Here is a 72,089-nt window from a genome sequence, read left to right on the forward strand (position 1 = left end):
GTGCCAAAGGCTCCCCAGGGACTGGTGAGAGCAGATCCTTGAGGGCAGGATTGCAGGAGCCCGAGGCTGTGAGCAGGGAACTGCAATGCTGAGCAAGGCCTGGGCTGGCTGGAGGAAGCAGAAAGGCCAAGGCCTGAGCCCAGGCCTGGCCCAGCAGGGCCTGTCCCTCACGGGTGGCTCGGGGCTGTTGCTGGGGCAGTGGGATGGCAGGGGCAGCAAGGACAAATGTCATCAAGCTGTGTGACACTCCAGATGCTCATGGAACCAAGGGCCAGTGTGACACAGCAGGGCCTGATGGAAACAAGAGGCCATGGTGAGCCTGCAGGGCTGGAACACCCCAGAACACTGAAATGCTGGGGGTGACCAAAGGTTCCTTTACTCGAGCTTGCTGCACAGGAGAAACCCCAGCCAGATATTCTCAAGAGGTCAAAATGACACATAATTTGACTGGTGAAATATAGAAAATCAAGGAACTTTGGAAAAGGATTCAATACATAATAGAAATTAACATGAAACACTTTTAATAGTAGGAACTTCCTTAACCTTTCCCATTTAACCTCGAGATCTTTAAACACTTAATTTGTTGCAGTGCCCAAAATTGTTCTATATAAAGAGCATTAGAAGGAGAGGAAAGAGAGAGAGGCAGAAAGACAGAAACTCTGAAGATAGACACACACATGGCTCCCAACCCCTGGGGTTCCAGTGTGGGTGAGACACAGACCCCAGGAGAAGGCAGGGTATGGACCATGGGCTGAGCGCCTGCTCCGTGTTTTAAGCCCCTGGGCCTTTGTGGGCCTCCCCCAGGTGGGACTTGTGATTGCTGGGGCAATCAGAGCCTGGGTCAGCACCAGCCCACTGTGTGACTGATTGACAGCTCATGCCCAGGTGTCTGGGACATTGATCTCATCCAGCCTCTGACAGAGACCATGGGGACACTGTGGAACCTCATGGAACCAAAGAGACCATTGTGACACTCTGGTGCCTCATGGAATCAGGGGGTGAAATCCCTTGTGAAACTCAGGACCCCTGTGGAACCAAGGGTCAGTGATGAAGCTGTGGGGCCCAGAGAACCAAGGAGCCATTGTGACACAGCGGGGCCGCATGGAGCCCAGGGGCCGTGGTGACACTGCAAGAACTTATGGAAGTAAGGGGCCATTGTGACACTACAGAAGCAAGGAGAATATTGTGACAAGGAGAATATTGTGACAATACAGGGACTCATGGAATCAAGGAGATCATGATGACACTGTGAGGCCACCATGGAACCAAGGGACCATGTAACAGGTCTGGCTGCTGTCACAATCCACTATTAATACAGAGCAGGGGTCGTGATGGTTCTTTTGATCTCAAAGGTGCAAACAGGCAAAATGCAGAGGACAAAATCAGTTTATTCAACAGCAGAAAATCAGTTTATTCAACAACAGCAATGCATTTTCATTAAATGTCAACAACTCAGTTGCAATAGAGGGGAGAGATATAGGAAACAAAGTATAGAGACTTAAAAAGAAAAGAAGGGGATGGGAAAATAGCTACCAACAGACGAGACGGGTGTCCTCACGGGTCAGCTGATAGACGAGTCCTCGTCCATGGGGAGATCTCAGGGGTCTTCTCCAGAGGGTCGCTCTTTTATAGTCCTTCTCCAAAATGAGTGGCCTCTGGCCAAGAGGTGGGAAGATTTATGGACCATTGTGTGGTGCTGCAGGAGACAGGTACGGTCAAGCAGTCCTCAGCTGGTACAACACAACCTCTGGTTGGTGCCATGACAGCACAGTTCAGTGAACACAATACACCAGCACACAGTCACGAGCATCCACCTGGCCTGGCCAGGAAACCACTGTTCAGAGCCAGCCTGGGTGGGGGTCCTCGAGGTCTCCTTGTGATGGTCGGGAGGCAAAATTGAGGAGAACTTTGGACCGACCCTTACACTGGGTCCACACTGAGGGCTAGCGGGAACAACTGGGAATGACGGGTGTGTACTGGAGGTAGCTGGGATATACTGGGAATGAGTGAGATCATCCTGGAGGCAACTGGAACCATACTGGAGACTCTGGGATGAGTGGGAATGAGCATGCTGTGGGAAGCTGGAATATACTAGGAGTGTCTGGAAGAATACTGGAGGGGACAACACTGGGTACAACTGGGGTCATGTTGGGGGCCACTGGGAGCAACTGGGAGTGACTGTGTCTCTACTGGGGGCCACTGAGATCATACTGGCCATAACTGGGACTAAACTAGGAGCAGCTGGGTGCAACTGGGGTGACACTGAGGGGAACTGGGACCATACTGGGAGTGATCAGAAGCATGCTGAGGGCAGTTTGGACCATGATGGGGGCAACTGGGATTTAGTGGGAGCAATTGGAACTTCACTGAGGGTGACTTGGAGTGGCTGTGGGACACTGGAATCGTGCTGGATGCAACTGGGAGGAAGTGGGAGTGACAGGGAGCATGCTGGGGTCAACTGGGACATACTGAGAGAGACTGGGAGGCACTGGGATCATACTGGGAGTGAGTGGAACCATGGCAATGGCCTGGGCTGGGAGATGCGGAGCCTCAGGGTGTGCAGGGAATGCTGTAACCCTGTGGGGCCTGATGGAACAAAGGGGACATTGTGATACTGTGGGGCGTCATGGAATCATGGACACCACTGTGACATTGCTGGGCCTGATGGAACCAAGGGGACTGTTCTGACACTGTGTGGCTCCATGGAATGTAGGGATCATTGTGACAGTGAGACCTCATCAAACCAAGGGTCCATTGTGACACCGTGGGGCCTCATGGAACCGTGGAGACCATTACAGTGTTTTTGGGTGTCATGGAACCAAAGAGACCATTGTGACACTGAGGGGACTCATGGAATCATGGAGACCATTGTGACACTATGAGACCCTGTGGAATAATCAAAGCACTGTGACACAGTGAGGTCTCATGGAACCATGGAGAGAACATTGTGACCCTGATGGTCCCCACAGAACCAGGAGGACCATTGTGGTACTGTGGGGCCTCATGAAACCAAGAAGCCTTTGTGACACTGCAGGGCTGCAGAGAACTAAAGGTCCATTGTGACATTGAGGAGCTCATGTAATCAGTGGTCCATTGTAACACTGTGGAGCCAAAGGAGGCCATTGTGACACTGCAGGGCTGCATGGAACCAAAGCTCCAGGGTGACACAGAGGGGCCTCCTGTAATCAAAGGTCCATTGGGACACTGTGGAGCCAAGGGAGCATTTGCATTGTGACACCACAAAGCAAAGCCTCGTGGTCCAAAGGTTCATTGTGACTTTGAGGGCCTTATGGAACAGAGGAGTTACATGATACTGTGGGGCCTGTGGAACCACAGAGACCATTGTGACATTGCTGGACCTCATGGAATCGTTGGGACCATTGTGACACTGCAGGGCCCATAGAACCAAGGTGCCAGTGCTGCTCCTCAGGGACTCATGGAATGAAGGAAACATGTTTGAAACCGTGATGCACCTTGGGACCAAGAGGCCATTGTGACTCTGTGGAACCAAGGAGAGCATTGCTGCACTGCGAGACCTCATGGAACCAAGGATCCATTGTGACACTGCAGGGCACTGGGGGACCAAGGTGTCATTGTGACACTGTGAGGCCCAAGGATACAAGGGACTTTGTGACACCAAGGGGTCCCATGTAACCAAAGGGACATTGTGACACTGGAAAGCCTCATGGAATCATGGAGACCACTGTGACACTCCAGGACCTCATGGAACCATAGTGGTACCAAGTTAGCTGAGAGTCTTGATCTGTTGGATGGTAGGAGGGCTCTGCTCAAGGACCTGGATAGACTGGATCCAGGGCATAAATCCAACAAGGTGAGGTTTAACAAGACCAAGTGCTGGGTCACATATGCACTTTGGCCACAACAACCTCTGCAGTGCTACAGGCTGCAGACAGAGTGGTTGGACAGCAGCCAGGCAGAAAGGGACCTGGGGGCACTGATGGACAGCAGGCTGGACATGAGGCAGCAGTGTGCCCAGGTGGCCAAGAAGGCCAATGGCACCTGGCCTGGATCAGGAATGGTGTGGCCAGCAGGAGCAGGGCAGTGATTCTTTCCCTGTGCTCAGTACTGGTGGGGCCGCACCTCGAGTGCTGTGTCTAATTCCTGGCCTAGCAAATTTAGGAAGGATATGGAGGGGCTGGAGCGTGTTCAGAGAAGAGCAATAAAGCTGGTGAGGGGTCTGGAACACAAGTCCTGTGAGGAATGGCTGAGGGAGCTGGGAATGTGTATCCTAGAGAAGAGGAGGCTCAGGAGAGACAAGGTGGTGTCAGGGCACAGGTTGGACTTGATCATCTCCAAGTTCTTTTCCAGCCCTGTTGACTCTGTGATTCTGAAACCAACCCTGGAGCAGTTGCAGGATGAGTCCTGAGCCTCCTCTTCACAAGGTCCAGCAGCACAGGTCCCTCAGCTTCTCCACACAGCCCAAAGCCCATCCTGTCAGTCCTGCAGAGCCTCTCCAGCCCCTCCTCATTGCCCACAACAGGGAGCCCCACACCCAGACACAGCAGCCCAGATGTGCCCCCCTGGCCTGTGGTGCCTCTGGCAAGGGAACAGCACGAGGCACTGCAGGACCCTGCAGACAATTCCTGAAGCACTTGGAGGATGATCCTGCTCCCCAAGGGATGTTCCCATGGTGCCAACTCAGGAATTGAAATGGGGAGTGGATTCAGAGATGAAAGGGTAAACAGGGATGGGCTGTATGCCTGAGAGGGAACGAGGGTGAGTAATTGGGAGAAATCAGGTGCAGGAAAGTTGAAAGAAAGCAAAGGTGAAGCCAAGGAAATGCTCAAGGCGGTTTGGGGGTGGCTGCCAGGCAGCCCTGGATCTGAGCAACATCTGCAGTGGGACAGGAAACTCACAGCTCAGAGGAACAAACTTTCTGCCTGACTTCAGAGGCCACGACAAACCTGAGTGGTTTCCCTGCTGTCCCCCAGCCCTTGCTGTCCCCAGGGGCTGATGGCATTTGTGCTCACTCAGCTCCATGTCCCCACAGCAGCACCATGGGGGTGCTGAGCCTGCTGTGTGCAATGCAAACAGGGGCTCCTGAGCCAGTGCTGCCGTGTGTGTGCCTGCAAGGATGCGGCTCCTGTGTGAGCTGGGGGAGAGGCCAGGGCTGCAGAGGGGGGATGTTGTTGGCAGGTGCATGAGGACGCTCTGGGACGCTGCCCTGGGGTGTCCAGCGCAGTGGGGATGGATCAGCCCCTGCTCTGCTGCTCCTTGCCAGGGTGTCCCCCTTGCAGGGAGCTTGCAGAGCACCAGCCATGCTGTTTGCCCCCAGCCTGCCAACGGCCAGCCTGGGGCTGCTCCCGGGGCTTTTCTGTGCTCAGCATTGTCCTGGCCAAGTGTTGTGGAGAGAGCCTGGCCAAGGAGCCTGGAGCCCCCAGGCCCTGCCCTGAGGCGTCAGCGCTGCCCCAGCAGTGCCCATGGCCTGTCCCTGCTGCAGCCCCGGCACTGCCACCCCCAGGTCTGTGCCCAGCCCCGAGAGCACTCAGGCCCTGCAGCAACACGAGGGCCAGGAGGGCAGTGGGGCAGTGGCACGGGAGCAGCACTGGCAACACCAAGTGCTGCTGCTGCTGCTGCTGGGCACAGCTGCTGTGCCAGCACTGATCTGCCCCAGCTCTGCACACAGACATTGCTGCTGCAGTTTCAGAGAAGGGAAGAAAAGGGGCATCTCTGGAGAAATCTTTGCTGGGAGAATCTTTATTTTATTTTATTTAAAGTTACCAACAGCGCAGCCCCTCATTGACACAGTCTCTGGGTCACAGAAAAGATGCAGAAAATCAAAAGGAAATACAGCACAAATAATGACATTTCTTTGTAGACAATATTGAAAAGCTAAAACAAAGGAAAGTAAAGAACAAACCAACAAGCAAAGCAACAAGAAGAATCAAAGGAGACTTTTATTACAAGTGATTTTCAGAAATTGGCCAGGAGTTTAATGTTTCTGAAACCATCTAGTGTTCAGTCTCCACACTGCAGCCTTGAGCTCCTGATTCCTCAGGCTGTAAATGAGAGGGTTCAGGGTTGGAGGCACTACTGAGTACAGAACAGACAGGGCCAGGTCGAGAGATGGGGATGAGATGGAGGGGGGCTTCAGGTAGGCAAACACTGCAGTGCTTAGGAACAGGGAGACCACAGCCAGGTGAGGGAGGCAGGTGGAAAAGGCTTTGTGCCGTCCCTGCTCAGAGGGGATCCTCAGCACAGCCCTGAAGATCTGCACATAGGAGAAAACCATGAACACAAAACAGCCAAATACCAAACAGACACTAACAGCAATGAGCCCTATTTCCCTGAGATAAGATTTGGAGCAGGAGAGCTTGAGGATGGGTGGGATTTCACAAAAGAACTGGCTTAGGGCATTTCCATGGCACAGGGGCAGGGAAAATGTATTGGCCGTGTGCAGCACAGCATTGAGAAAGGCACTGGCCCAGGCAGCTGCTGCCATGTGGGCACAAGCTCTGCTGCCCAGGAGGGTCCCGTAGTGCAGGGGTTTGCAGATGGACACGTAGCGGTCGTAGCACATGATGGTCAGGAGGGCAAGCTCAGATCCAAGGAAGAAGACAAGCATAAAAAGCTGAGCAGCACATCCTGCATAGGAGATGTGTCTGGTGTCCCAGAGGGAATTGTGCATGGCTTTGGGGACAGTGGAGCAGATGCAGCCCAGGTCAGTGAGGGCCAGGTTGAGCAGGAAGAAGAACATGGGGGTGTGCAGGTGGTGGCCGCAGGCTACGGCGCTGATGATGAGGCCGTTGGCCAGGAGGGCAGCCAGGGAGATGGCCAGGAAGAGGCAGAAGTGCAGGAGCTGCAGCTGCCGCGTGTCTGCCAATGGCAGCAGGAGGAAGTGGCTGATGGAGCTGCTGTTGGACATCTGCTGTGTCTTGACATGGGAATCTGTAAGAAAAGTAATGATGGAATAGTTCAGTTTGGAGAAGATTTTTAATATCCCAGCCCAGCTTGGTGGCACTTTCCCCGCACTGTCTGCCCAGGGCTCTGCTGCCTGGAGCTGTCCCTGCCAGCAGCTGCTTCCCTGTGCCCAGGGCTGGGCCCTGCCAGTGCTGCCGGAGTCCAGCCCAGCCCTGGGGGCTCAGCTCTGCCCTGCACACCCCTACCAGCACAGGGCACTGCCCAGGGCCAGCTCTGCCTCTGCAGGCTCTGATGGCAATGTCATAGCTATCCTGAGGAGGCTGGAAAAGTGACACTGATGCTGCCTGTGAGGGACCGTGTACTAATTTCTGTCAGTGCCTGCTTTATTAAAATCCAAGAAAAAATATTATATTTTTTCCAAACTGAACTTAGAGATTAATATCTATATGCAATTTCCCATCTACGCAACGAAGAGCAGTAGATTATAAAATCAGGATTTTCCTTTTTGTGCAGGCCCTGCCTCACTGTGCTCCCTGTGTAATCTACCTAGAAACATTCTGGAGTTAAATGTTATGCTGGGAACAGTTCTGAACTATGCAGCATCCTCACCACACAAGGACAACCCTTCCAAGCCTTACCAGCTGTCTCCTTCCACCATGACCTTGTCCCCCAGTGCTGGGAGCAGCTCCCAGGGCTGGCTGAGAGCTGTCCCTGGCAGGCAGCAGAGTCCCTGCCCCAGCACAGCGCCCTGGGCTGCAGGACCCTGCTCTGCACCACAGCCCTGGGCACCCCTGGCTGCTCTACACAAGAGATCATCAGAGAATGTACTCACACAGTCTGCAGGCATTGGGATGTTCCAGCTTTAGGAGATCACTGCAGGAGCTGCAGCTGCATTGTCCTGCAGCCAGAGGCTTCCTGTGTCAAGGGCTGGGAGTGATTCTGCCCCAGGCACTTCTGAGCATCTTCCCAGCCCTGACTGATTGAAGCTCTCTGTGCCTCTGTGCTGTGCCCGGGGTGGCTGCAGGCAGTGCCCCAGCCCTGCTGGGCTGGGAGAAGAGCTGCTCATCAAGAGAAAGAGCTTTTGAAGCTCTTCTTGCTTGCCAGGATCGCTTTCTGAGCCAGGAGCCTGGCCCAGCTCATCAGCACAGACACAGCACAAGGACTTTAATGACCCTCTCAGGGATTGGGGCTGAGTCTCTGAGCATCAGTCCCTGAGAGGGAGCTGAAGAAACCTCTCAAGAACTCCAAGTCACAATCAAACTCCAAAGTTTCCTAAAGTTTTAATGGGTCCCACTGAGGGACACAACTGAGAAATTGTCCCCAGGTTCCAGTCAGAGCAGGAAATTGGAGGCAGAGATGACAGGTGGGGACAAAGAGAAGTCAAGTCTCGGTGCCCTGGGGCACAGCAGGGTCTGTGCCACCAAGGGCTCTGAGGAGACACCTTGTCCTGAGCCACTGGGGCCTCCTGGCACAGCCCCAGCAAGGCTGGCCACTGTCACCCCTTGTCCTGCCCTCAGCATCCCCCCACATCCCAGTGGCCTCAGGGATGTGCTGGGACCAGTCCCTGGGGAGCCTTGGTCAGGAATGGCCCTGGGGGCTCCTTCATGCTCCCAGGGACTGCAGGTTTTTCAGAGCACTTTGGATTTTGCTTTTGCCTTGGAGTTTGTGAGAGATTTGTGCAATCATGGCCTCTAATTATCTGCTTTAATTAGTCCCTTGAGAACCTTTATAATTAACAACACTCAGTAAGGCTCATTAATGTTTCAAGGTACTTCAGTTTTTTCAAGGTACTTTCCTTTTTCCTTTCTTCTCTGACTCCCTGAAAGGTTTTTGGGCAATCATGGCCTCCCATTCTCTCCTCCAAGGAGTCCATGAGGAGCCTGTGTTGGGGATGGACCCATTAACACCTCAAGACACTTTGGGCTTCTCTTTTGACTTTGATTCTTGTACGAGTTTGTGCAATCTCCCCTCAGGCCCTGAGGTTTGAAGGCTCAGCCTCAAATGCACCACGGGGCTCTTTGGGATCAAGCAAGTCCTGACAAACCATGGCTCTGCCTTGATTTCCTTCTGATCTGGTGCAGCTCAGGAGAAGGTTTTCAACTCCAATCCTGGAGAATTATGTCAAAGAGCTTCTTAGAAATATCTGTTCCTTGTTCAGTGGATGCATTTTATTTCAGTTCTCTTTAGAGCAGAGGTGATTGCAGCATTCTGTGGTTGATATTGATGCAGGGTCTCTCCTCAGGAGGTCTGGCCTGCTCACAGAAGCTGTGCCTTGAGGTCTGACCCAGCATGGACAACCTTGCTCCACATTCCCCAACCCCATCCCGTCTGTCCTCACTCACCTGGGACCTGATTTGTCCCAGTTTGGAGAACTGGCTGCACTCAAGCAAAAATGAGTTTTTTCCCTTTTTTGTTTTTCTTGGCTTTTTTTTTTTTTTTTTTTTTTTTTTGAGCAATCTAAAACTCCCGGATTTCCTCATTGCAAACAGACACCTTCCATTAGTGTGTGCCAGTCCAAGGTCCCACCACGGAGCTTTCCCTTCCCCAAGGCAGAGCTATGTAAGGAAAAATGTCAGGGGAACACAGCAATACAGAGTTCTTTATTTTGTCCACACACTTGTGGACTCCTTGGTTCTACAAGGGCTCGCTGGGTCACCATGCACTCTTGGTTCCATGAGGTTCTGTGCTGTGGCAGTGGAGATTTGGGTCCATGGGACCCCACAGTGTCACAATGCTCTTTTGGGTTCCATGAGATCTTGCTCTGTCACATGGACTTCTTCTTCCTTGGGTTTCCATATTCTCAACAATGGGCTCTGTAGTTCCAGAGTATCACGATGGACCCTTGGTTCCATGAGGTTCTTCAGTGTCAAAATGGAATTCTTGGTTCCACGGGGCCCCACAGTGTCACCATGGTCTCCTTGGTTCCACAAGGTCAGGCAGTGTCACAATGGCTCACAGGTTCCATGGGGTGCCACAATTGTCACAGTCCATGAGTTCCATGGACTTGGTTCCATGAGTTTCCCCAGTGTCCCAATGGTTCCTTGGCTTCACCTGGCCCCGTGTGTCACAATGGACTCTTGGTTCCATGGAACCCCACAGTGTCACAGGGGTCTCCTTTTTCCTGTGGCACCCAGCAGCAAACCCCACTGGCAGGCCCAAATGCCTGGGAAGAAGGAGAAGGGGACATTTGGAGTGATGGTTTTTGTCTTCCCAGGGCACAGTGATGTGGGCTGGGGCCCTGCTGTCCTGGAGATGGCTGAACACCGGCCTGCCCATGGAAGGGCTGAGAGACAACAACCTCTGTGCATGGAACTGCAACAGCAGAGAGCTCAGGCTGAAGGCTGGGTTTAACAGACTGTCACCAGCACAGGAACCATCAATGTGAGAGGAAAGATGTGTGCTCATGTCTTTACAAATCATTTGGTGGGTGAAGGGATGGGTGTTAAGGTGTTTGAAATGGGTTGTAACATTTCTACTGACTTTGGGCAGCAGGTTTGTTACCGGGCCCAGCCAGCTTGGCTCCTGACACAGACAAGGGTTTTCACTGGTTTGTACTGGTTTTTACCTATTTTCCTGGTTTGTACTTGTTATGAATGATGTTCTATTTTTTCCAATTTATCAAGCAACAAGATTAAATTTAATAGTAAGTTTTTAATAGTAACAAAATGAATACAATCAAAGTATTGGAGATGACAATTAAAGTATTGGAGATGAAACAATCAAAGTGCATATATTTAAGAATATACAAAATTTGGCAGTAAGTAATTTAGTATAATTGAGGTTCGTATAAAGCATAAGCAAAACTGACCGGGGAGGGGCCCCCCTCCGACCGGGGATACGGGGAGTGGCTCCCATTCCTCACGTATCAAAGCATCCAGGCTAACAATCCCACTTATATACTGTAGGCTACAAAAATTTCTAGAAAGCTCCTCCTAGTTTCTGTTCCTAAAATCTACATCACTATGTGTACAGCGCATGCTCTACTAATGGGTTAGGGGGTCTCTCATCCTTTTGAGGGTCTTATTTCCGATGAAGGCTCATCGTCTTCATTAGCGACTGAGGTGTGACCCACAGGTAGCGCAGGCGCCCTGTGTGACTGAGCAGATGTTTTCCATAACACGACTTTAATTGAGTCCCATGCCTGGAATTGTCCCATTTTGGCCTATTTCAAGGTCAAAACTTTCTATTTCTAGATGCTGCTTGTCAGACCTACGTCCTTCTACTTTCTTCCAACCTCCTTCTTCGACTCCCAACATCTGGAAGATGTCCTTTGCCCTGTCTCACCCATCTCCCTCCTCACTCTGTAACAATTGTCTTCTATTGATCTAAATACAATTTTGTTAATATAGTTACAACTTAATTAGCACGAATCACATTTATCACAATTCCCCCATTTCTCTTTTTGATCATATTGATTCGTGCTCTAAAAAGTTGCTACTTGGTATTGTCTATATTTCTTCATACTAGCCTCCAATTTTTCTAACATTTCTCATGTGGCATCCAGCTTTTCACACTCCTTCTCAAATTTGGTTAACATTTCTCATGCCAGTCACTATTTTCTTGATCTTTCTCCCTCGAGTGCAAGTGGATTGTGCTTTCAGTACCATCAAGGAATTTAATTTCCCTTTTGCTGTTGATTCTATATCCATGGGCATGGCTGTAAGTTGCATTCCTTGAATTACTGAGTGGATTAGTTTGATTAGACAGGATATCATGCAAGGTAGAAACAATAGTTCTAAAACAGAACATAATAGCATGAATCCCAATTTTTTTTTTTCATTACACGCCTCCAGAAAGTTTATCCCACCAATCAGCTTTCAGAATTCCATTTTTGAAGTGGTACATGTGCCACTCTTTTAATTTTATCAGCAAGCTTTGTGATGGCCTCCCCATGATCATCTATTTCCACACAGCATTCAGATTCATTAAACCTCCCACAAATTCCTCCTTCTTCTGCCAACAGGTAGTCTAGGGCAATTTCTTGCATCAAATTTGCAAAAAGGTTTTTATTTGAAGTTGGCAAATCCCAGTCGCCATAGTGCTGTTTTAATTGTTTATAAACCTCATTCAGTTCCCTTAACTCTTTCCCTCTGACCTTTTCCTATCCTTTTTTTGTTTCTTTTTGTTTTTCAACTTCCATTATCATATTTTTCAAAACAAAAGAAAATTTTATATATAGGACAAAGCTGATCATTGTTGGGATAAAGAGTTCACCCATTGAATCCTAAATTTCTTCTTACTTAATAGAATTTTTGACTTTTCACACAATTTTCTAAAAAGCTGGTACAATCGTAACAGGCAGCACTAACATGTGGCTGTGCCACAAAAACTGATTCCATCTTATCCTTGACCACAGGGATCAGGAATAGTTTGTTTCTTTACTGCTGGCTCTTGCATTGCTTGTCTTCTTGTAATTTGTTCCTGTATGGTCTGTTCTTCTTTGCTCCATGCTGTCTTATAGTTTTAGCCAGTTGCCAGGGGTATTATAGTAAGCACAATGAAAATAATTCTCAGGAATTTTAACTTTCTACCTGTCTCAAGGCCCCTTGGGTTGCAGCCAAGGGCCGAGATGTCCATCTTCTCGGTAGCAAAGTTTTTATCCTGGGATTTGTTTCTCTTTGGTACCCTTGGCCTCATAAAGTTCGTATGAGCCATTTTAACTTTTTCTGTTCCAAAGATGGCACAAAGTATTTGTAGTTCTGCAGCACTGCCTTATCTCTCTCCCTAGATTGATCAGCTATTTTTCTTAATCCACTAAAGCTCCGGAGATATGCCAACTACAAGATTTGTTTTTACACAACTTGTCTCGCTGGTGTTCCAAAAAATCACTAAAAAATCCTTTCAAAGTTAGCTGTTTACATGCACAACTTAAACAAACCAATTGTCTCTCTTTTTCTTTCACTCTAGTTACTCTTCACCACAAATGAAAACAACAGGTACAAATAACACAAATTTGTGGACAACACTTTAAGCCATGGTTAGTACATTCCCAGTGTGCTAATTGTTTTTGGGCCCTCTTAATAACAGGTGTTACCAGTCTCTTTTTCTGGAGTTGTAGTTCTTCTCAAATAAATTATTTAATGTTGACTGTTGGAGGCTCCTGAGAAAATTTTCAATCCTGCTGGGCTGTTCCCATTGGTCAACGAGGTGTCTGATTCTTTCCTATCAGAGCTGTTCTGCCTTTGAGCTCAACGAGGTTGCAGTTGGCAGCCAATTCAGGACGTCCAGACTTTGATAATGCACCTCTCAAAACAACTTCAAACTGGTATTTTAAACAGCATTGCCATAAAATAACATTTTTTAATCACACATACAAAAACCACATCCCCCCTTGGTCCCAAAGTACAGAGGTTCTATGCTGACTTTATATAGACTGTAGCCTTTTGGCACCCAGCACCCTCCTTAGCTTCACCATGGATTTATTACAATTTTCTTGAGTAATTTGTTTCTTAATTTCAAATATTCTTATACGCCCATAAAATTGCTTTAAAAAATGGTCACAAAGTGCTCTCGTGCCCCAGTGAATCCCCCCATGTGAGCTGCCTGGGATCTGCTGGGCCAAAAGTCCTGGCACCGCTCTTCTACTGTGGGCAGAAGAATCCATCCTTCTTCCAGGGTTACCCCCAGCTTCTTCACAGCCTCCACTTCTGCCAAGGAAAAGCATGGTGCCCCACCCTGTGCTTCTGCTTCCCCAAAAGCCACACTCACACTGCTGCTTTCTCCCAGGGCTCCCCTCCTGCTTCAGTATCAGCCAAATTGTTTCCTTTTATTTTATGATGCTTGTATCCCCAAATAGTCTGTTCAGTTGGTGTTGAATTGAATTCTGCAGCTTTAAGACTGATTCCAAGAGTGAAAGAGGAGAGAAAAAGTGCAGAATTAGTTATCAGAAACTACAATGACTCCCCCACATTCCTGCACACAGACTTAGTTGTCTGCAGTGGACAGCAGGAGAGAACTCTCTTTTGCTTTTTGGTTAATTTTTATTTTTTCGAACCAATTAATATGAAAAAGTGCCCTGGAGTGTCTTTTTAATCCTGATTTGGACTAAAATCCCAAGAAAGCACTGGAAGCTCACACCGTAGCCCACCAAGCCTGGCCTGGGCCGTGGCATTTCCCAGCAGTGAAGGAACTGATACCAGACTCAGTAAGTCAGGCTGCAACTCACAAAAAAACCCTCTTTTGAATCTGTCATCTCTTCGAAACAACAAGAAGTTTTGCTGTTCAATATTGTTAATTTTTATACTGAAAAGCATTTTGCCTGTTAAATAAACAGTTTTCTTTTCTTTTTCTTTTCCCCACTTCTCTCCGAGGAAATATTTTTCCCCTAACCAACTAGAAAAAAAAGACTGCTTAAATTTGTTTACTAGAAAAACCTTATTTAAAACTTTCCTCCCAAATTTAACCTAAACTAAAACAAGGTCTCTGTGTCTACTAAAAATATTATTTCTTCATTTTGAGAATCTACTTTCAGCTTTATCAAGGGCTCTTCTTGTGTTTTGGTCCTCATTAAATAAATGAGCCCCTGACCCTTCTAGTCTTCTTGAAGCATTTTTTTTATTTTGCTGCCTTTTTTTGCAGATTTTTTTTTTTATATGTCCTTTTTTATGGCAGTAGAAACAAATGGGTCCTGTACCCCTAGAGACAGGACAAGAATTTTGTAAATGTCCTTTTTTGTGACAAGAAAAGCACGTAGGTCTCGTGTCCGCAGAAGTAGGACCTGATTTTTTTTTTCTTTTTATTTTTTTCCTGATAAACTCTCTGTGTTTGTGGCTGCTTGTATTTCTTGGACTGCTGCCATTAGAATCCTGGCTTTTATTATTTTTTTCTCATCTCTTATAACATACGCTTCTTGCTCTTCCTTTAACAACTCCTGAAGCCCCCTATCCTGCCAATTTTCTAATTTCTTCAGCTTTTTCCTGAGGTCCCCCCAGGACTTGGCTACAAATTGTGTTTTCAAAAGGACCTGCCCTGCTGGTGTATCGGGGTCCATGCTTGAGTACAATTGCAAATCCTTTCTTAGTCTCTCTAACCATTCTGCCAGGCACTCATCTTTCCCTTGATGCTCACTCAGAGATTTCCCTATATTTTGTCCCCTGGGCACTGCTCCCTGAATTCCTTGGATAATCATCCACCTGAAATCTCTCATATTTTGCCTATGTTCTACCTCCTGATTATTCCAATTTGGATCTGCCATAGGCCATTTCTCATCTCCCTGGCCTGGCCCCTGATGATCTCTATTCCAATCCCGTATTCCTGACTGTCTAATCATTTGTCTCTTCCACTGTAAACAGGATTCCTAAAATAGACTGCAATTCCACTCAGGTGTAAATATTCAGTCCCAATAACTGATCTCGTCTCTCTGCTACTCCAACAGGATCTTCTAGCATCCTGCCCATCTCTTTCTTAAATTCCCTAACATCCCCAGTGTTCAGGGGAACACTCACGTAACCAATAGGTCCCTGTCCTGGGGCCAGATTTGCCATTGGAACCTCTCTAAGAGGGTATAATCTATCCTCCCTTCCTGCTTCCTCGTCCTCTTTGTCACTTTCTTCCTCCTGTTCCCTTCTGCCTCTAGTTCTGTGTGCTACTGGCTCGTCCTGAATAGGGGGTGCATCGGGGACCAGGGGCTGGCCAGGCTGGCCAGGCTGTCTGTATGGGGGTGGGAGGTGATCTAACGGGTCCCATGGCTTTATCTGGTCCCTTCTTGCTGCCTGTCCTTTAGTTTGCAAAGGGTATAACGAATAACCTTCTTTTCCTGCCTTTGAACTATAAATTTACCCTCCCCTTTTGGAAACCACAAAGCAGCATATTCACTTTCCTCCTGGTTAAAACGTTCTTTTGAACTCACATATAGATTTAAAACCTGACAAATCCAATCCTCAAATGATCCAAACTCTGGCCAGTACAAATTATTTGCACAAATCTTTTCTTTTGTCCACTCAAACATACAGTACTGTATAATTTTCTGTTTACTTTTTTCTCTTTGGGATTCCCTTGTACCCCAGTATTGTAACACTATCCCCAGGGGGCTGTCCTGAGGAATCTCGCTCCCTTTCTTGGAAACCCCCTCTCGGTTCCCAGGCACACCGGGTTCTTGTGAATTTTTCTCACACTTCACAACCCCTGGGTCGGAGATTTTACTTTTCCTCTGACCTATCTCTGGCGACAACATTTCCCTTGCTCTCTCTCACTCGTTCTGCGGTTCAACTCCCTCCCTTAATATACACTATTTCACTTCTTTTGCCAGCCACTTGTTTCCCACCTAATTCCTTCTTTTCCTTTTATTCTCTCCCCAACCTCTCTTTCTGGCCACTCTCCACAATCCTTCTTAATCACGTACCAAAACTTCCATCTATTATCCTCCCAAGAGATAGTTGAACCTGACTCATTCACTCCCTTCTTAAATCACTTCTTCCGAGCATCAGCTCCCTTCTCAAAGACTTTTCTCGTGAGTTCTCAGGCTGGGACTTTCCCTCCCGGTCCCTCCCGGGGTATTCACTCGCTCTCCCCTTTCAGACATTCCTCACTCACACACAAGCACACAGCCGCCCCCTTTACCCAACCCCGTGGTGCTCACACAGCCCCGTTTTCACACAGGGCTCTTGTGCACAAGACGTTTTACGGGCACCTTTCCCTTTCTGCCGGCGTTCTCACGGGAGCCTTCTTCTTCTGGCACAGCTCCTTGCAGCGAGCTTCTTTTGCTTGTGATTTATTTTAATTTGGAGCTCCTTCTCCAAGAGAGCCTGGTCTAGCCCTGGGACCACCTTAACAACTGGTGGGGAGCTCCTTCCCAAAACCAGCCACCCTTCACTGGGACTGGAGTTCCCGGGTTTCAGCACCAAATTGTTATGAATGATGTTCTATTTTTCTCAATTTATCAAGCAACAAGATTAAATGTAACAACAAATTTTTAAAAGTAACAAAAATTGATGATTACAAAAATTATTGAAACTGAATACAATCAAAGTAATAAAGATAAGTAAAGTATTAAAATTGAATCATTTGGGATAGGTAAAATTTGGCAGTAAGTAATTTAGTATAATTGAGGTTCATATAAAGCATAAACAAAACTGACTGGGGAGGGCTCGCCATTCCTCACGTACCAAAGCATCCAGACTAACAATCCCACTTATATACTGTAGGCTACAGAAGTTTCTAGAAAACTCCTCCTAGTTTCTATTCCTAAAATCTACATCACCGTGTGTACGATGCATGCTCTACTAATGGGTTAGGGGGTCTCTCATCCTTTTGAGGGTCTTATTTCCGATAAAGGCTCATCATCTTCATCAGTGACCGAGGTGTGGCCCGCAGGTAGCACAGGTGCCCTGTGTGACTGAGCAGATGTTTTCCATAACAAGACTCTAATTAAATCCCATGCTTGGAGTCATCCCATTTTGGCCTATTTCAAGGTCAAAACTTTCTGTTTCTAGATGATGCTTGCCAGACCTACGTCCTTCTACTATTCTTGTTTGACTTTCTTCCAACCTCCTACTTCGACTCCCAACATCTGGAAGATGTCCTTTGCCCTGTCTCACCCATCTCCCACCTCACTCTGTTAACAATTGTCTTCTATTGATCTAAATACAATTTTGCTAATATAATTACAATTTAATTAGCACGAATCACATTTATCACAGAGTGATGATGAAATTATTGAGTTTTAAAATCTTCTGTGAAAGAAGATGGGGCAACAAAACTTCTACACTGGCCTTACAGAGAGCAGAATTGAGACTATGGAGGATGCAGATTTGGGGATAACTGAATCGGGTACTGATTTTTTCAAAGGGAAACAGTCTTTAAAAACAAAGCATTCCAGGAAGGATGGGGAAACTTAAAGAAAGAAATCTTGAATGAGCAGGAACAGCCTGTCTCTGTGTGCCAAAATTGACGTAGTGAGGAAAAAGACTGGCCTGGTTGGGCATGGATGATTTGCCAGTAGTTCAGGGAAAAAGAGGGTGCATCACATTTGAACAGAGGGGCAGGAAACTCAGGAAATGTTTAAGGATGTTATTAGGTCATGCAGAAAGGAAATGAGAGAAGTGAAAGCTCAATTAGGATTTAACCTGGCCACTTCTGTGAAAAATAATAGAAAATATTTCTAAAAATTATTAGCGAACCATAGGACAAGGAGAACCTCAGCTTTTTCTTGGATGCTGTGGGGAATATAATAACTAAAGATGAGGAAAAGGCTGAGATACTTAACCCATTCTTTGCCTCAGTTTCAAACAATAAGCCAGGATGTCCTGAGGACAAGTGTTCTCCTGAGCTGGGAGATGGGGACAGGGAGCAGAACAGACCCCTGTAATCCAGGAGGAAGCAGCTGGGGACCTGCTGAGCCACTCAGATACTCACAGGTGGCTCTGGGACCAGATGGGATCCATCCTAGGGGGATGAGGGAGCTGCTGGATGAGCTCCCCAAGGTGCTCTCCATCATTTCTCATCAGTGCTGGCTCAGCAGGGAGGTGCCAGAGGACTGGAGGTGCCAATGGGAGCCCATCCCCAAGAAGGGCTGGAAGGAGGATGTGGGGAACTGCAGGCCTGTCAGCCTGACCTGGGTGCCTGGTGAGGTGATGGAACAGATCACCTTGAGTGCCATCACAGGGCACCTACAGGATGGCTGAGGGATCAGAGCCAGCCAGCGTGGATTTCAATATCTGCATTGATGATCTGGATGAGGACATTGAGTGCAGCATCAGCAAATGTGCAGATGGCACCAAGCTGGGTGTGAGTGTTGATCTGCTGGAGGGTAGGAGGGCTCTGCAGAGGGACCTGGACAGGCTGGATCCAGGGCCCAAATCCAACAAGGTGAGGTTTAACAAGACCAAGTGCTGTGTCATCCATTTGGCCACAACAACCCCTGCAGTGTTCCAGGCTGGGGACAGAGGGGCTGGACAGCAGCCAGGCAGAAAGGGACCTGGGGACACTGATGGACAGCAGGCTGGACATGAGCCAGCAGTGTGCCCAGGTGGCCAAGAAGGCCAATGGCACCTGGCCTGGATCAGGAATGGTGTGGCCAGCAGGAGCAGGGCAGTGATTCTTCCCCTGTGCTCAGCACTGGTTGGGGAGCACCTCGAGTGCTGTGTCCAGTTCTGGGTCCCCAATTTAGGAAGGACATGGAAGGGCTGGAGCATGTCCAGAGAAGGGCAACAAGGCTGGTGAGGGGTCTGGAACACAAGTGCTGTGAGGAGTGGCTGAGGGTATGTTTATCCTGGAGAAGAGGAGACTCAGGGAAGACAAGGTGGTGTCAGGGCACAGGTTGGACTTGATCATCTCCATGGACTTTTCAGCCTGGCTGATTCTGTGATTCTCTGAAACCACCCCTGGAGCGGTTGCAGGATGAGCCCTGGGCCTCCTCTTCACAAGGTCCAGCAGCCCAGGTCCCTCAGCTTCTCCACACAGCCCAAAGCCCATCCTGTCAGTCCTGCAGAGCCTCTCCAGCCCCTCCTCATTGCCCACAACAGGGAGCCCCACACCCAGACACAGCAGCCCAGATGTGCCCCCCTGGCCTGTGGTGCCTCTGGCAAGGGAACAGCACGAGGCACTGCAGGACCCTGCAGACAATTCCTGAAGCACTTGGAGGATGATCCTGCTCCCCAAGGGATGTTCCCATGGTGCCAACTCAGGAACTGAAATGGGGAGTGAGGCCAGAGAGGAAAGGGTAAACAGGGATGGGCTGTTTGCAAGGGAGGGGACAGGGCTGGGCCATAGGAAGAATTTTGGATCAGGAAAGAGTAAAGAAAGCAAAGGTGAAGGAAAGGACATGCTCAAGGCAGTTTGGGGTTGGCTGCCAGGCAGCCCTGGCTCTGAGCAAAAACATCTGCAGTGGGACAGGAAACTCACAGCTCATGGGAACAAACTTTCTGGCTGACTTCAGAGGCCACGACAAAGCTGAGTGGTTTCCCTGCCGTCCCCCAGCCCTTGCTGGCCCCAGGGGCTGATGGCATTTGTGCTCACTCAGCTCCATGTCCCCACAGCAGCACCATGGGGGTGCTGAGCCTGCTGTGTGCAATGCAAACAGGGGCTCCTGAGCCAGTGCTGCCGTGTGTGTGCCTGCAAGGATGCGGCTCCTGTGTGAGCTGGGGGAGAGGCCAGGGCTGCAGAGGGGGGATGTTGTTGGCAGGTGCATGAGGACGCTCTGGGACGCTGCCCTGGGGTGTCCAGCGCAGTGGGGATGGATCAGCCCCTGCTCTGCTGCTCCTTGCCAGGGTGTCCCCCTTGCAGGGAGCTTGCAGAGCACCAGCCATGCTGTTTGCCCCCAGCCTGCCCACGGCCAGCCTGGGGCTGCTCCCGGGGCTTTTCTGTGCTCAGCATTGGGCTGGCCAAGTGTTGTGGAGAGACCTCGGCCAAGGAGCCTGGAGCTTCCAGGCCGTGGCCTGAGGCGTCAGTGCTGCCCCAGCAGTGCCCATGGCCTGTCCCTGCTGCAGCCCCGGCACTGCCACCCCCAGGGCTGTGCCCAGCCCCGAGAGCACTCAGGCCCTGCAGCAACACGAGGGCCAGGAGGGCAGCGGGGCAGTGGCACGGGAGCAGCACTGGCAACACCAAGTGCTGCTGCTGCTCCTGGGCACAGCTGCTGTGCCAGCACTGATCTGCCCCAGCTCTGCACACAGACATTGCTGCTGCAGCTCCAGCGAAGGGAACAGAAGGGGCATCTCTGGAGAAAACTTTGCTGGGGAGAGATTCTTTAGTTCATCTAAAGCCACCAACAGCACAGCACCTTATTTACAGTCTGTGGCCACTGGGAAGGTAGAGACAAAGAAAATGAGAAACAGCATGAAGAATGATATTTCTTTATGGATTATAGTAAAAAACTAAAAAAAAGACAATAACCTCCAAAATGAAACCAACAAGAATTTTCAAGGGTGGCTTTTATTACAAATGATTTGCAGAATTTGACCAGCAGTTTACAGTTTCTTAAATCCTCCAGTCATCAGTGTCCACACTGTAGCCTTGAGCTCCTGGTTCCTCAGGCTGTACATGAGGGGATTCAGGGCTGGAGGCACCACTGAGTACAGAACTGACACTGCCAGATCCAGGGATGGGGAGGAGATGGAGGAGGGCTTCAGGTAGGCAAAAAACCCAGTGCTAACAAACAGAGAGACCACGGCCAGGTGAGGGAGGCAGGTGGAAAAGGCTTTGTGCCGTCCCTGCTCAGAGGGGATCTTCAGCACAGCCCTGAAGATCTGCACATAGGAGAAAACAATGAACACGAAACAACCAAATAACAAACAGGCACCAACAACAATGATCCCAAGTTCCCTGATGTAGGAGTGTGAGCAGGAGAGCTTGAGGATCTGGGGGATTTCACAGAAGAATCCCCCCAGGGCATTGCCCTGGCACAGGGGCAGGGAAAATGTATTGGCTGTGTGCAGCAGAGCATTGAGAAAGCCACTGGCCCAGGCAGCTGCTGCCATGTGGGCACAAGCTCTGCTGCCCAGGAGGGTCCCGTAGTGCAGGGGTTTGCAGATGGACACGTAGCGGTCGTAGCACATGATGGTCAGGAGGAAATACTCTGCTGACATGAAGAACACAAAGAAAAAGAGCTGAGCAGCACATCCTGCATAGGAGATGTGTCTGGTGTCCCAGAGGGAATTGTGCATGGCTTTGGGGACAGTGGTGCAGATGGAACCCAGGTCAGTGAGGGCCAGGTTGAGCAGGAAGAAGAACATGGGGGTGTGCAGGTGGTGGCTGCAGGCTACGGCGCTGATGATGAGGCCGTTGGCCAGGAGGGCAGCCAGGGAGATGGCCAGGAAGAGGCAGAAGTGCAGGAGCTGCAGCTGCCGCGTGTCTGCCAATGGCAGCAGGAGGAAGTGGCTGATGGAGCTGCTGTTGGACATTTGCCATGTCTTGGCATGAGGATCTGTAAGAAAAGTAATGATGGAATAGTTCAGTTTGGAGAGGATTTTAAATACCCCAGCCCAGCTTGGTGGCACTTTCCCCCCACTGCCTTCCCAGGGCTCTGCTGCCTGGTGCTGTCCCTGCCAGCAGCTGCTTCCCTGTGCCCAGGGCTGGGCCCTGCCAGTGCTGCCAGAGCCCAGCCCAGCCCTGGTGGCTCAGCTCAGATGCTTCCTGTATGGGGCCCTGTGCTGATTTATTTCTTTGCCTGGTTTGCTGAGATCTAAGACAATTTTTAAAAATTTTTCTCAGCCTAAACTGAGAGATGAATATCAATGGGCAATCTCCCAGCAATGCAACCCAGTACAGCATATTAAAAAAGCAGGACGTTCACTTTTATGCAGCCCCTGCCTCACTGTGCTCCCTGTATAATCTCCTTGGAAATGTTCAGCAGATATATGTTACGCTAGGATCCAGTCCTGAACATTGCAGCATCCTCACCACACAAGGAGAACATTTCCAAGCCTTACCAGCTGTCTCCTTTCACCCAGACCTTGTCCCCCAGAGCTGTGGCAGCTCCCAGGGCTGGCTGAGAGCTGTCCCTGGCAGGCAGCAGAGTCCCTGCCCCAGCACAGCGCCCGGGGCTGCAGGACCCTGCTCTGCACCACAGCCCTGGGCACCCCTGGCTGCTCTGCACAAGAGATCATCAGAGAATGTACTCACACAGTCTGCAGGCATTGGGATGTTCCAGCTTTAGGAGATCACTGCAGGAGCTGCAGCTGCATTGTCCTGCAGCCAGAGGCTTCCTGTGTCAAGGGCTGGGAGTGATTCTGCCCCAGTCACTTCTGAGCATTTTCCCAGCCCTGACTGATTGAAGCTCTCTGTGCCTCTGTGCTGTGCCCGGGGTGGCTGCAGGCAGTGCCCCAGCCCTGCTGGGCTGGGAGAAGAGCTGCTCATCAAGAGAAATGTATTTTTGAAGCTCTTCTTGGTTACCAGGATCACATTCTGAGCCAAGAGCCCAGCCCAGCTCATCAGCACAGACACAGCACAAGGGCTTTAATGACCCTCTTGGGGTTTGTGCTGAGGCCTTGAACATTAGTCCCTGAGTGGGAGCTGAAGAAACCTCTCAAGAACTCCAAGTCACAATCAAACTCCAAAGTTTCATAAAGTTTTAATGGTTCCCTCTGAGGGACACAACTGAGAAAGTGTCCCCAGGTTCCAGTCACAGCAGGAAATTGGAGGCAGTGATGACAGGTGGGGACAAAGAGAAGCCAAGTCTTGGTGCCCTGGGGCACAGCAGGGTCTGTGCCACCAAGGGCTCTGAGGAGACACCTTGTCCTGAGCCACTGGGGCCTCCTGGCACAGCCCCAGCAAGGCTGGCCACTGGCACCCCTTGTCCTGCCCTCAGCATCCCCCCACATCCCAGTGGCCTCAGGGATGTGCTGGGACCAGTCCCTGGGGAGCCTTGGTCAGGAATGGCCCTGGGGGCTCCTTCATGCTCCCAGGGACTGCAGGTTTTTCAGAGCACTTTGGATTTTGCTTTTGCCTTGGATTCTGTGAGAGCTTTGTGCAATCATGGCCTCCAATTATCTGCTTTAATTAGTCCCTTGAGAGCCTTTGTCAGTAACAACACTCAGTGGGGCTCATTAATGCTTCAAGGTACTCAGTTTTTTTAAGGTACTCTGAGTTTCCCTTTTGACACCAACTCTTTTAGTAGTTTATGCAATCATGGCCCCAATTATCTACTTTTATGAGTCCCTTGCAATATTTGTATTGACACTCAGTGGGGCTCATTAATATTTTTAGATACTCAAGGTTTCAAAGGTTCTTTGGATTTTCCTTTCTTCTCTGACGCTCTGAGAGGTTTTTGGGCAATCATGGCCTCCCATTCTCTCCTCCAAGGAGTCCATGAGGAGCCTGTGTTGGGGATGGACCTCAGTGGGACCCATTAATGCTTTGAGACACTTTGGGCTTTTCTTCTGACTTGGACTCCTGGAAAGGTTTGTGCAATCTCCTCTCCAGCCCTGAGGTTCAAGGGCTCAGCACCAAATGCACCACGGGGCTGACTGGGATCAAGCAAGTCCTGACAAACCATGGCTCTGCCTTAATTTCCCTCTGGTCTGGTGCCATTCATTTGGAACTTTTTCAACCCTAGTTATGGAGAAATATTTCCAAGACATTCTAAGAAATACACATTCCTATTTTGAAGACTGTATTTTATTGTTATTCTCTTTAGAGTAGAGGTGATTGCAGCATTCTGTGATTGATATTTATGAGAAATGGATTTGTAAAGGATTCTCAAAGCCAGACTGAAAGCTCACACAGTCTTGTACATCTGGATGCAAACTCTGAGATAAGGTGTGCTGACTCAGAATGGCCCTGGAATAGAGAAGACGTTGCTGAGACAGAGATTGAACTAGAAAGAAGTTTCAAACCGTGGCCTTGCAAAATACCAGATATTTTTGAGAATTAGAACTGTGAAAGATGCATTGGTGCAAAACCACGTGGGGTACAATAATGAGTGGTTGGTGTTAGAAGTATTAGCACCATTGTGTAGCAGAAGCTGATAGACTGAAAAACATTAATAAGGTATAGTAAACACAAAATAACTTGGCTTTGGATAGAATGGCATTGAGTTTTACATGTCTTATGTTTCATCCTTCAAGGAGTCTAATAATGGAATAAAATATTTTTAAAAATATGCCTCTCAGTTGCCCCGTCTGTGTAGAGCTGGGATTTTTCAGCAGTGCTGAGTCCCTGGACATCAGTCCCTGAGAGGGAGCTGAAGGAAAACTTCTCAAGAACTCAGAGTAAGATTTAAACTCCAAAGTTTCTTGAAGTTTTAATGGGTCTCACTGAGAAACTGAGAAAGTGTCCCCAGGTTCCAGTTAGAGCAGAACACTGGAGGCAGTGATGACAGGTGGGGACAAACAAGGGAAAGGTGTCTCTGATGCTGAGCACACCTGGATGTGTTTCAGGAATGCCAAGGGCCAAGGGCTGAGCCCCAGCCCCTGGCAAGGCAGATCCTGTCCCTCCCTCATTGCTCAGGGCTCTTCCCGGGCCACTGGGCTCTGGCCATGTGCAATGCCAAGGGCAGCACCATGGGGCGGCCCCTGCCAGGCTGCTGAGCAGGGACAAGGAGGCAATGAGGCCCCAGCACAGCAAGGCTCACTAGTCCTGTGCTTTCAGTGAAGACTTTTTTCCTGATGTCAAACATATCCTACCCCTGGCTCATCTGCAGACTGTGTCCTCTTATTCTGTCAGGTGCTGCCTGGGAGAAGAGACCGACCTCCACCTGACTACAGCCTCTGTTCAGGTGGTTGTAGAGAGTCTCACTGGAGACCATTGTAGCCATTGGGGCCATTGTAGCACAGCAGGGCCTCATGGAATCAAGGGGACCACAGTGACAGTGTGGGGCTCCATGGGACAAAGGGGCCATTCTGACACTGTGGAACCAAGGAGATCATTGTTACACTACAGGGCCTCATGGAACCAAGGAGGCCATGAGGACACTTTGAGGTCACGTGGAACCAAAGGACCATTGTGGCACTGCAGGGCCTCATGGAAACAAGGGCACAAGAGTGACCCTGTGAGCTCCAAGGGACCGAGGGGGCATTCTGACACTGCAGAACCAAGGAGACCATTGTGACACTATGGGGCATCATGGAGCTGAGAGTCCTTTGTGACAGAGCAGGGCCTCATGAAACCATGGAGGTCATTTTTACAATTTGAGGTTTTGTGAAACAAAAGGGCCATTGTGGCATTTCAGGGCCTTGTGAAATCAAGGGGCCATTGTGACACTGCAGGGCCTCATGGAATCATGGAGTCCATTGTGACACTACAAGACCTCACTGAACCAAGGAATCGTTGTGACTCTATGGAGTCCTGGCAGGCCAAGGGAGAATTGTCACAATGTGTGGCACCATTGAACCAAGGAGTCCATTGTGACACTACAGGGCCCCGTGGAACTGAGGATTCATGGAACAGTGCTCTACCCCATGGAACAAAAGGTCCATTGTGACACTGTGAGGCCTCAAGGAATCCTGGAGGCCATGATGACACTTTGAGGCCTCGTTGAATCAAGGGGCTCTGCAGGACCTTGTGCAACCAAGGAGACCCTTCTGCCATTGTGAGTCCCCACGGAACCAAGGGTCCATTGGGATACTGCAGTGTGGGAAATGCAGGCACAGAGAGCTCTCAGGGCCTTGGACATACAGGCTCAGAGATAGAGATGGGTACAGGGTTTGACCTGAGACCTTGGAGAAGGCTTAGAGAATTAGAGCATTGAAGTGAAACAGACATAAAACAAGAATATAAGTTTGTAGTTTAAGTAAAAATATGTTTCAAGAAAACAGAAATATGGATTATGTAAGCAAAGCAGTATGTTAAGTAAGGTAGTAAAATATTTTAAAGTTTAGCAAAAATAACTTGTTATAAAGTTAATTAGATGTTAAGATGTATCAATGTAGGTTTGTGCAGTGTTATATGATATACTGAAAAATGATGCATTGCAACAAAGCCATGGGAAACAAAGGAATTAATTAATTAATTAATTAATTAATTTAAAAGACACTAGCAAAGTTCATAGAAGTTTTTGATTGGCTAAAAAGCTAATATAAGGCATTTGTAACTAAGAATGAGGAAGCTTCTGTTATTATGGCACTGGATCTAACACCTTTAATGTCTCACCCTTCTATGAAACTGATGAAATAAAGCAATAAACCATCTTTGACAATGTCTCTCAGTTGTTCCATCTCTTGTAACATTCATCTCCCAATAGAGATCTTATGGACATCAGGTCTACCCTTTGAAATCAATGGCAATGTAGCAATAGCAAGTCTACCTATTTTAAAAAATCAAATGGGATTTAGGAATATCAGGTCTACCTTTTGAAATCAATAGGGATTTAGGGAAACCAGGTCTGCCCATTAAAGTCAATGGGGATTTTTCAGAAATTTGATGCTAATATGGGGAAATTTGGGGGAAATACTGGGTCTAATTCCAGGAATTTTCCATTTCAGGATCATGGTGCTGGCACTCTGGAAGTCCTGGCATAATTCCTGGGAGCTAATCAGAAATTCTTGATCCCACACCTTCAGCCTGTGCTGGAGCTGTGCCTCCACTTAAGCCCAAAATCTTTGTTTTCAGCCCCAAATCTGGGAATTCTGAGCCCAAAGTTGGGATTTTTGGCACCAAAAATGGGTATAAACAGGACTCAACGTGTACCCTTTAAAGTCAATGGGGATTCAGGGACACCAGATCCACCCAGTCAAAGCAATGAAGATTTTTGGGACACCAGTTTTGGGGCCCTCAGGGGTTTTAGGTGACTTAGGTGTTCCATGGGTATTCAGCTGTATCCAGGTGATTTTTGGGGATACCCAGGTGTCCCCAGGTGATTTTTGGGGAGATCCAGGTGATTTGGGGGAGTACACAGGTGTACACAGATAACTTTGGGGGATCTCCAGGTTATTTTTGGGGCACCCAAGTGTCCCGACTCACCCTAACAGGCCAGGAGAAGATGATGGCCACTGTCCTCCCAGTCGACGTGGACACAGATGACCTTTGGCAGCCGAGGGGCTCATGGGGGGCACCCCAACATTCAGGGTGTACCCCAAAACTCCAGGTGAGGGCCTCAAGGGTGGGAGGGAGCCCTGAGTTACCTCAGGAGAGGATGCAGTGCAGGTACACCCAGGTGCTTTGATCCATGGAGTTGCTGAAGACAGTGTTCTGCACCAGCTCTAGCTCTGGGGGGGAGCAAAGGAGGCACCCCAAAATCTCTAGGGGGCCGTGAGGGACACCCCAATATCTGAATACTCAAGTGTACCAGAGTTCAGGTGTACCCGTTAAAGTCAAAGGGGATTTAGAGACACCAGTTCTACTCATTCAACCCAATAGAACGCATCACCTCCCACTTTAGGTGAGGGAGGGGCTGGAAAATTTTGGGCATCCTGTGAAATGATGGGAATTCTACTGGGGAATTGCTCGCATTTCTTCAGCCTTTCGTGGGGCAGTGCCCCAGCCTTGCCCTTTCTGGAGTCCCTGGCAGCTGCAGGCAGTGGTGCCAGGCCGAGAAGTTGGAGAAGTCACGGCTCAGCAGTGCCCCAGCAAAGGATAGCTTGGCCTCAGGGTCCTGCCTGCCCGCCAGCACCCACTGGTGTTCCTAGGCATAGACTGAGAGGGCACCAGTATAAACCAGTAAGCACTGGGAGCCCATGGAGGCCCATGATGGCAGTTCCCAGTTTAAATCAGTAAGGCCTCATGCACCCAACGCCATCCTCAGTGTAGTCTAAGGGTTCCCAGGTTTATACTGGGAGGGCATCAGTATAAACCAGTAAGCACTGGGAGCCACTCCTGAGCCACTGAGACCTGTGGCAGCAGCTCCCAGTATAAACCAGTAAGGGTTCATGCACCCAAACCTGCTCCCAGTGTGGTCTAGAGGCTCCCAGGGTGATCTAACGAGATGGGGAACATAAATGGTTTTGAAAATTCAGAACTTTAGAAGTCTATGATGTGCTTAAGCAGGTAGAGGGGAAATTTAACACATGGCAGAAACGGTATGTAACAAACCATATAGAAAATTATTTGCCAGGAAAAAGCTTTAAGATACCATATATTGCAAAAACTCAGCAAAGAAAGACCTGGCTATTGCACAAACTGAACAAAGCAGAAACCTGTGGCTCCAGAAACCAGCCAGGACCAGCCAGGTGGTTTTGAGTGGGACAAGCTGACCTGAGGGAGAGCCAGACCTAAACAGCACCTGCCCAAAAGCAGAGGTCAAACAGCAATTACTGAAGAAGACATACAGCCTTCATCCCAAAACCCACCAAACACAACTACTTGAAGTGGGGGCAGCTAATTACAATACAAAGGGAGAGAAGGCGGAGAGGGGTGGGCAGGGAGGTGTGGGCTTGTGGGATCAATGTGTATTTATACCTGGAACCTGTCTTGACCAGGTACACGTGGTTTGGAGGAAATATCCCCCCATGTGTCCCCCATGTGCTGCCAATGAAAACTCTCTACAATTGCAGTGTCAAGTGCTGATTCTCGAAATCAGTTGTTGAGCCAGCCAGAAGGTCTTCCTCTGTCTGCTTGAGCACAGGGGACGTCGACATCCCAGTGCACCCCGGACTTTTGCTGGAGCTGACCTCTGCTCCCTGGTCACTCTCTGCAGGGACGAACAACCAACCTCCTATATGGCCTAGAGGAACATTTGACCAAAATTTTTTGGGGGACGCCCAAGGTAAGATGAGCCTGTAAGACACTAGGGATGCCTGCACATGGCTAACAGTGTGTCAGACATCCGACACACAGAGCTGACAGGTTTGGGGAAGGTATTTGGAAGCTGGCAAAGGGGTTTCTGTTGACCACTTAGGGTGGCCACTAGCAAGTTTGGGAGTAACATGAGCAGGAACTACAGTGTTATGTATATTATTAACAGCATAAATCACTGCTGTAACCCTAACTGCCATAAATTGTGCTTGTTGTTTGTTGTAGAGTGGTGGAAGGAAGTATTTTATGTGGTGCTTGGAGTTTTATGTTTGCATCACTCTAATTTTGGTGGTGGAGATTTTGGATTTTGGGGAATGTCTGCTCTGTTTTCTGTAGTGGCCCTGTGCAATATCTGGTGTAACACTGCCCTCTTGTGTTATTAACTGTCATTGCAACAAGTTAAGATTTATGTTCTTTTCTGAGGCGTGAGATTCTATTGTTTCTGATGTAATGCTGCCCTCTTGTGTCTGTAACGGTCAATGACAGGTCAGTGATTTTTTTTGGAAACTGTCAGAGTTAAAAAGGTGGTGGAAGCTGGGAGTGAGTGCGGAGGGCTCGACCAAGCAAGGAGGAAGCCCTTTCTACGTGGCTCCAGATTGAGCCCCCAGATTTCTTGAGGGATCAAGGGAAACTTGTACGGTTGGTACGGGAGGACGGGGGAGTAGAGCAGGTACACTTGGGAGGAATATTCTCAGATTCTATGGATAGTTATCTGGGTTTTGATTGGGAGCAACCTCTAATCGAAACCTAACCTAGAAGGGTTAGACCAATTCCTTGCTTTGCGTGTGGACCAGCAATTTGGACACCAAGGTGGCATCCAGCCTGGGACCTCCTACAGTGTCATTGGTGCAAAAGGAAGTGGCACTGCAGATCTAGGAGGTGGACGCCTACATGCCCCAGGTGTACCCCGGACCCACGGCATCATATTCAGGAATTAACACAGTTTGAGTGTGAGATTGTGAATTTGATCTGTGCAAAGAGTCTTTCAGTTCCCAAGGATTGGCACGTTTTCGATGAGCACTGGGAGGAAGTGAAAGAATATTGCCAGCAGAGGTTTGGGAGAGGAGATAAGAGAAATAAGGATAGAAATCATGGGGACCCAGCAAAGTAAAGAGGTGCCCAGGAGGAGCCCTTTAGGATGTATACTAACCCACTGGAAGGAAATTGTGGGGACAGGAGAAACCCGAGAGCAAAAGGGTTTTCATCAAATACTCAAATCAATGTTGGCTTCTCTATAAACCAGAAGATGGGGCAAAGTGGCCATTAAATGGAACATGGGACTGTAACACCATGTGGAAGTTAATGTTGTTTTTAAGGTGGGAAGGAAAATGGGATGAGGCACCATATGCAGATGTTTTTCACCTTACAGAACCACCCAGAATGGCAAAGGGATTGTGGTATTAACCCTCCACAAGACCCACTGATCCTAGCAATGGAAAGAGAAAACACAAGGGTCTCACATATATTAAAATGATGCTGCTCAGCCTGTAGTCTTGGTCAGAAGTGCACTAAAAATGACAAGGTATATAAGGAAGAAGACTCTGATCTGGATGATCTCCCCTCCTCCATCACTAGAGTTGGGTGGGAGCCCAGGAAGATTGTCTACGTTTTGAGTTGCCAATTTAAATAAACTCATTTTTCCTTTTGTGTGACAGAACCAGGAGCAAAGGAGCAAGGCAGGCCTAAAACTTGAGAGAGTATAAAAGAAAATTTATTAACTACATAAACAAAGAGAAAGGGGAAAAAAAATTCAGAATAAGATTTTTCAGATCACTCCTTCTCTCCCTCTCCCAATCTTCATAACAACAAAACAAACATATAACAAATACTTCAGTCAGTCCCTACTTTAGTCTTTCTCAGTTCACTTCTGGAGAGAGAAGCCTCTTCTTGTTGAAGCTGTAGAGATTTTTCCCACAAGAAAGAAGAAGACAGTTCTCTTGTGGTTTCATTTTTCACGATTTGCATGCACCCAGGGACCTGCAATCGTGACATTCCTCCCAACTCCACAGCCTTCCCAAAGCTGTAGATGTGAGCCATCTCTGTCTCATGGGGTATTACTTTTAAGGATGAAATGTTCCACAGCAAAGATTCTCTCTGTCTCCTTTCTCTCTGCTCAGGCTTCATCCTCAGGAAACCAAAATCCCTTTCTTTTCTCAGGGCAGAAATTCTTAACACAGGTGCTCTTTGGTCAAATCATCTATTAAATGGAACATTTCCATCCCCCCATGTCTCTTTCCATGGTTTATAGGAATATTCAGTACATCAGTTCATCCCTATAACTTTACAAAAATATTTTCAGCCATTTCAGCATCTCCTCATTCTCCTTCCATCTTCAAAACTTAGCTCTTACATCACTGACTTCAGAAATCTTCTTATTTCCTTTCATATTCAAAGGAAAGGCTGGAGGCTTTGCAAATCTTATCTGAGCACTAAAGAGTTAAAGTTTAACACAACTACAAGAGTTGGGCCAGGCTCAGGCCGTGATGGGGGCGCAGCTGAGGTGTCAATCAGCCTTTCTGGGGCTGGGCTGCAGCCCCACACTGCTCATGGCCACCCGGGCAGGCCCGGCCCGTCCGGCAGCAGCAAGAGTCGGCCTCCCCCCCACGCCAGAGCCGCAGGCCCGTGGAGGAGGAAGCTGTGAAGGTCTTATCACACAACTTTTTCTCCCCCCGGCCATTGAGTCCCCTCGTTGGCAAACGGGGCCCAAGCGGCCTCCCGAGCCTCCCCCCCGCATGGGGGAGGGAGAAGCTCAGGTTGGTGTTACCTGCTCAGCCACTGGAAAGACAACGAGACTCAGTTCTGGATTACCTCCTTCAAAATGTGTGTGCATGGAGCGAACCAACTTTCTCCTATTGGCTGTTGAAGGTGTCCCAACCCTCACAGAGGAAGCTCCCTTAGAGAGAACTTCTCTCTGAGTTTCTTCTTCCCAAGTCAACCCATCACAACAGCAGACACACATATTACAGGCACCTCTGTGAGAGGCAAGGGGACCAATGGGAGAAAGGGTATTGGTTAAATCTCCCTTCTCCTCAATCGACCTGGAGGCATGGGAAAACGTTGCTAAAAATTACCACAGTGATCCAGTTAGCACGGCTAACCATCTGTGATATATAATAAAACAACATAATCCAGATTGGAACGATATGCAATTATTATTGGATGCACTGACCGAGACAGAAAGACTATTAAAACCAGCAGGGGATTTGGCAGAAGATTATCATAAAATCCAACAATCAGATGTTAAAGATTATTTCCCACTCCAAAATCCACAGTGGGACCCAAACAAATCAGCAGAATTTAAAAAGTTGGAAAGCTATCAGGAGTGGGTAGTAAAGGGGATGGAAAAGGCCATTCCCAAACTATAAATTGGTCAGCATTGCACGAAATTAAGCAGGGGCCCTCTGAGCCACCATCCGAATTCCTCGATCGATGAAGGGATGCAATGTGCTGCCACACACCCCTGGAGCCTGGGTCTGACACAGGGACACAGCAGCCAGTCAGTTTATTCCTGGGGCAACCTACGGGGGACATAAGATGGAAACTTCAAAAGATATGGGGACTGGATGGGAGGCACTTACAGACTCTGGTGGATGAGGCCTGGAGAGTCTTTAGGAACAGGGAAGAAGAAAAGAGGGAGCATGCAACTGTTATAAGTGAGAGGAAAAAAGAAAGACGTGGACAAAGAGCACCTAGACAAGGCCCAGCCCGGCTGGGCAGAGACCAGTGTGCGATCTATAAAAAATATAGTCACTAAAAAAATCAATGCCCAGAACAAAGACATAGTGGCCCTCAAGAAAAGAAAAAAATAATTACACATGTAAATAAAGAGTAAAAACAACCAGTAGATCACACCCCAAAAGATCCACTGGTTATAAAACTGAAGCTGAGAAAAAAAAAAGAAAAAAACTAGAATTTCTAGTTAACACAAAGGCAATGTATTCAGCTTTAAATAAGACTTTAACACCTATAAAAAAAGATTATGCTACATTAACAGAAGCAACTAGCCAAGCCACAAAAGCATATTTTTGCAAAACAGTAAAATATAGACTTGGAAAACAGTAAGGTATTCATAAATTTCTATACCTGCCCAGGTGCCCAAAACATCTTTTGGAGAAACACCTGTTAGAACAATTACAAGTAACTATTAAATTTAAAAATAGAGAAATTATTCTGAAAATAAATAATAAACAGTACATAAAGGCATTAAGTTTAATGTTAACAGCCGTTCAAATGGAAGAAAAAATGAGTGAAAAAATAATAAATCAAGTGTTCCCTGGAGTGTGAGCTTCTAATATACCAAAAAAGGTGAAAAATGCACCTCCTATAATAATTAAATTGAAGAAAGGAAAACAACTCGTTAGAATTAAACAGTACCCCTTGAAAAGAAAAGACAGTAAAGGAATTAGCCCAATAGTTAAAATCTTTTTACAATTAGGGTTGTTAAAAAAATGTCAATCTGAGTTCAACACTCCCATCTTACTGGTCCAAAAACCTGATGAGTCGTATCAAATAGTACAGAATCTAAGAGCTGTTAACAGAATAAATGAAGATCTGTATCCCATAGTAGCAAATCCATACACTTTGCTAACGTGCCTAACCCCAAAACTCACTTGGTTTACTGTTCTAGACTTGAAAGATGCCTTCTTTTGCCTCCCTCTCCATGAGGACTGCCAGAAAATCTTTGCATTTGAATGGAAAAACCCTAAAAGCGGGCACAAATCCCAACTCACATGGACGGTGTTGCCTCAAGAATTTAAAAACTCTCCTACCCTGTTTGGGGAACAACTTGCCAAAGATCTGGAATCCTAGGGAACTCCCCCCAGAAAAGAAAAGCTATTGCAGTATGTAGATGATACCCTCATAGCCACCTGGACCAAAGAGGCATGTGCAGCCTGGACGGTGAGCCTCCTAAGCTTTCTAAAACTTCAAGGATACAGAGTATCAAAGAAAAAGGCCCAGGTAGTGAAGCAAAAGGTAATTTATCTGAGTTATAAAATTAGTGCAAGACAACGGACTCTAGAGCAAGATTGCAAGGAAGAGATCTGCAAAACCCCAAAGCCTCAAACAGCAAAGAAACTGCAAACATTCTTAGGAATGACAGGGTGGTGTAGCTGTGGATACACAGCTATGGGCTGCTTGCAAAACCTCTGTATGCACTCATTGCAAATGGGAACAGAGAACTCCAGGGGACAAAAGAGGCCACTCGGGCCTTTCACCAGCTGAAGAATGCTCTAATGTCAGCTCTGGCTCTCAGACTCCCAGATGGGAGTAAACCATTCTTTCTGTTTTCCCATGAGAAGCAGGGAATTGCAGCAGTGGTGCTGAATATTCAAGAGGCACGCAAATTCACATTGGGCCAAAAAAGGACTCTATTAGTGTCTCACACAGTGTCTGCAGTCCTGGAAGTAAAGGGTGGGCACTGGCTCTCCCCACAAAGGTTCCTAAAATACCAAACCATCATGGTAGAACAAAATGATGTAGAGATAATTGTGACTAACGTTATCAACCCAGCTTCTTTCCTTAGTAGAAATCAAAGGAAACCAGCACACCACAACTGCCTGGAGACTATTGAAGCCACCTATTCCAGCCACCCAGATCTGAAGGACACCCCTTTGGATGACACCCAAACCCAGTTTACTGATGGAAGCAGCTACGTTGTCAGTAGAAAACAACATGCTGGGTAGGCAGTTACCACCTGCAAAGAAGTAATAAAATCTGGACCCTTGCCAATAAATACCTCTGCACAAAAAGCTGAAATAACTGCTTTAACCCACGCCCTAAAGATCGCAAAAAAACCCATTTATACAGACTCAAGATATGGATTTAGAGTTGTGCGTGCACATGGAGCCATCTGGAAAAAGAAAAGACTGTTAAACCCACAAAAGAAAAGTATCAAACACGTGCAAGAAATATTGTGGCTACTAAAAGCAGTTCAGCTCCCTGTGCAAATAGCAATTATGCCCATTAAAGCACACCAAAAAGTGAGCTCAAAACTGGAAAAAAGAAACGAGCTTGCAAATAAAGAGGCAAAAGAAGCAGCAAAAGGTGAAATAACGATTAAGGAAGCTTTAATTCCAAATAAACAAATCTCCCTTGAAAGTAAGCCAGTATATACCAAAAAGAATAGAAAACTAATTAAAAATCAAGAAAGAACATATAACCAAGAGATGAGCTGCTACTGCAGAAGGAACAATGGCCACCCCTTCTCACCTGTTATAGTCATTACTAAAGAAAGAGCACCAAAAAACACACTGGGGAATAGATGCCCTGTATAATTATCTAACTAAAAAAATTACTGCCAAAGGTTTATACTCTACTGTAGTTCAGGTAACCCGACAGTGTGACATTTGCCCCCAAACCAAACCCAGAAATCTTCCCAAGCCAATTTTTCCCAAAAAGATTTTTGTTCCAAGAAAATAGAAGAGGCATTCATTCAAAAAAGAAGAAAAGGAAAATAAAATAAAATAAATATGCAATAATAATAAAAAAAAAAAAACTTGTCAAAAATATTTATTGGTCTTGATATGGGTTCACCGGGTGGGACAGGGCTGCTAGAGGCATGCAGCTCCAGGGTGTTTCAGAGCTGCGGGGTTCCCTGGCTCCAGGGTGTTACAAGTGTGAAAATTGATAAAAGATTCGTGTTAATCATAGGAGTTTTGGAGTTTATATAAACCAGAATACTTAGATAAAAACATGGACCTAGAGAAAGGGAAATATATGTTTAAAACCATTCTGTTTAAATCCACCTGTTAGGAATATTGTGTTTTCTAAATAAATTGTATTTGATACTAATTTGTAAAACAAGGTTTCCACGGCTTGAAAGATTTTGCAAAATCAGATTTCCTGCCTTTGTGTAATCAATTGCAACCTATCTGCTCGGACCAGACTTCCCACTTCTGCTGTTCTTTATCGACCAAGGCCAGATGGTTCCTTGACAAACCATCCACACAGCGGTGCCATGGATGTTTCTTTGACCACTACTGCTTACTTAGAAGAATGATGACAGAAAAAAAACCAAAACAACTATTGATTACTACAAGGAAAACCATACCATAAAATGGAGCTGCAAACCAAGCTCGGTGGAGCGTAGTGTGGGTGGTGACCCCTCACATTCCCCAGCGCACTGCTTGCTCTGCCTATATCAAATAAAGCAATCTAAATTTTGCTGAATATCGAGACTTTTGTTTCTCATTTATAACACGAGGATGCCTCGTCTACCCGGCCCCGGAGCGGCTGCGGGAGGCCAGGTCTGCCCGGCTCCGGAGCCTGAGGCGTCCTGAATCGGACAGGTCTGCCCCTCTCCAGCGGGACGGGCAAATTTGGGCAGGGCTGGGTAGACCTGTTGTCCCCACCGGGCTCGCTGTTTGTGGCTGCCTCCAGCTGTGCCACGCGGGCGGTCACCGGCGCAAGGAAAGTGCAGCCCACGAGGGGAAGAGTGGCGTGGCTTTGTCCGGGTTCCCGTCCCACCCAGCTTCCTGGGACAGGCGAGCCGAGAGGTGATGCCAGAGCCGCTCCCCGGCCGAGGCGAGGCGAGGCGGGGACAGAGAGAAGCCGCGAGCGTGTCCCGCTCGGGCCCGGCTGCTGCCGGCTTCGTGAAGGGGGGCGGGCGCCCGCTCGCTCCCCCGGGGATGGCGGCGGGCGAGGCGGCGGCGCCTCGTCCCTTTTCTGCCTGGCCTCAAGCCGGGGCCCGCCCGCTCGCCGGGGGCGGTGTTTTCGGCTCTCGGTCTGGTGCGGTGGCCGGCAGCCGGGGCTGGACTGTGGCCGGGCTTGTGTTGAGCCCGCCGAGGCTTTCCCCGGCCCCTTCCCCGATGTCCCCGAGCATGGCTCGCTCGGCCGAGGTGGCTGCGCCTCCTTTCCCCCTCCCGACCTGTTTGCCGGAGTGTCCGTGTCGGAAGGGCCGCGGGGACGTGCAGTGGGGCGTGTGGCCTCGCCTCGGCCTCGCCCGCTTGCCTGAGGGGCTCGGTGACGGGAGTCGCCCGATGAAGTTTGCGGGCCGGGGTGGCGGCACCGCGTCCCCGCCGTGTGTTGTTGAAGTCGTCCCCCTTCCTCGGCCCTAAGCCGGGGACCCGCTTAGCGGGTGGAATTGTTCAGGGTTGGCGGCGGTGGCGGTGGCCGGAACCCGGCAGAGAGCCCCCGGGAATGTCGTGGGCGAGGCTGGAGAGCGAGAGATGTCGGTGGAGGGGTTGGGGGGAGTGAGAGGCGCGGGCCTCGCCCCCAGCCCTGGCCCGTGACCCCCGTGGCTAACACGGGTTGTGTGACGCACCCTGTGCTTTTTATTTGTTTGGGGTTTTTTGGTCACTGTTTGCTGTCCCCCGGCTTTTCCGGAGGGAAGCCGATCCCTGCGGGGTGGGCAAAAGCCGCTGGCCCGTGGCATGGTCGGTGGCAGCTTCTCCCACGCTTGCTGGATGGGTTCCCTGGGGGCGGTGAAACGTGGCCTGCCACGGCCGTCCCCTCCCCATTGTGCACTTTTCTCACTAGGCAAACATCCTTGCATGTCGGCTCTCCCAATCATTGTGAAGCAGAATTCACCAGGCCTTGGATTGTTCACCCACTGATAGGGAACGTGAGCTGGATTTAGACCATTGTGAGACAGGTTAGTTTTACCCTACTGATGATGTGTTGTTGCAACAGGCTGCTCCTGCTCCTTCTAAATTACTTTCCTGAAGTGTGTCCATCCTTCCTGGACCACTCTGTTCTTAAGGGTTGTTCCCCTTAAAATATCAGTACCTGATTTGGTCCTCTCCAAAACTGTATCCTGAATAGACCAAAGTGTGTCCTCCATAATTCCAGTGTAGAAGTTTGATTGATGCCTCTCCTTGTTTCACAGAATATTGAAAACTGGATTATTTCATGGTCACTGTACCCCAGGCAGCCTCCAACCACCACATCTCCCACCAGCCCTTCTCTGTTTGTGAACAGCAGGAGACAGAGCTTTCCTTGGGAGTGAGAGTGTTACCAACAATTTGTTCAAATTACAAACTCCTTAACACCAACACAGCATTAAAAACCAGCATTCTTTATGTGGCTGGATACACAGGGGGACAGCTCCTCCCAAAGCCGTGCATGCTGAGTACAGGAAATTTCTGTTTATATTCTGTACTTTGCAAACTTATTCATTGATTGTCCTGGACTAAACACACATATGATAATCATTTCCCCAAAATCATGAACATATTTCCCCTCCTCTTTACCCATGGGTTCTTCTGTCCTGGGGGTCTCTCTGCTTGTCTCTGGTGGTCATGGACCCCAATGTTCCAGTTCAGCCTGGCTGAGCTGGCAGGACACTGAGGCTGGGGAACTTCCAGTTCCCCTTCTCACACAACGGGCACTGTGCAGCTTCCAGAGGCCAGTGGTTTTGGACAAAAAGAATTGTGTTAGCTCAGCTGGGGTAGGCAGTTTATCATCTGGTAACATGAGGTCACAGAGTGGGCTATGACATCACAGAGTGGGTTATGTGCGGTCATTGAGCATCACAGGCTGTCCCTGTGACATCACACAGCTGACTGTGACATCACAGGACAGAGGTGTGACATCACAGGGCAGGCTGTGACATCACAGGAGGGGCTGTGTGACATCCCAGCAGGGCTGTGTGAGGTCACTGGGTTGGTCACTCTGCCCCAGCCCCCCCTCACAGTTTCCCCAGACAAGTCCAATGCTGTTCATGCCCAGCAGGGTCCCCTGTCCCCCGGGATCCCCCTGCTCCACCTGGAGCCACAGCCTCCCCCAAGGATGTTCCACAAATCAACCCCAGAGCCTGACACGGGGACAAGGGGCCAGGGCTGTGTGACCAGGACATCAAGGCCGTGGATTATCCAGGTCACTGGGGCCTGGTTTGGGTTGCCCAGGGCAGGAAAGATGTCTGGCAGCTGGAGCAGGGTGAGGGAAGGGCCTCCAAGGTGGGGCTGGAGCCCTTTGGCTGTGAGGAGAGGCTGAGGGAGCTGGGCTTTTCCAGCCCGGAGCAGGGAAGGCTGAGGGGCTCCTCATGCCAGCCTGGCAGTGCCAGCCAGGAGCTGATGGAGAACACAGAGCCAGGCTCTGCACTGGGGGGCTGGGGGGGACAAAAGTCAATGGGTGGAAGGGGCAGGAAAGGAGATCAGCCAGGACAGGAGGAGTTAAAATGAGTCAGGTTGGTTTCAGCATTTCCTCAACATCAAAATTTGCTTGACTTGTCCATCTACCAGTGACAGCTTTGAAAACAGGGCATTGTTGGAGGTGTTTAACCCCCACTCCAAGCAGAGCATCCTGATACAACACTTGACCAGCCTTTATATCTGTCACAGAATCATCTTTGTCTAAAATTGGTTTTGTACACAAACCCCTTGTGGGTGATAGACTCATCAGACACTGCTGGGACATTGCACAGAGCTGAGGGAAGAGCTGTGATGGTTATTAAATTGTATCCTGTTCAACTTTTGTTTGTTGACAGAGAAGAGAAACCTTCCTGTGCCTCTGAGTCTCACCATTTGCTGACCCCTCAATGTACACAAACCTGATGAGCTGTGGCTCTCACTGCAGTGGTGGCACTTGCACCTCCCTCCATCCCCACAGCAGAGCTGCTTTGTCCCAGAAATTCCCTGGCAATGCGGGGATGAAGGAAACAGGACAGGCTGTGGGGATCAGAGGCAAGGCACGGCCAGGGATTTGGGGTGGTTGTGTGTTGTGGTCTGGGTTTTTGTTGAGGTGACACAGGTGAAGAAACAGGATTGCAGGGGTTTTACAGACATATTTATTTCAGCCATGCGTGAGCACAGTCCAGCAGAGACAAAGAGCCCAGGCAATGGTTTGGGGCTTTGGGCCAGGTATCTGGGATGAACAGAGCGGGGGAAGAAGTATCAGAGACCAATTACAAGGGGACATGGGGTGTTACAAGAGTGGGATTGGGGCATGGGGACTAACAAGGAAACAGGGTGGGAGTGACTGAAAGGCTGATGGCCAGGGAGAGGGCACGGGTTTGGAAGACAGGGATTGTTCTGAATTGATAGAATAGGATTTGTTATCAAAAGGAAATAACTGAGAGAGAGGCCCCTCGCACCTCTCTGACTGAGAGTGCCTTTCAAGGTCTCCACAGTTTTGAGCCGAGGGCAGGAGCCAGCCCTTGCCCTTGGTGAACCTCATCCAATTGTCCTGGGCCCATGGCTCCAGCCTGTCCAGATCCCTCTGCAGAGCTTCCTGCCCTGCAGCACAGCCACACTCCCACCCAGCTTGGCCTCACCTGGACACTGACTGAGGGTGCCCTCCATGCCCTCGTCCAGATCAGCAAGAAAGAGATTTCACTGCCCTGGCCCCAATCCTGAGCACTGGGGACACCCCTGGATGTGGCTCCATTGCCCAGCACTCCTTGGGCCTGGCTTATCCAGCCAGATTTGTACCCAGGGAACAGATGCTGCAGAGGCTGTTGGAGGAAGTTCCTGTGAGCCCAGAAGATTGGCATTAGTGCAGCTGTAGCTCTGCACAAGAGAGCTCTTCAGCCACTTTCTCTCTTTTCCTCCCTCTGGGCATGGGAGGAGCTCCTGACTTCAGCAAGTGACTCGTGTGTGCAAAGAGGAAATTTGGGCAGAATCGGGGCAGGGAGGGTTTGGGGCATCTTGGGATCTGTGCAGGGCACAGAACGTGATTTCAATTGGTCTGAGAATGTCTGCACTGTGGAAAGCGGATGGAATATCCAGCAGAGGAATGACTTCAGTGTTTTATGGAGCTGTGCCTGCCTTTGGTTTTGTTTGCTGACAATAAATGAACATCCCTCTGTGTCTCGGGCAGCTCCTTCTCCAAGGAAAGCAGGTGGGAGTTGGTGCCAAGGAGCTGAAAGCTGCAGGCACAGCCTGGAGGGGAGGGAGCTCAGATTTGCACAAGGCTGCTCTGAGTGCCAGGGGTTGGATGGGGGAAATGGTGGGGTGGGGGTAGGGACAAAGTCAGCCACAAAGAGTCTTGATTTTCATATTTCTTCAGACTGCATTAGGAGGTGCTTGGAATAAATGTCAACTGGAGATTGCTGATAACAGTGTATAGACTGGAAAAGAATAAACAGGAAAAATAATATTCTGTCATTACTTTTTAAATGTAATGCATTCATTTTCAGTGCAATTCTGAAATCTGTCTAATTAACCACAATGGAATTAAAACTTAAATTATTCCCATTGGCTTCCCTTGTTAGGGTGATTTGAAATGTTAATGAGCTCTGGGGCACTGAATTCCTGAACTGAAGAGCTGAACAAGCCTCTGGAGCAGTAAAATTCAGCAGCAGCCTCCAAGTTGCTGAGGATGTCAGCAGCCCCCACTGAGGCCATCCCTGCCCAGAGACCGTGGGGGAATGGGCAGACAAGGAGAGCGTCCCTGGGGCTGGGGAAGCAGAACTCAGAGGCACCAGTGGGTCCAGGTGGAAATGGACTCTGGAATGTGGCTGTGAAAGCCCTGCCTGGGCTGTGCCAAGCAGGACACACAAGCCCTGACCCCATCCCCTGGCAATGGGGACTGGTGGCCTCACAGGATGCTCGTGGCTGTCCCTGAGCAGTGGGATGTGGGGTGGGAATGGTGAGGGCAGGAGAGCAGCAGGAGTCCTCCAAAGCTCTGTGGGATTGGAGAGGAGGCCACCAGCCCTGACGCTGGAATAAACTGGTGTCATCTCATGGGCCTTGGTGGGAGGGACAGCAGCCACAGCCAGGGGACACAAATGTCATTGCTGCTGGCAGGGGGGGTCCCAGCCCCCCGAGGCCTTTGGTCACCCGCACTGCAGCTCTCCTAGCCTGGCCTAGGTCTGTGCTGGTTCCCTGGCAGACTTTACCCAGTGCCCCATTTCCCCAGCTTCCTCTGACCCTGGGAGCTCCCAGAGCTTTACTGATGTCCCTCTGGCCTTCCTCGCTATTGTTTCAAATAAAAAAAGCAGTGTTTGGCTGAGGAATGGCCAATTCCTGTGGGATTCCCAACACCTGCCTTCTTCCCACACCCTGCTAAAGCTCCCGTGGCACTCAACCAGTCCCAGGCACAGCCTTGCTTCAATCTGTTCCTTCTCTCCCTCTGCCAGCACTGAAATCCATGTCCCATCCCCAGCCCTGCAGAGCAGCCCAGTCCTGTCTGGCCCTGCAGCAGGAACTGGAGGCACGGCAGGTCAGGGACAGCCACTCTGTGTCTGGAATGCTCAGCAGATGCTCAGCTCGGGCAGCTGCTGCAGCCCCAGGGCCAGCCCCGCTGCCCAGCACAGCAGCACAGAGTTGGCCCCGGGGCTCCTCAGGCCCTTAAAGCACACAAACACACACAGAGTGAAGCTGGAATACACAGAGAGCAAACACTGAAGATTGAAAGGACAGGGCAGACTCTGGTGATCAGGTACCAGGATCAGCCAGCAAAGTCCACTGAGCAGCCCCTGTTCACCATACAGCCAGAGAATGATTTGGGTTGGAAGAGCTCTGCTCTCATCTGACCCCCCTGCAATGAGCAGGCACATCCTTCACCAGATCAGATTGCTCAAAGCCCTTCACTGTTTACAGGAATGGGACATCCACCACCACCCGGGGAACTCGTTAACACAGCAATTATCAATCACACTTGTTACCACAGCAACTACCACAGCAACTATTAATTTAGGATTCCTTCCTAAGTGTGGTGCCACAGCAAGCAAGGCTTGAACCATTTGTGATGCTCAGTTTCCATGGAAACCAGCAATAGGACCCCATTGCTGTGGGCCTGTGCCATGGAATTCCAGAGCTGTGATGTCACCATGACAAGCATCAGCCAAACGCTGCTGGTGCCCAACACCACGGCAACCAGACATGGAAATGCTAAGCCAGGGACTGTTTCCATGGTAACCAGCACTTGGGATGGCTGTCATGGCAACCATCATGGATACACTGCCATGTTGCCTTGGACATTTCACTGAGACCTGTTGCTGTGGTTGGCTGCCACCACAACCATTTCAGGTCCTGTTGCCAAGGCTGGTTGCCATGACAACCATCGGGGCAGTTGCCATGACAACCTACACAGACACCCTCCATTGCTGCAATTTCCATGGCAACCATCAATTAACCAGTTTCCAGGGACTTTGTACGACATTTGCACAACTCATTTGTCATGGAAAGGATCCCACAGTACTGTGGAAGGTCAGTACCATGGCAACCATCATAAAACTCCATTGCTACAGTTGGTTGCTGTCTTGGCTTGCAAAGCAGGATGTAACCAAAAGTGTGCATTCTATCACCATCTGTTAAAACCAGGTGGGGCAGTGTTCTTTATCTTTTCCACAACCCATCCTCCCTCCAGGAGATATCTCCTATTAATGGACCACTGACTCCCAGTGCATGGCTGATAAAATTCCATCATCCCATTGGGAGATGCTCCAGCCAGGGGAGGAGCCAAGACTTTCCTACCTAGACAAAATCTGAGCTTTAGAACATCAGAGCAGCCTTTTTCCACTGGATTCCAGAGAAAAACCAGACCCTTCTACATCATCACTGGACCTTCAGAGGAAAACTGCACCTTCTACAGGAGCACTGCTCCAACTGAACCACACCTGTCACTGCAGGAGGATGCAGCCACCATTTAATGGGACTGCACCAACACCCTGACTGACTGATGGGGTGTCAGGTTGGATTCTGACTCTGTCAATGTTTTGTGGTTTTTTGTATTACTGTATTTTTTTTTCCTAGTAAAGAACTATTATTCCTATTCCCATATCTTTGTCTGAGAGAGCCTTAATTTCAAAATTATCATAATTTGGCAGGAAAAGATTTACATTTTTCCATTTCAAGAGAGGCTTCTGCCTTTCTTAACAAACACCTGTCTTTCAAACCAAGACAGTGGCCATGGTAACTATCCTGATGCCTCATTGCCAGGGCTGGGTGCACAGCACTGACAGTGCTGGCCCCTGGTGCTGGGGACTGGCTTGGGCTGGGAGGAGTTAACTTCCTTCCCAGGGGCTTCTCTGGGGCTGGGCTTGGATTTGGGCCAGGGAGATTCCAGGAGGTTTTTGGTCCTGCCCAGAGCCAAGGCCTTTCCTGTTCCTCATCCTGCCCTGACAGTGAGGGGTTTGGGGGAGCACCAGAAAGGGGGAGAGACACAGCTGGGACAGGTGACCCTGACCTGGCTCCAGGGGACTCCCAGGCCATGTAGAAGAAGAATCAGTCTGGAAAGAAGGGACAGAAGCAGGAAGGGGGGGATGCTGGAAGTGATGGAGTTTGTGTCCCCAAGTGCCTGGAATGGAGCCCTGCTTACCTGGGGAGAGATGAACACCCACCAGCCTGGGGGAAGCAGGGAGTGAATTCCTGGCTCTGCTTCCTTGCACAGCTTTTCCTTCCCCCATGGACCTGTCTGTGTCTGAGCCCTGGAGTTGTTTGGTCTCTTTCACCCTCTGGATTCTCCCCCAGTGGGTGCTGCAGTGAACTGGGAATGAGGGGCAGGTGCCAGAGAAAGGGACACAGAGATGCAGCTGTGGACTTGTCATGGCACAAGCACAGGGACCCTGAGGCACAGAAACAGGCAGGTATCATTTCACACCCTTCCCTGCTCTTTGCATTTCCTGCAAGCTTTCTGGAGCATTGCTGGAAATATTTTTGTAATTTCTGAGGTGATTTACACAACACCTCACAGGACACACTCATGGTATCAGGAGAATTATGTGATATACTATGGATTCACGTCCCTAGAAAATACCAAGGTTCTGATTGATTAGTTACTGTTTGAGTCTAGAAGTGGGCAGTACAAACTTCCATTTTTCACTTTCAACTGCTCATGTGGAAAGCACAGTATATTCTTCCAGATCTTTGCACAATATTTGTTAGTTACATACAAAAAAAATTGTATTTACATCCCTACTCAACATAAGGAACCCAAACTACTGGCCTATCCATAAGACTACACAAAAAGAAGGCAATAAATATGTTTTACTTTTCACTTCAGACAAATCTCGGATTATTGATTTTTGATTCTATTTGAAGATTTTTCATTCTATTTGAAGATTTTTCATTCTATTTGAAGTCTGAAGAAACTTGTAGGTTTTTTGTTATCTCTAGGCTCTGAACTGGGAGTTGTCATTGTTGTGAAACCAAGATTAATCAGGATTAATACAGAAACAGATGTTCTAATCTATCCTTACACTTCAGTGGCAGAAGCTGCTGATCCCTAGGAAGGCTGCCTGGTGATTTCTGTCTGTGTTCAAATATTTAAAGCAACAACATTTAGTCCCACACTTTATATTTCAGAAAAACAATTTAATGGCATCTTAACATTGCTTTCATATCTTATGAAATGCATATTTTACTCTTTATGAAGATGAAATATCTTTTAATGCAAGTAACTCTATTGAAACTTCCATTTTAGAAATTCCAAAACCGTTTTAGCATAGTGAAAACAAAACAGTCTAAAAAGACAGGTCTACCAGCCAGTGAAATGGAAAAAACCAGAAGACTTCAGGCAAAAGTGCATACATTTAACACCTACATTTCTTTCACTGTGTTATCTATTCAGAAAAATAGTAAATTTAAAAGAACAGAAGTTCTTTAAAACCAGAATTTCTAATGACAGAAGCAGCTTTGAAACAACTTTCTATGTAGTTATATTTTTTTCAAAATTTTAAATTGGCTAATTTGTGTCCCAACATTTTGAAGCACAAGGGAGGAAAGGTGGAAAATGCTCTGCAGGGGGATGCAGTTATAGATCTGTGAAGTTTATATGTGTAAAGGAAATGAAAATAATATTAAACACACTGAGCACGACAGAAAAATGCAACAAAGTACTAACTCAGAGAATAACAACGCTGTGGAGGGACCGGGAAGCAATGCCAGGGCACTGGGCCTTTCTGCATTTTAAGCAAAGAACTTTACAGCTTCTGGAATTTTTCTTTTCCTGTCCATTTTGGAAACCGCCGCCCACCCCGCCTGGCGCATTCTCCTCATGGTTTGGAGTTTCAGTGCAGAGCCTGGAGATTTCCCATGGCATGGAGCTGGTGTCTAGGAAGGGAAATAAAGCCATCCATCAGTTTCTGTAAACAATCTCATTAACTGTTTGGTTTAATCTTATGAAAGGATAACATACCTTTTTTGGTGCTGTGGAATGTAATTGTGAAGCTTGTGGATAATCTTTGTACAATTTTTTAAACATTTCCTCTTCCGAGACTATGCTCTAATAAATTAAAAAGTTGTTTAGTCACACTATATTAAAAAATACTTTTTCTTTCCCCCTCAGGATATTAAACTATTAAAAAAAAAAAAAAAAGTTAAGATGTTTTTATGAGGCATAACAGTTGAATAAAAAGAAAGCAAATTATGTACATATAACCACAATTCCAGAAAGAGCCAATCAAGTAAAAATATACACATAAATACTAGCTTGAATGTAGAAGCCCCAACCCTTTATCTTCACTCTCAGACACAGCAGTGAGCACAAAGAACTGTTCAGCACAGGATTTGTTCTCTGGCTCTTACCAGGAGGTCAGTGTGCTCAGAGCTGTCTGACTGACAATCCAGCTGGACAAGCACTTTTTGCTTTTTCCTTGTGCTCTGCTCCGAGGGCAGGTTTGTGCTTCTTCCACTTTGCAGTTTATCTGTTGGAGGAGTCTTTATAATATATGTCTGGGAAAGAAAATGTTTGTAGTTTTAAATTCTCTTTTATGGGGTAAATATAGAGTCTAAACCCAATCTCATGACCCACTTTACAGTCTGAGTGCCAAGAAGACACCTGAGAGACGTGGTGGAATTATTTTCTTTCCATCCAAACACGAAGCAAAGACCCAAACAAAGTGGGGTGGGGTAGAAATATCCTTTTTTTGGTTGCCAAACTAGGAGAACGAACAGGAAGCTGTGGAAGAGTTGAGTTTCATGGCACATTGTTCTTTTTGTTTATCTGCAGAAATTCTGGTTATTCTCAATTGCAGCCACTACACGTGGACTGTATCAAACATCTCAGAAAATGGAAACTAACAAAACTGCAGGAAGAGGCTTTCAGAGAAGGATTGACAGCAATATCAAGATTGGTGTTACTTGAAACAGCCCCTTCACTAGAAGTTAAACTGAGAAACATTGCAATAGTCCAGTGCAGTCCTTTTTTAGAAAGGTAACACCAAAACGATGGTGGATTCTGTTGTTCCAAGATGAAAACCACAAGCAAACTCCTGACAGGGAAGAAGGGCAAGTTCTGCAGTATTCAGTATTCAGGAATACTTTGATACTTCAATAATTTTTACAGCTATATAAACTTTTTTCCCTTCCATAGAGAAAAAAGTGCTTTTATAAATGGACACTTTTGAAGACTAAGTAAAACAATTCTAGAGATATAAAGCAACAACTGAGAAAGAAAAATGATACACTGGGAGCCCTTCCATAAACTGCTGTCTAATGTCTCCATGGAATGGGATCACCCTTTAAAATCCCTGTTTATCTCAGGAAAAAAAAATTAAGCATCTACAGAGAAGTAAGAAATACAGAGAAGTAAGAAATACAGAGAAGTAAGAACACAAAATGTGTTTTGCTGAACACAAATAATTTATCATGGCACTTCAATTGATTCTACACATATAAATACTTCCAAACTCTAAAACCAATTAAAAAGTTAAAGTTACCTTGTGTTTCTTTTCACTTTCAGGAATCATATTTCCAGAGTCCTCTTTTACAAGATTCTCCTAAAACAGAGTTATGTGATAGGAAGGAAATATTTATTTGAATTCAGTTGTTAAGAATCTTCTTGGTGTAATTACAGAACACAGTTTATAATCACAGACTGTTACAAACTTCACACAAATATATGACCAGACACTGTTTTTCTATTCAATTTCATTCCTTACACAACTTCTAGAGCACAAGCCCAGGCCACACCTCACCCACACTGCTCAGTTAGTGAAAAACTCCACCTTTTCTTCAATTTCTGCTTTCAGCTGTTCCTTAAGGGATGACAGTTCACGTTTCAAACATGACAGCTCATTTTCCTAAAAACAATTAAAAAAAGGCTAGGGTTAACTATGCCCAATCCAGTAAAAAGAAAACAGTCCAAAATACTTAATAGGGATATTCATTAGATACAAAAGATAATTCTATTTGTTTTTCAACCCTATACTTGAAGCTTTGCTTTACCTTGTTTAAAATTAAAGACTGAAGTACTATAGGAAACAGGTAGTTGATCATAAGTTCAAGGTAAGACCTTAAAACACTTGGGAGAATGGGGTGAGAGGGCAGAATCGAACTATTTAAAACAAAAATTTCCTATTCAAACTGTGAAGTCAGAACATGACACACTGGCTGGAAGAGTAGACACAAACACACTGCTACTCCCATTTAGTTTTAGAAGCATTTGGAGTTTTTAGTGCCCAGAATAAGATCTGTAAGACAATAAAAGGAAATAAATTAGTGGGCTGATTTTTACTGTTCAGTCCCACTAAAGCAGATAGTTAACCCCTCCCCAAATATTCAATAGGAAGAAGTAAAACATGACATTTATAATTCTATTACACTTCAAGGTGTGTGGGTTTAACACAGCTTGGCTCTCAGTGGGGGTGGAGTGTTATAAGAACATATTCTATTATTGGCTTTTCACAAATATTAAAATGAATGTTGTATGTATAATGTTGGAAAACTCTGCTGTATGAATACAGTTTCTTTTAGTTCTGCTATTAACAAAACTTAGAAATAGTAGTGTGATAAATACATATATTTTTCTTGGAGTATAAAATGATGATGTAAAAAGGTTTTGTTCATGTATGAGAACGATAAAAATGAGAGAATGGTAAAAAAAAAAGATAATCAGGAAATTGTTCACATTCTTGGATTACTGGACACCAGAACCCCAGGGAAGAAGAAAAAAATTGATTTACAGGTTGGGGGGTTGATTTTGAATAATGCTTGAAGATCTATGAATATACAACATGTTGATGCATTTAAAGAAGTGTTGTCTGAGTTAGTGGGTGGTCTTGGCTGAATGTCAAGCACCAAGACTTTATAACCTTTTGCTTTATTTTTTGTCTGTTTTTTATTCAACCTTTTAAATTTTACCAGGAAAGGGAACCTCGTTTTTCACAGGAGGAAGCCACAGAAGTGGCTTCTGAGAGAGAAAGCTTCTTCTGTGTCCAGCAGAGCCGATTTCTGAAGGTGCTGATGATGGACACATTGCTGGTCTGATTTTAAAAGTTGGTAATGCCTCTGTGATGACAGATTTAAGGAAGAAAAAACCTGTGTGCACTTCTTCTTCTTCTTTTGAGGGGTGGAAATGTGCGGCAGTAACGGCGTTGCAGTGTTCTCATCCCTCATGGTTTGAGGGAGATGTTGCAGTGTGTTCTCATCCCTCATGGTTTGAGGGAGATGTTGCAGTGTGTTCTCATCCCCCATGGTTTGAGGGAGATGTTGCAGTGTGTTCTCATCCCTCATGGTTTGAGGGAGATGTTGCAGTGTGTTCTCATCCCTCATGGTTTGAGGGAGATGTTGTGGTGTGTTCTCTTCTCAATAATTTGTTCCATTCCCCCCTGCATTGTTAAACTGTACCTTCCCACCTAGTTGTCCATCTTGCCCTAAACCTGCCCCTTGATCCAGAATGTTCCCTGTTCCTCCTCCCATTAAGTTGTCAATCCCACTTTTTACCTACCCTTTAGTTTGGAAACTTCCCTGTCAATTCCCTGTTCTTTGAAGCCCCATTGATCTGTTTCAATTGTTCCCTCCCCGTGTTTCCTTGGGTTATGTATTGTAAACCTCACCTTGTGCTCCTCCCCAGCCTTCCCCTATTGCTAAAGAATTTGTGCCCTCCCCTAGAACCTCCCCTGTATAAATGTCCCTGCACACCCAGTTTCTTGGTCTGTCATCCCTGGAAAACTGAGATCAACCTTTCAGAGCTGCAAAACACTGTAAGAACTTTACAATTGACAGAACTTGAGTAAAAATGAACCTGCAGACAACAATTTTCTCCTCAATCAGAGAAGAGGAAAAAGTGAAGACACATGAAAAGAACGTGGTGACACTAAAGTCAGTGAGGGGAGGGAAGGAAAAGAAGTGCTCCAAACATCAGAGCTGAGATTCTTCTGCAAGCCATAGTGAGGACTATAACACACAAACTGTGTCCCTGGAATTCACAAAGCACATGGGGGAATGCACAGATCCACTCACAGCCCATGAGAAAAGGTGCCCATGCTGGAGTGAGTGGATGTCAAAAAGCTGTCATCTAGTGGGAAATTCAAACAAAGAGAGAAGATAAAGAGGCCCCTTGTTTCCAAACTAGAACAGCTCATCCTCAAAAGATTTCACCCCATGAACTAATGGCCCATGCACAACAGTTGTGGGAATTCTGTTTGCCTGTGGGAGGGACTCATGTTGCAGCAGGTCGGGCAGGACTGCTACTCCTAAAAAATAAAACCACACTGGAAAAGTCCACAGAGAACTGTCTCCATTGGGAAAGACCCCACAGCACAGCAAGAAACTCCCTAAGCAAACTGAAAAAAGATTTTTACAAGTGACAAACTGACTAGAGATCACGTTTTGTGTCCCTGTGCTGTTGGTGGGCAACAGGGAGGGACTGGGATAAAAGGTGTTCTAAAGGTTTATTTTAATTCTCATTACCCACTTTTAAAGCTATTTATAATACATATTCTTGACATTGTTTAAGTTCGAACTTGTTTTACCCCTAAAGTGTTTTTCTTCTAATCCTTATCTCAATTCATGAACCCTTCAATTTTTCTTTCCCCTCCTCTACTCAACTACAGAGGAGGAAAATGAGTGAATGGTTTTTTTGTGTGTGCCTGAAGCTTAGCCAGTATCAAACCACTACACAAGAACATCAGCCCCTCCACTGAATTATTTAACATTGGAAAGTACTCCTTACCAGTGCTCTTGCTGATGATAACTGCTTTTGCTGTTTAATTTTATATACTCTTAATTCTGCATCTTTTTCTTCAACCATTTTATCATATTCGTTCTGTGTTAAAAAAACCAAACCAACAACAAACTCAAAACATGTGATTTGTAACATGGAAATGTTACAATTATAGATCTATCCAGTCTTAAAACATCATTTTTTCAAACCAGGCTCCTCAGAAGATTCAGAAAGCACCATGAACAAACACTGATGCTTCTGCAGAAACTGCAGAAATCAAATGCTCAATGCAGTATTATTTTGTGGACTGGCAGAGAGTGCTTTATTTCTATGCAATATGTGTTCAGCACCTAAGAGCCAGCCATGCTATTTTTATTAATGGGATCTGCTAAAGATACTGCAAAAGAGAGTAATAGAAAGGTAAACTAAAATGTATCAAGATAAACTGCTGACAGGCACTAAGTAATTTCCCCAGAGAAGGAGGCCAAACTGATACTGATAAATACTGCATTCAGAGGGTATTAAAGGAAGCCTAACTTTAAAACAAAAAATTAAATCCTAGAAGTTTAGAGAAATGAAATTTATCTGCCCATAGGCATGTTTCCAAAATCTTCAAATGAATTTGATTTTAGGTGATGAAAAGTCAAGCATGTGTTCAGCTTCCTTTTCCCAGACTCAGGCCTCTTTGTGGGTTTGAAGGGTTATTAACACATTACAAATGCCAGCAATCAGTAAAATCTCTTACCTTGTGCTTTTCCATAAGTGCCACCATTTCAGTTATCTTGTGCTGACAGTGGATATCAGTTTCCCTCTGTATCACTGCTGCTTCCTCATAAAGCAACCTCAGCTTTTCTACCTGGGAGCAGTAAATTGCATTTCATTCATAAACATAACAATATATATTTTAAAAATATTACTTTAATTTCTTCTTCCCCCTGTGGGTGCAATGCACTCTTGGACATCATTTGCTTCTGAAATCCTTTTCAAATCTGACATCTTTTATGCAGATTGTTAAAATGGGCAAGATTAAAGGTACAAGTTCACTTTGAACCCAAAGGCCATTTCAAGCACTCTGCCCTAACATTTCTTAGCATTACCATCAAAAAATGTGTGGGCAAAAAAATACTAATATGGGAGAAGTTATAATCTCATTTAGCTATGCTGACTTTATACCAAGGGTAGAATTTCTTTGAACTATATCTAGAAAGAAAGAATTTTTAACTTTGTTCTTATTTTCAAAGACATATTCAAATATTTCAACTTAAGCACCTGATGTACTAAAGCTTTGCTCACAGGCATACACAACAGAAATTTCTGTTGATAAGACTGAAATGTAAGAGCAAGGGCTCTGGGCTCTGGCCAATAAAGCTTCATAAAAACATTTTAAATAAAAAAAAATTAATTGCAGTAAAAATTAAAACCTCTCACCTGTTCATTAAGTTTCTTTTCATTCACTTTTCTTGTTTCTATCTCTTTTTGATAGATGTCAACTGCTTCCTTATGTTGCTTGTTCATATTTTCCATCTCTAACAGCAATTTATTCACCTTTTGAGAATGCAGAATTGCTGCTGTTATTTGTTTAGGAATTAATATGTTAATTTTTTTTTTTACCTCTTATTTTTGAGCAGAAACACACTGTTACTTCTCAGGTATATGATTAAAGTGTTTCCTATTTAAAAGTTCAGCTTTTTAAAGAACTGAACTTTGTCCTGAGGTGAGTTAGAAAATACTCAAAGAACCAATGGCAACAGCACAATGGGAAAGACTGCCCTAAATGCTGTGAATTCCTTGGAAAAAACCAAATACAGATGGAGATTTTATTCTCTCTCTTGTAATTCTATGTAAGATTTTCGCAGGTTTTATGGGACATTTTCCTCCCAGCTGTGCATTTGGATTACAGTTTTTCCTTTTAAGTTTCTCATATGAATATCCTCCCAAAAGTCCACTTCTTTCTCTAAGTGCAGTACCCAAAGCAGGACACAATATTCTCATCAGAGGGATTTACACTGCAGAACACATTTAAAGAACAGCCTGAAGTGAGTAATGTATGTAAGTCTTTTAAATGCTTTTCTGTCACAATGGGGCTACTGTTCAGTCCACTACCAATAAAAGGAAAAAAAAGAAAGGGACTGATTGGAAACATAATTAATTGTGATGTGAAGTCCATCTAATTTAAATGTTCAATAGTCAGTGCCCAATGTTTAAAAATGGAAGCATCTTCTAAAAACGATGAGCTCATTCCTGCACAACTGTATCCTAAATCCATAAACCAGCTCACAATGTATTTAACAAGTACTGTCATTAGTTACACTGGGACTTAAAAACACTTACTTCATCTTCTATGTGATGTCATTTAAACCTACCTCCCCTTCATGAATACTGGTTTTCTTGCTTTCTGCAGTGATTTTCTTTTTCAGCACCTGATTCTGTTGAAATAAAACAAAACAAGCACTGCACTTTAATAAGTTAACAGAATTATGTAATGGTTTAACTGTGTCGAGAATGTCAGAATCTTCAAAATTCCAGCTTTCATCAAGTTCCTGTTATTGAATGGAGTTCATTCCATAACTCTCTCTTGTGCAGTTCAGGTTCCAGAACAATTCTCCAAACAAAAGAATGCTCAGATAATTACTGTGAAAATCCTGTTTCTTCATGACCTTAAGAAAGGCTCCCCCTGAGCAACAACAGGGGATAACAAATGAGGGGCAGAATGGGAATTAAAACTAAGATGCTGCTGACAGAAGGTGTGAAGATGTCATGACCAAAAATACAAGTTATATATATTTCACAGTGAAGTTTCTACAATTTGTGCTAGTGCAGAATTCTTTTCTACAAGTGGTAACTGTGATGGGTCCTTATTACAAGTACATAAATAATACTATATAGTAAATGAAAAAAGTATAAGTTTGTTAAAGATATTATTTTTGTAATTGCTTTTTTCAAATTAAGGCTAATTTAACAGATCAAGTGATTCCAAAGACAACTCCTTAATTTGATCAGTTAGGATAAGAAAGGAACATTTTTAAATTACATAGGTGTATCTAAAGATATCACAGCAGATGAAAAATGCTGAAAAGTCACCCCAAAATACCATGTGTTGATGTATTTGTGACTCTCAAAATCTCTACACACCTCCTGCTGCAACTCTTCAAAGCATTTGGCTTTATTTTCCATCTGTTTCTTTAAATTATTAACCTGAAAGAGATATTTCAAACATTAATTAGTTAACTCCTAAACATTATGCCCTTTGTTAGCAATTTCTGTCAACATTCCCAAACATGCACTTGCACCAGTCTGGTTTATTCTGATGGGACTGAAACACAAGCTGATGTCTTAGAATGACTGGAGTTTGAGCCATAAAGTACTACAAGATGTTAATTAATTTAATTAATAGCAGTGAACCAGTTCCTTAGTGGTTATAGAGTTAAGAAAGAAGAAGGAAAAATCCTCCAGTATCTTCACAATTTCAAAAATACTTTGTATGAAGTTCCCTACAATCTATGAAAAAACGAATTTTCCCAATTATTTTCTAGACTCTTCAACAGCTTTTCCTTTCTTGAAATTTCATTTTCAATACTCTTAATCTGAAATTAGAATTGTAAATCTTTGACTTTTACAAAGAAATTAGGAAATTTGTTTTAATGCTAAAAACCCCAGGTTGCTTTGAAACTACAGAAAGTAAAAATATTTGAATCTATTTAAGCTAGAACTCACACTACATATAAAAACTAATCTAGAGCCCATCCATCACGCAGTGGGTATATGAAAAAGAAAAACAGGTTCCCTGTTTGCCTGAAATCAAACAAATCTTTAATATTCAATTTCCCAGCAAGGAATAAACATCCCTGTGACTGTGCTTGTCTTTCAAAATACCAGGGCTCAGCATGTGGACACACAATGTCACAGCTGGCAGCAGCTGTGACAGGAGAAAGCCCCTGGCAGAGACCACATCCCCCAGGCAGAGCTTTGCACAAAAAATCCCAACAAACATTTTACATTTCAATTCTGTCCTGCAGGTCATGTAACATATTTCCATACGTACGTTTTCTTCCTTTTCATCCAGTTTACTTTGAATCTCTTCACCCGTCTTTGCCATTTTCTCCTTCAGAGACTCCAGTTCATTTCTAAGGGCCAAATTAACAAGCATTAGTAAATATTTACTTCTTACCTTCAACTTCCTTTCAGTACTAATAAACTCCTGTTTTATTTTCTACAAAGAGCTGCTGATGTTGATGGGAATTTCATAAGCTGCTCAATGAAAATGTTCTTAAAATGAAGCAACATGCCTAGTAAGTCAAGATGTGAACTGTCCATACATTTTATTTTAAGTAGGAGAAGATGTTCCAGCTAAGCTAAGGAAAAGACATCCTAACCTGGACTATTGTAATGCAGCTCTGAAACATGGGAGGCTGCCTGTCTATTGAACTGATGGTACAGAGATTTCTGCAGAGTAACAATCAGCCAGTTTTGCCTTGTCACATTTCATCCATAACCTTGAACTTCCATTTTCATTTCCTTCACACCTAACATGTCTAATGCACAACAGGACAGCTCTTTCTATGTAAAACAAAATGATGGCAAACATTGTTCCTGTAGCAACAGGTATTTCTAATCTGATAGAATTTGTACTTGCCAACAGCAGAACTGAATAGTTTCTGTTTAGCTGTATTATCTAGAAAAATATTAATCAAAAAAATCCCAGAAAGCAACATATGAACACAACTATCTATCTGAATCTACTTCCTTTAACAATATCAGATATTAATATTTGTTTTCACTTGCCTTAGCTGGCCATTTGCCTCTTCTAGGTTTACAACTAACTGCTTTGTATTTTCTTCCTTTTTCTCACTATCCTAAATAAAGACCAATGTCAGCAAAGAAATAAAATTCAAAGCAACTTCTTAAAAAATTCAAAGACATCCAAAGCACACTGACCTGCTTTATTCACAAGTGTAAATACACTTCTTTCCCAATTCAAGCACAAAAAACAGTTTATGTATTCTACAGAACCATGTCATGTTGCAGTTTATCATCTGATTTGTAAAACTGAGCACTGTCCTTTAAAAAAATCTGGAATTTTACAACTTGCCTCTTGTTTTTCTTGCAGTTTCTTGAGTTCTGCAGCCACATCATTTCTCTCCTGTGCTATTTGTTCTTTCTCTAGTGAAAGCTTATTGACACACACTGTTAGTTGTTCATTCTTTAACCTAATTTAAAACAAATGGCCAAGAGGAATAAGAACATGCATTTTGAAATCTCCTTTGAAGTTAAATATACCCATTATCAAGTGTTACTCCATGTTGAAAAAAGTCCAGGCCTTTATCTACAAATACAGGATTTGCAGCAGTCACAGTGATATAAAAAGGAGATAGAAGAAGTAAAGAAAACCAGAGTCAACTTTTATATAAATATAATGGTCCGTGAAGATGATGTAGTTCAGAGCAGGATTAACAATGAATTCAGAAACTTTCTCTTCTTGGTAACAAAGTCAGAGATATGGAAGAACTACATATTCCATAGAATAACACAAATAGAGAAAATGTAATTTACAACTGTAAGTATATAATTTATGTTATATTGTGTGATTCAAAACTTCCATTAGAAAACAATCACAGCTCATTTCACTGTGGATTAAAGTAACTTCTATATAACACCAAAAAGAATTAAATACTATATTTCAAAATGGTCATACTTCTCTTGTTGAAGATCTGTTTTCAGAGCCAAAAGCTGGTTTAAATGATCTTGCTCCTTTTCAGCTGTACTAGTCAGCTGTGCTTTCAAACCATGCATTTCTTTCTGCAGAAGGAAAAAGGAGTTTTGAGCACACATGTGTAAACTACAACTCATGGTGGTTGTCAGACATGAGCTAACAGCACAAGGCTTTCAGAAGAACCAAACAACATCCACACCATGGGTTATCCAGACTGTACCTTTACATATCTCTGCTGGGATATGAAGTGGTGTGAGATGAGAGCTCTGACACCAGTGCTGTACCTGGTCCCTGCTGTGAGTTTCATTACCCAGTCTGCAAAACTATTAAATTAGAGTCCTTGGACATCATTTTAAATAAAGATATTTGCTTCAGACTTTACAAGCTTTTGCATTCATCTAAATAAAAAAAAGACTAAAGAAACATCAGAGAATTCCAGTTCTGTAGGACAGAGCAGAAAGGCAATCAAGAGGGCTGTGCCTCCATCCTCAGTACAGGCACTGGAGGAGTGCAAGGGGCAGCAGCCAGGCCCCTGTGCACAGGAGGACAGAGATCTCCTGCTGTCACTGCTGTGAGCAGAGCAGCTCAGGGTGGGACACTGCTCTGTGTGCTACTTCCATGAACTTGTGTTCAAGTTGGGATGTGTAACTTGACTATTTATAAAAACATGTTTTATTATTGCCCTATTTCACACCTCTCTGATGTCTCTCTCCAAATTTTTCTCTCTCTGCAATTTTTTTACAGCAGCCTCAAGATCCTTCTTCAGCAAGAATCCTCCAATTTGCCCATTTTAGAAAATTAGTGAAACTCAGTTTAGAACACTCAATGCATAGATTGTAACAACAAGCAGAGGTAGTAAAATGCACACCTGATTTCACACTACCTTAACTTTAGTTCATATGGTTTCTTGTTAGACTTGTAAATATAAAATCATCATGAAAATAAACCTCTGTTAATAGTGTAATTCATATAGCTTAGACTCCTGTGACAGAAAATGGGCCTGTGCCACAGTACAGCAGGGTGCACAGAGGCCAGAGCTAATTACCTTCCTGTAAGTAAGAAAAAAATGGGAAAACTTTCTATCCAGAGGGATATAAAGGCATTTGAATGGGCATGAATGAAGAAGGAAATAACCAAAAACCTGAGAAGGAAAACCAAAACACAGGAGACAAGAAAAACCAAAAACATAGGAGACAAGAAAACTCAAAACACAGGAGACAAGAAAAACAGTGGTAATAAACAAGATCTTCAAAGAAAACACTGAAATTGTGGATGAGAAAGTTTAGTAGAAATGTTAAGGTAGACTAGACTGTATTTATTTATGGCATTTAAGGCACTTACAAAGCAAGAGGAATTTCATATGAAAAGCAAATGCCATGAGATTAATAAAATGAACATTTACCAGAGTTTCTGACAGCTCTTCAAGTTGCACTTCTTTGTCACATTTTAACTTAGTCATCTCTTCTACAGCACATGTAATGCAAAATTAATGGAACAGAAATAATTTTTCATACTTAGCAGGCAGTATAAAACACTTACCCTTTTGCAATAGCCAGTTCTCAAAACTTATTGGATTAAGTTCAGAAACTGTAAAGCTCATTTATGACTCAATCTAAATGTAGACTTTGAAAAATGATTAAGAAAGACATGAGCAAATCTATATCTGAACAGAAACTAATTATTTATCTTAAATAAAATTCAGAGCCTATTATGTTTTCCACAATTATGGCTTCAAATAAACCATGAACTGTAAGACCAGAGTATTCTCCAAGTATTCATGCATTTGCATTGTTCCAGAAAAAAAAAAATCTGAACTGCTGAAAGTTCAGATCACATGGATATGCTGAAAAAGGAAACCAGTTATTACTAACTTCCACATGTTTTCTATGTGCATATTCACAATACTGGTATTTTTTGCAAGTACTCCACACCAAGGTCGTGTTTGGTGTGGAATTCTCACAGGTCTCATCCTGCCTTGCTCTAGACAAGTATTAGCAGTTCACTTTGGAACATTTCTCTTTAGATGCCCTCAATGTACACAGGGACATCCAATTCTATTTCTCATCTGTCAGATGAGATCCAGCCCCATGTGCTGCACAGCAGGAAACAGTGCTGAAGGCAGAACTCTTACTCTGGGGGCTGAGGAGCACATCCCCAGAAACCACACGATATCAAAGCAGGATTTAAAGATAAGCCCTGCCACATCCAGCATGGGGAGGGTCTGCAGAAACCTTAATGGGAGAGTTTTATCTCTGCTACAAGCTACAGAAATCCTGTCTGCTACTCCTGGCACCTGCAGTGCTACTGGTCTTAGCTGGAAACCAAAACTGCTTCCATGAGAATTCATGCATGGATGGCCTTGCCATTGGAGCTCTGCACAGCACTGCCCTTTGGCTGTGCAAGGACCAATGACCACCAAAGAAAAGGGAGTCAGGTGAGTCCAAATAAATGCAGGCATTCCTGACAGGTACAGGTAACATCATTCCTCCAAGTACTACAGACAGTCCATTTCCAGAAAGCAGCAGAAAACATTTTTCTTACTGCCTAGCTCATTTTCTGCCTTTCTACAAGCCTTACCCAGTTCAGCAGACTTCTTTTGGAGCTCCAAGGTAACCAGCTTTGATTCGTCTTCATATTTCTTTGATCTAAGAAAATGATAATTTAAAACCTCCAAATGTACAGTACAAAGCACTGCATTTGAAACTTGAAGGACAATAAGACAGTGTCTTACCACAAGCACTTGAAGAACATTTACCTTTCAACAGGCAGACAATATAGCAGCTGCAACACCTACCAAATTTCACTTTTACAACTTCAGAACAGCAGACATTCAAGTCAACAAATAAATACTTACAGAAATTTGGATTTCTTGAAGACAGAATTATGGAAGTTGGAGGGGGAAAAATTTTACTTTTTATAGGCCAATATCAACCAGCACAAATATAAAAATATTACATTAAATTCCCTGCATTTAGACCACTGTATCAAAAAACCTCCAAATTTCAGCTTCATTTCCAGTTGCTCTTGATTTTGTCATAGACTGCAACCTGTAAGATGACTCTGAATGGAAACTCTTTAATTTACCTATTTTGCTCCTTTTGCAGCAAGCTTTTCAAATTGGCAGTAGAAATCTCAAACTCCTCTGTCACAGCTGCAAGCAAAGCCTTCACTTTTTTACATTCTTCCTCCTGTGCTTCCTTTTCTCTGGTGACCTCAATTAATGTTTTCACTGTAGTTTGCAATTCAGCTTCTAAGTTCTTCTGAGTAGCCTTCAAAACATGATCTAATTTCTAACCATGTTTTGCAACAAACAGCTACAGTTGTTTCATATCTAAAGTATCCATAATTATTTATGCAAATACTCATCTAGTTTATTTAAACTGTAAAACTGTAAGCAAGGTGTACCTCTGCCTTTTGCAATGAAATGTCAGCCTCTCCCAGCTTTGCCCTCAAATGTTCTTGACTGACCTGGGATTCCTTTAACATTTCTTCTCCATGTACTAAGCAAAAAAGATGTATGTTTATATTTTTAAAAATAGGATATTTACTAAAAAAATGCTGCTAGAAATTCGAAAATACATACATTTATAGAATTTAACAAAGGCCAATGGTACTGACATCATATACTATAAAAACTTTGAATATAGATGGCTTAAAAATATTGAAAATCAAGGTCTCAGTGGCACCTGCCTGACTGTAAATTTGTAAAACTGAAGCAATGTGTTTTCCCCTTGCAATTTTCAAAACTTCTCACTGCTTGACTCACCCTAAAAATTACCCTGCCAGTTCTCATCCCACATAAGCAGCTTCTGTTTCAAAGATAAGCCCCAAAATTCTGCTGCCAACCAGCAACAGAACAACTATCACAACCCTGTTTCCTATGCTTCTAAAAACAATTACATTTAAACACAGCAGACAGAACTCTTACATTTTGCTTCTAGCAAGTCAGCAATCTTATTTTGTGATATCTGCAGTTGAACCTGGATGTCTTTTATTACACCATCTTTTTCATCTCTCTGTATGGCAAGAGCTGAAATCTAGCAAAATTAAAGAAATATCATAATGAAGTGTGGAAAAGGGACAGAGACTCATTTCCATTTGTACCCCAGGTATGATAAGCTGCTGTCATTCAAGTTACATAAGGTTGTTGATCTTATCCAAATATTGATCAAGTCACATTACTCCAAATGAAAAAGTCCTCCAGTTCAAAATCAAACTATGAATTCCAGTAGACTAAAGGTCTGAAACATCACTAAATTTAGCAGAATCTGACTTAAATGCAGCTTCAGCTGTTATTCTGTCTTTTCTACTAATACCCAGAAAGACTTCTTGGCTCTTGCATTGCCCTTTTAGTCACAAATAAAGCTGTTACCACGTATTAAATGGTAAAACTGAGCAAACCTGCTTCTCTTCTGACTCACTTGCAGTTTGCATTCTTTTTCAAACTTGTCCACTTTTTCTGCTTCTTCTTTCACTTTTGAGATACAGTAATAGCCACAGTTAATATTCTAGCTGAAATATACTCCAAGTTCAATACAACTTCCAGTTTAACATTGCTTGCAATTGTACAGCTGTACATTTTGTTTCCCAAGAGTAACTGCTGAGGCAATATTTGATTTTATAATCAAAATACCTTTTTTTTTGCCAGCTTTCCACAGAACTAGTCCATTACTCCATGTTTGTTATAAGAAACTAACAGAAAAGAGCATGTGAAAATGAAACAGGAACACAAACAGGAACACAGCAGCCTGTACATATAGAGAGAACATTTACCTGAAGTTTGTGTAGCTATACACTAGTGCATTACCATTTAAGTAAACCAACTACAGGAAATAAATATTAATCTCTAGGCTGTACTTCACAGACAAAACTTGAACTTTGAGTGACTATTTGAAAAATAAAGTTCCAAATTTGGCCCAGAGGAACAACAGCAGAAGGGGCCAGGCAGTGAATACAGGCAGCAGGAATAAAAGAGGGTCCCAGTGTCTCAGTGTGACCTGCTCACCATTCACATCTGTCTGCCCTGACACTGCACATTTTTTATGTGTAATAAATGCTATGAAATACAAAATTGTTGAGCCAGCAGCATGAACACAATAAACAGAATTCTCACATTTGAAACTCATTTCCAATCTGTCCTGCTCTGCTTGCACACGAAGCTCTTCAAATGCCACTGTCATTCTCTAAAAACAAAATTTCATATTTGAAGCTCAATATTGGAAACCCTGGAAGTTCCCCAGGGGGTGCTGCCAACCCCAACCATTCTGAGAAATCACCAGGTAAGTGAAACAGAGTCCAAAAAGAAGACAGAAGTTCTGGCAGTCACCCAGCACTAAGCACATATCACACCCATCACATGGATCCACATCCCACATATCACACCCATCACATGGATCCACATCCCACATATCACACCCATCACATGGATCCACATCCCACATATCACACCCATCACATGGATCCACATCCCACATATCACACCCATCCCATGGATCCACATCCCACATATCACACACATCCCATGGATCTACATCCCACATATCACACACATCACATGGATCTACATCCCACATATCACAGTCATCACATGGATCTACATCCCACACGCTGCTGCACTTTCTCCATTGAATGTGCTTTATGTAATACAAAAATAATTCTTGAAGAGGGACTGAAAACCTGACTTCCTGCATCACACATGACATGATATGGACACAGAAAGGATCCCAACATAAACATGTAATCAGCTCAGCATGTCCACACTCACATTCCTTTTAGCCAGCTTACGTCACTTACTTCCATGTTGCCATGAAGTTCCTCATACAATTGTCTTGTTTCTTCTCTTTCCTGTTCATCTATCAAAGCAAGAATTTTTTAAATTTTTTCTTCTGAAATTTTTTCTTTTGAAAAAGAATGCCAGCTGTCCAAGTCATTTTCCTTAATCAGCATAATGAATTTAAAAAGGAATTAATCAGCTCATTTCTTATTAAATAAAGCATTATGAAATACAGTGCCAAAAGCCATACAATCTAGGGAAAATGTGTATTTCATTGAAATATTAAGCAAGCTCAGCTTTTAAATTTCCTTCCCAATATATATTTTTGACAAGTGTAATTCTGGATCAATTTATGTAACCATATTAATTCTTATAGTATTAATGTTGAATAATCATGTATCAAAACTGTTAGTATTTGATAAACTGTAATGTAGGGTTTAGCACTGAATTTCTTCCTATCAGCAGATACCTGTGACCACAGAACTGTCATTATAAAATTACAACAACACTCCATGTCCAAATTTTCCTTCTTTCCTTTTACTCTTTTAATTGATACTATTTTTCCCTATGAAAACAATTATAGGAGAGAATAGTAAGAAACAGAGCTATCAAAAAAGAACAGTACATCTCTACACATGTGTTTCTAGAATTAAGGCTAAAAAGAAATAGACACTTCTTAAATATCCAGGATCAAGTTAGTAAAATTTTAATGATTACAATAACAATTCTACATTGCATATAAAGCAGAATTACCAATCGAGAACTGTAGAGAGCCTGGTGCAGGAATAGCTGGAAGAAAAAGGCCATAGTCAGATCAACTTAGTAAAGCTAGCAAAGTGGGCCTCAGTCTCACGGATACAGTGTCCTTGAGATAAGGAAGACACGCAGAATTGAGAAAAACATGAATGCCGAAGTGCTTAGCTAAGCCGCACGGCTAGACCAATGATGAGCTCAGATTTTGCACTATGCATGAGCTAATTAAGCACTGTATTTAATCGCCACTCTGCGTATCAATAAATGAGACTTTGCTGATGACCGAATTGGTGTCCGCGTCTCCCTTCTCCGACATTTGGTGAACCCCGACGTGCCTCCGTCGCTGAAAAGAAAACGGTTTCAGAAAACGGGGGAGAACGCGCCACGGTCGGTGAAGTAGAGTTGGGGCCTGCTGCAACCGGGTCGGTGTCAAACGACGTAGGGAAGACACCCCCAGGAGCCATAAAGGTGGTCCTGGGCCATACGTGCTGCCGAAGCCGGAGAGTTGCAACAGCGCTGACGACGAAAAATGGACAGGCAAGCAGCATATGATTTATTTATAGCACATATAGATAAGTTAGGGTTAAAAGAGATTAATCCCAGGAAGGATATACCGGGGTTGTTAGTCTGGGGTTATGCTAAAGGTTTATTCTCTAATCCTCACACCGTGCATGATTTAAATGAGTGGCGTAAGTTAGGGGATGCACTGTGGGAGGCGGTATTACAGGATGATAAAACAGCAAAAAAGCTGGGAAAGATCTGGCGGGTAGTTCATAATGCGCTGCTAAAGCAGCAAGCAGAGAGAAGGGCGGCTCGGGAGGCAGTAGAGGCATATAAAAGGAATGCTCAGTATGGCGATAATGAGCCCCGAGCACCCAGCACGACCAGAGTAGAAATACCTATCTCTGGGGAGGCGGCAGGAATGACAGACATGGCTAGCTGTGCTTGGCCCTCGGCACCCCCCTTAGAAGAGCTCGAGGAGGATTCCGCCGCGGCGGCGGAGACAATTGCAGAAGGCGGAGTAACCCCGCCTTCCGACAGCGAAGGGCCCCAGACCGGCGGCGAAAAATCCCCTTGCCAGTCTGAGCCTACCGCCCCTAAGCCCACCGTGGAGCCAGCTCCGGTCCCTAGGGCGGAAAGCGACCTGTGGGAGGAGATGGCAAGACGGCGGGGGGAGGCGTGGAGTATGCTAGCCAGACACGGCTTGGAGACTGGGGACGAGAGCGCTGTTGACGCAGCGAAAACCTGGGCTTTCCCCGTCACGTATACACAGGGAATAAACCAGCAAGGACAAGCCGTCCAAGTAGGAGCATACTCGCCTCCCGACTGGAAGCTGCTAGCCCAGCTAAGACAGACAGTGAGTCAGTTTGGTTTCCAAAGTGAGCCAGCTAAGCAAATGCTAGATTTCTTGTTCGATACATACCTGCTGTTGCCAAATGATATGAGAAGTATAGTGAAACTGATTTTCACGCAACATCAGCAGTTGCTATTTAACGCCCACTGGCAAGCTCTTGTTCAGGAGTCAGTTGCAGTACAGAGGGGCCCGGGAGATCCGTTAGCTGGAATTACCATAGACGAACTGATGGGATTAGGTCAATACCGCAGGACAGAAGCTCAAATGATTTCGGGACCCGACAAGGTTAGGGAAGCCATGCGTCTAGTAAGGAGTGCCATCGGTCGGGTCAAAGATAGCTCAGGCATACCCATGTATATGGGGATAAAACAGGGAAGAAATGAATCCTTTGGGGACTTTGTAGATAAGGCTGCTGCTGCTATTGAAAAGGCAGGAGTCCCAGAGTATATGAGAGGGGCGCTGCTAAAGCAATGTGCATTGCAGAATAGCAATGAGGCAACAAAAAGGGTATTATCAACTTTAGGAGCCAATTGGTCGATAGAAGAGGCATTGGAAAGGATGGCTTTACAGCCGACAGGGGCACAGGTTTTCTTAGTTAATGCACTAAAAGAAATAGGCTTAGGGCTACAGAAACAAGCCGAGTCCACACAGTCACAGGTGCTAGCTGCTCTTGCTCCGCTCCGTGCTTCCACAGCGGCCCCAGCCACGTCGAATGATCACCGACCTCCCTCAGCGCGCTGCTACAGATGCGGAGCAAGAGGCCACTTCCGACGTGAGTGCCGTGCCCCAGGAGTATGGTGCCAAAACTGCCAGAACAACACGCATAACACATCAGCTTGTCGCCGCAAGTCGGAAAACTCCCAGCGAAGCGCGCCCGGCAGCCGCGCCCGAACACAAGTAGCCGCCGTGACATCAGCGCCATCTCCTGTCTACAACCAGCCACAACAGGGAGCCTGGGACTCGACCTGGCAGCCGCAGTAAAAACATCTTTGATAACAGATCGCCCTGTCAAAGTCCCAACTGGAGTTTATAGCCCGATAAATATCAAAGAACAAGCTTATGGAGGACTAATAGTGGGACGCTCGTCGAGCTCCATTGTAGGACTGTTTGTGCTGCCAGGTGTCATCGATGCAGACTACACGGGAGAAATACAAATAATGGTTTATACTCCTTTTCCTCCTCTGACAATTGAGGCAGGTCAGCGTATTGCTCAATTTATTCCACTTCCACAGTTAAGCCGGGGTGTTCAACCACAAAGACAAACCCCACGTGGAGACCAAGGATTCGGATCATCAGGTATTGCTATGCTCACAATGGATCTCCATACCAGACCCAAAAAGAAGGTGAAACTAACCTATGCAGGAGAGACAATAGAAATGATAGGACTCCTAGACACTGGGGCAGATACCAGCATTGTCTCACCAGAAAAATGGCCCCACAACTGGCCATCAATGCAAACTACGGATACCGTGACAGGTGTCGGAGGATTCACCCTTGCCAGAAAAACTCCTCCAATAAAGGTCACTATAGATGGGCAAGATTTGGTGACTGTGTTGTCCGTAGTTGCTTTACCACCATCGGTACATTGCTTGATTGGTAGGGACATTTTGGCTCAGATGGGGGTCGTTTTATCCAATGAGCACCCTTTGGGGTAATTGCCATTGCTTGGACTTTCCCAATCCCAATCACCTGGACTACCAATGAACCGGTAATGGTTAAGCAATGGCCTCTAAAAAGGGAAAGTCTAATACAAGCACATCAACTCGTAAAAGATCAATTCCAACAAGAACATTTAAAACTCTCAACAAGCCCATGAAACACGCCAATTTTTGTGATCAAAAAGAAGTCAGGAAAATATCGTCTTCTACATGATTTAAGGGCAGTAAATAATCAGATGGAGGCAATGGGGGCATTACAGCCAGGCCTCCCCAACCCAGCAATGCTCCCACAGCATTGGCCTCTTCTAATCATTGATCTAAAGGACTGCTTCTTCACTATTGCCTTACACCCTCAAGACACTAAAAGATTTGCGTTCACCCTACCAGCAATAAACAGAGAAGAACCTGATAAACGGTATGAATGGACTGTTCTTCCACAAGGAATGAAAAACTCGCCTACCCTGTGCCAACTGTATGTGGATGCCGCACTACAACCATTGAGGATACAGTGGCCCAACACAATTATTTATCATTATATGGATGATATCCTCTTTGCTCAAGAATCAGCATTTACAGACACTCAAATGCAGGAAATTCAAAGCACCCTAGCAAAGGCATCCCTCATAATAGCTCAAGAAAAAATACAGCGATCCACACCATGGAAGTACTTGGGGTGGTCTATCACAGGCCAAATCGTACGGCCACAGAAGCTCCAGCTTGCAACAAAGATCACCACTCTAAATGAGGCACAGCGACTGCTAGGAGATCTGCAATGGCTCAAGCCGATTGTTGGGATACCCAACTCCTTGCTAGACTCCCTCAGGCCACTACTTAAAGGAACTGACCCAACTGCACCCGTAACCGTGACCCCACAACAACATGAAGCCCTCAAGGGTATTATACGCTGCATCGATGAGGGGTTTGTCTCTCGCCGAGATATCTCCTCGCCCATCGATCTTACCATCTGGAGTACTGCCAACCACCTACTCGGTGCACTCACACAGCTACAAAAGAAAACGCGGGAGACACGGGTACTAGAATGGATAACCCCACCTTTTTGGGACACTATAACAGCGCTGCCCGTGAGACGCTAAGGCAGCCACCACCGAATTGGGCTGATTGGATTGAGAGCCACGTCCACCAGGAAGAACAGCCTCTCAGCAGCTGTCCTTGTTGTGCGTGTGGGGGGGTCATGGTGTGAAGCCTGGGTAGCCCTAAAGTGCGGGGGCTGTGGGGACTGCTCGTGGGTGGAACAGAGAACAGTGTTTAATCTGTGGTGCTGGAGGTGTCAAAGTAACGACCAACTGGATTAAGAGGCAGCACATCTATGCAAATTCACACATTATCGCTGCAAGATGCAGACATAAAGTCCCACACCTGCCTTGGCCTCAGGTAGGACCAATTAGGCCCGGTACAGACCCAGAGGAGGTGTTAAATCAAAGTATAGAAGAGGTAAAACAACTGCAGATAACAGGGAGCAATACAGGGCGTAAAAAGAATAGGCCGCCAAAGAAATCAGAATGATGATCATTACACTGCTTATGCTTGCTAACTTTGCTCGCACAAAATCTTTTTCAATGCAGCATGCGCCTCGGGAAAACGTATGGGTAACATTCACTAACATAACAAGACAAGAATCAATCTGCTTAAGCCTAGGGGGAGTACAAAATCCTTTTAAAACCTGTCTAGTAAGGTTGCCAGCATTGTTGCAAGAAGTTCAAGGGAATGTGCTGCATGAATTTATCTAACCACTCTGAGTCCATCCACAAAAAGATACAAAACACGCAGCAGAAATTACACAACCTAAAAGAAAAAGATGGTTGGGGCATTGACGAGTGGCTAAAAAGCCTAGGTCTTAGGGGATGGATTCAAACCATTATTAAGCATGCTATTATGGTGTTAGATATATTCTTGTGCTTAGCTTTATTGCTACCTTGCTTGATAACTTGCTTACAAAATTTTATTCAAAAGACTGTCAGCAAAGCTTGACATACCACTCTTCTAGCTCAAAAAGAAAACGGGGGAAGTGTAGAGAGCCTGGTGCAGGAATAGCTGGAAGAAAAAGGCCATAGTCAGATCAACTTAGTAAAGCTAGCAAAGTGGGCCTCAGTCTCACGGATACAGTGTCCTTGAGATAAGGAAGACACGCAGAATTGAGAAAAACATGAATGCCGAAGTGCTTAGCTAAGCCGCACGGCTAGACCAATGATGAGCTCAGATTTTGCACTATGCATGAGCTAATTAAGCACTGTATTTAATCGCCACTCTGCGTATCAATAAATGAGACTTTGCTGATGACCGAATTGGTGTCCGCGTCTCCCTTCTCCGACAGAGAACATGTTTCAAAGACCTCAAGAATTTAAACTTTATTAAGTTATCCAACTGTCTTGACTTGTTGAGTTACACAAGAATTCTAGTTCCTCATTATACCTTTGGGTTAAGATCTTTTTTCCCCACTAATGTGTAACTGCTGCAAACAGGAAATGCCAGCTCTGGAAATTTCTTAAAGTGTGCTGGGAATTTAAAGTAGATTCCACTGCCTCAAAACAGGCATGAAGTGCCACTTCATATCTCTCAATATCTTCATAGTCCCTGGATGGGACTGAAAACCCTCAGAGGGCTGAGCAGACTCGAGGGGAGCTGCACTGCTCTGCAGTGGCTGTCACTGCTCAGCAGGGTCTGGCACTGCCTCAAACCTGGCTCAGTGTTCAGGCACCCAAACGGCTCCCACGCCTGGAAACTTTCAGCAAACGATTTGACTGGCTTCAAAAATCCCCTGGATTTAGCATCACAAACCTGATGTGTGTTAGACCTGTGGCTTCACTCCTAGTTTTGTGAGCCACTTAAATTTCACTCCTCATTTTAAGAGTCACATCCAGCCAATCTCAGCTGGAGAACACATCTGGAACAGCATGAGAACTTTTCTGTGAATTTAGAGCAAGCTAGAAGCACTCTCATACATCTCATTTACTCTCATAAATCAAAAATAAAAAAGTATTTACATTTGCTGGTCTTTTCTGTGAAGAGAGTGCAGGTTTCCTTGAGCAGAGTACACAGATGCATCGAAGCAGTGGCTCTAAAGGAGGGAAAATACCATGTTTTCATAGGAGTGCACAGTATTTTATACTAAGTATAAATATATATATATTTAATGGACAAATTTTATACCAAGTACCTAAGGAGTAACAATGTAAATGACCTTCACAATTTAACTGCTATATGAAACTGCCCATATGAAAACTGATTATTTTCACCAGAAAAACATCTATTTGGTTACATTACTCACTCTTTCTGGAGATCTTCTTTTTCCCATATTTCATCTTCCAGTTCCAAATGGAGTTTATCATTTTTTAACTAATTTCATAGGGAATAAATGCAAAAAGACACTGTTATTGAAAAATACATTAGAAATACACTTTGACTTCTCAAATCCCACATGAAAATGTAATTTTGGGTATCAGCAGACAGAAGTCTATTTAACTGGTATTGCATGCTGAGTCATCTTTTGCATGAAAGGCAGAATAATTAATGAGCAATGACTTACCAGCAACTGAGACACTTACAGGTAAATTCTTCATGCACACACTCATACAGGACACGTGCACACACCTTCTCAAAACAATCATTTGCTCAAGGCACAAACCAAACTGCAACATTCTTTAATATTTAATTGGATCAATAATATTGTCATACTAAATCAGGAGACACTTAACTTCATCTATTCAATGCATATTGTACAATACTGGCCTGCAGTTCTTGAATGGTTTTATTCTGTGCTTCAATAATCTCTTTACTTTCTTGGAGTTTTCTTTCTTTCTGGTTTAGTTCTGATTCCATAGTCAGTTTCCACTGCTTGATCTTCTCAGCCTCATTGTAGAGTTTTGAGAACAAGTCATTCCTTGTTTCAGTATTCTATTAAAACAGGTTCCACAATTTAATCTCAAATACTATCTAATTAATACTGTTGTAGATAAAATATTTTCTCTTAGAAACATCACAAGAGTAATATTTTTCCACAGATGGTGATATAAACTTATATATGATCAGGAAGCAAAGTTTAAATCTTTGTGCATCCACTATGTAGGTATCAAAAGGCATTACAGACCACACAGGAAACAAAAATACAACGAAAATCTTTAAATCTTACTCTAATTAAAACTCACAGACTTCACAGGCACTTCAAATAAAGAAAAAACAACAACAACAACAACCAACATTGCAATCACCCTAATTGTTAAGGATTTGTCTCCAGGCATGTTCACTAAATCACAAATATCTCCTCTAAGTGATTCAGCTTTAAGCAGGAGACAGAAAACACGATTCCCTTTTGACTACTTCCTTCAGCCCTGAAATATCTATTCAATAATGCTTTAAGCACTGTTTGGGAACAAATTTCAAAGATCCCAAGAAATTAGATATGCAGAGTTGATACTTAGCTGACCTCTTCATCTACTTCAGAGCAAAACTTGACTTGCTGTGAAATTATATCTGAAACATGAAGAGATTTTGATCAATGTATTCCTAAAAAATACTAACAGTGAAACTGTATTTAACAGTGTTATCAGATATTAAACTCTAAGACTACTCAAAAAAAATTAGAACTCGACAATATAAAAAAATTTAAAGAATGTGCATGGCCAATATTTTAGTCTTACCTGAATCAGTGATTTTGCCAGGGTTGGACACATCGAATGGCAATTTAAAATCATCGTCCAAGCATTTGTTAAAACCCTGCACAAATTTAAAAATTAGTTCATTGTGGGTAATTTGTAAAAAAGGATTATAAAATCCTGAAAAAAAACCCAAAAATCCTACAAATGATGTGAAAATAGAATTTTTCATTAATAAATCAGCTGCCTACAATTTCAAAGCCCAAGGTTTTGGTGAAGGCTTTGGAACTTGCTTGCTTCTTATTTCACAGTGGTTTATCAAACTTGTTTTTTTTCAGTTTTATTATTATTTTTGACTGTGGCCAAAGGGGAAGCTTTCAATGCAGGGAACTCAGCAGCTCCTGCCTGTCTGTGCACTGGTGCATGGTAAAAGACTCAAGAAGCCAAATTACTTTTTTCAAGACTAGTACCTGATATTTCTTTTTTGCTTTACTTCCAAGGGCACTTCTAAACCATATCTGATTATGTTTCAGCATGAAAATACCCTTTTACAAGGTTTTTAAGTCATAGAAGTTCATCCTGTAAACAGCATAACTCATCTGTTGTCAGAATATCCTGTTTGAATCCCAACATATTTCATAAGGAGCTTCAACATGAAAAAATAACTTGTTGAATTCCCATAACTCAGAGTGGGGACGGAACATTTTCACTGCACACCTGATCTGGTGAGAGCAAAACATCAACGGCAGTGGGAGCATCTGAGGGGGTCACTGCTCGCTCTGGGTGCTGAATGAGCCACCCCAAACACGGATTTATCATCACTGAGCTACAGCTACAACACACAGCACAGGCTGACAAGAGGAGTCCCTTCAGTTGTGTTATAAGCACATATTACATTATTGGCTTTTTACAAACATTAAAATGAATGCTGTATGTATGATGTTGGAAAATGTTGCTGTATGAATATAGTTTCTTTTAGTTCTGCTATTAACAAGACTTAAAAATAGCAGTGTGATACACATTTTTTTAGACTATAACATGGTAATGTAAAAAGCTTTTGTTCATGCAACTAAATCAGAGAATTGTAAAAAGATAATCAGGAAATTCTTCACACTCTTGGATTATCCTGTCTGGATGAAGACAGGGGTGATGAACACCAGAATTCCAGGGAGGGAATTTACTGATCTCCGTTATCAGGGAGTGCGCTGACAAGGAGGAACCACAAGAAAAAAAAAAATAAAAAAGGTAAAAAAATGTTGATTTACAGGTTGGGGGGGGGGGGGGGGGTGATTTTGAATAATGCATGAGAGGTCTATAAATATGCAACAGGTTGATGCATTTAAGGAAGTGTTTTCTGAGTTAGTGTGTGCTCTTGGCGGAATGCCAAGCACCCGGCTGTTGTAACCTCTTGCTTTATTGTCGCTTACAGTCTTTTACTGAACATTTTCAAATCTACCAGGAAACTGAACCTCGTTTTTCA

General features: G+C 45.2%; 1 protein-coding gene across 1 annotated transcript; it reads right to left on the minus strand.

Moving 5' to 3' along the window:
- Positions 1–20,783: 20,783 nt before the first annotated feature.
- Positions 20,784–53,087, minus strand: LOC148218857 (olfactory receptor 14A16-like). The gene is made up of 2 exons (XM_088157776.1): positions 53,083–53,087; positions 20,784–21,582 (listed from the first exon to the last, which is right to left on the minus strand). The coding sequence occupies exons 1-2, from the start codon at positions 53,085–53,087 to the stop codon at positions 20,784–20,786; spliced, it is 804 nt and encodes a 267-aa protein (XP_088013902.1).
- Between the last annotated feature and the right edge of the window lie 19,002 nt (positions 53,088–72,089).

Source organism: Sturnus vulgaris, unplaced genomic scaffold, assembly GCF_052056855.1.
Source record: "Sturnus vulgaris isolate bStuVul1 unplaced genomic scaffold, bStuVul1.hap1 Scaffold_157, whole genome shotgun sequence".
Taxonomy (NCBI): Eukaryota; Metazoa; Chordata; class Aves; order Passeriformes; family Sturnidae; genus Sturnus; species Sturnus vulgaris.